Source organism: Sphaeramia orbicularis, chromosome 10 (assembly GCF_902148855.1).
Source record: "Sphaeramia orbicularis chromosome 10, fSphaOr1.1, whole genome shotgun sequence".
NCBI lineage: Eukaryota > Metazoa > Chordata > Actinopteri > Kurtiformes > Apogonidae > Sphaeramia > Sphaeramia orbicularis.
In genome coordinates this window covers 19,071,093-19,143,181 of record NC_043966.1, presented here as the reverse complement: position 1 = coordinate 19,143,181, position 72,089 = coordinate 19,071,093, and the positions used below count along the sequence as shown (strand labels likewise).

The 72,089-nt window shown below is 36.9% G+C and overlaps 3 protein-coding genes across 6 annotated transcripts in view; 1 reads left to right on the top strand and 2 right to left on the bottom strand.

The window, feature by feature from the left end:
• Positions 1-4,910, bottom strand: part of gsr (glutathione reductase) — a 10,633-nt gene extending 5,723 nt beyond the window's left edge. Inside the window, exons 1-5 of one of the 3 annotated variants that reach the window (XM_030146171.1) lie at positions 4,578-4,910; positions 3,999-4,173; positions 1,757-1,783; positions 1,549-1,637; positions 281-350 (exon numbers count right to left, since the gene is read on the bottom strand). In XM_030146171.1, the coding sequence (XP_030002031.1) occupies positions 281-350; positions 1,549-1,637; positions 1,757-1,783; positions 3,999-4,173; positions 4,578-4,639 (423 nt within the window). In that variant the 5' untranslated portion in view covers positions 4,640-4,910. Of the gene's footprint in view, positions 1-280; positions 351-1,548; positions 1,638-1,756; positions 1,784-3,998; positions 4,285-4,577 lie in introns of those variants that run through there. The other 2 variants (XM_030146170.1, XM_030146172.1) reach the window with 2 other exon arrangements.
• A 402-nt stretch (positions 4,911-5,312) lies between these two features.
• Positions 5,313-11,115, top strand: znf518b (zinc finger protein 518B). The gene is made up of 2 exons (XM_030146167.1): positions 5,313-5,456; positions 5,800-11,115. The coding sequence occupies exon 2, from the start codon at positions 5,970-5,972 to the stop codon at positions 8,502-8,504; it is 2,535 nt and encodes an 844-aa protein (XP_030002027.1). The 5' UTR covers positions 5,313-5,456; positions 5,800-5,969; the 3' UTR covers positions 8,505-11,115.
• A 10,977-nt stretch (positions 11,116-22,092) lies between these two features.
• clnk (cytokine dependent hematopoietic cell linker) lies at positions 22,093-50,395 on the bottom strand. 2 transcript variants are annotated; one of them, XM_030146177.1, is made up of 17 exons: positions 50,216-50,395; positions 41,498-41,549; positions 39,580-39,733; positions 38,041-38,093; positions 37,896-37,950; positions 34,814-34,864; positions 34,699-34,733; positions 34,592-34,602; positions 34,407-34,487; positions 32,752-32,773; positions 31,434-31,458; positions 31,267-31,351; positions 31,158-31,174; positions 30,991-31,085; positions 30,814-30,891; positions 23,446-23,601; positions 22,093-23,359 (listed from the first exon to the last, which is right to left on the bottom strand). In XM_030146177.1, exons 2-17 carry the CDS (start codon positions 41,498-41,500, stop codon positions 23,207-23,209), a joined length of 1,074 nt encoding a protein of 357 aa, XP_030002037.1. In that variant the 5' UTR covers positions 41,501-41,549; positions 50,216-50,395; the 3' UTR covers positions 22,093-23,206. The 2 variants fall into 2 exon arrangements, with proteins under 2 accessions (XP_030002037.1, XP_030002036.1); XM_030146176.1 differs by having other exon boundaries at positions 22,094-23,359; positions 31,158-31,177; positions 50,216-50,394.
• Between the last annotated feature and the right edge of the window lie 21,694 nt (positions 50,396-72,089).

The window sequence follows — 72,089 nt, the reverse complement described above, 5'->3', positions numbered from 1 at the left end:
ACATTAATTTGTAAAAGTAAGAAAAAACTATTTAACAGTAAATCTGTATTTAGTAAAACCTCTCTCTCTAACCTTTATTTACCCAGGCAAGCAATTAAGAACAGATTCTTATTTACAAATGCAGCCTGATCAAAGAGCAATGGCTCCTTGAGGGGTAGGGGTGAGGGGGTGAGGGGGCTAAAAGTAAAAACAAGGTTAAACAATTAACCTCATTAAACCCAAGGATGAATAAATGCAAACTTACACTTACATAACAAAGAAAATACAAACACAACCTCACCTTGTCAAGATTGTTGCGATAAATGCGGTTGAGGTGACTGACATAAGCATCTCTTTTGGCCTTCAGAGTTCTGTAAAAATGATTAGAAGAGGAAAGATCATGTGTATATTTATCAAACTTTAACAAAGCTTTCAGTTCCATTATTTTAGAAAATCGTGAAAAAAGAGAACTGTGATCAGCCAAGTTAATGTTATACCACAAAGTACTATATTCATCTTTGTTACAAAGGACTTCTCAATATGTTAGATGAAACTCTGGACAATGTTGCACAATTTTGTGTTGGAATATTTATACTTTATATGAGCAATGGATATATTTTATATAATGAAAAGATTCAATGTCAGGTTCTGATATTTAACTAGTAATCACTGCTCAATTTGTCTGCAAGATACAGTATCTGCTGGTTTTCTTATTAACATTGCACACTTTTATACTATAAATCTGCTTCCATGATGTAACAATTACATATCTATATCACTGAAATATCAATCTGCCTGGTCACTTACTGCTACATTGTACAAAGGGTGGACAAAATAACAGGTAAGTCTTAAGATAATAGAGTGATAAAAACATTTTCTCCAATACCTGTATTTTAATACGTATGTACCTTTGGAAAAAAAAAAAAAAAAAGAAATCACTCTTAATTTCCAAACCTGAACCACTGAAAGACTCTGGAATGAACGTCCTGCATTTTTTTCATTTTATCAATTATTACAAATAAGCACTTCAAATGAAAATATATTATGCTATTCCATAAATCTACTGCTTCCAGATTAAATGAAAATGTTCATTTTACTCAAACACATGTATATAAATAGTAAATCCTGGGGTTTGTTACTTTTTCCAGAGCTGTATATTTGCTGAGTAATAACTTATTGCATGAATGGGCTTGAATAAAAAGCTGTTGATGTCAGTATTGTCAACGCACAATACACTAACATTTACGTGACCCTTTGGACATGTTTATACAACTATGACTTAAAATGCAAACAGGCTCATGTAGATGGGTGTTTTGGATCTTAGCCCAGTGTTTCCTCATTTTGCGGCCACTCCTTCCAGAGCCCTATCTTTCACAATCACCTTAACTAAACCGTTGCAAACAAAGATAGAGAAATGGGTTAAAAGTGAAGCAACAACGAACATGAAAGACATTGCTGTCTGACAGGTGTATTACTCTGTTCCAGGAAAACCAGAAATAGGACACAAAAAGCTCATTGTTTTTGCTGAAGTAAAGTAAAAATGAGACACCAACAGATTATGTAACTTACTCCCAACTGAAGCGAACATTTTCAACATCAAAACCATAATCGCTGTGATCATGGAGATACTCAGCATGAACTGCTGCATTCCACATAACCTGTGAAGAAATGTAAAGGTGCCTGAATTGACATCTCATAAAAAAAACAAAAAAACAAAACACATTATTAGTTATTTGCGTTTGAGTCAAATCTTGTCTAACAAGAAATTAAACTGTACCTTTTTTGGGACACAGCCTACATTGACCTGAAATCATGAAAGCAAAGTTAATTAGACTGCAATACAGCTCAAAATTCTGGTGAAATCTTGGTCAAAAAAGCCATAGAGGAAGCAACGACAGATAATTTTGCAAAAGTCTGAGTCCTGTTTGTGCAAAACGCATTGCAATATGTGGTGGAGTGGTGAGACGTATATAAATTACAACAAACCTCGGAATGTATTAATTATAAACCAGACAGAAAAGCCATCCTTTTAGGAAAACTATCTCAGCCTTATGCAATCAGGTTACGTAGTTTAAGACAAAAAAATATTTATCTTGAATTTCTATTAGACTGACACAAAACTGTGAAAACCTGCACCATGTTTCATCACATTAAAAATTTTATGAGGGATGATTCTCACATTGCATCAATGAGGCATCACCAGTAATATGATAACCTCCTCTCCTATTTCAATATGCCTTCAGGGAAAATAAGGCTGTTAATTAAATCTACAAAAGCAGTCTGTCTTGTGTTGTGTGGGCCTCATACACTGATCAGCCATAAATATGACACTGACAGGAGAAGTGATAATAATATTGATTTCATTACAATGGTACCTTTCAGTGGGTTGGATATATTAGGCAGCAGGTGAACATTTAATCCTTGAGGCTGATGTGTTTGAAGCAGCAAAATGAGGAATATAAGGAACTGAGTCACTTTGACCAGATCCATATTGTAATGGTGATGACTGGGTCAGAGCATCTCCACAACTGCAGGTCTTATTGGGTGTTCCTGGACTGTAGTTTTTAGTTCCAACTAAAAATGGACTAAGGAAGGACATCCCAATCTCAGAACAATTGATCATCTGTGGGAGGTGTTGGACAAATAAATTTGGTCCATGTAGGTCCACCACTCTATTTCCAGGACTTCAGGGATCTGCTGTTCATGTCTTGGTCCAGATATCATAGCACACCTTCAGGTCTGGTGGAGCCTAGGCCTCGGGTTAAAGCCGTCTTTGTAGAAGACGGGGGACCTACACTATATCAGACAGGTGGTAATAATGTTCTACTCCAATAGATGTTCGATTGGTTGAGATCTGTTTGTCATTCTTTAGATACTTTTGGTAGGTAGTGGCCACTTTACATTGGGAATGAACAAGATCTGGAGATGCTCTTACCCAGTGATTTGACAATTACAATTTCTCCCTCAGATCCCTACTCTTGCCCATTTTGCTGTTTCTAATACATTAACTTCAAGGTCTACATCAGGGGTTGTCCAACATACGACCTGTGGGCCAAAACAGGCCTGCCAAAGGGTCCAATCCAGCCCATGGGATGATTTTAAATAATGATAATAATAATTTATAACTACATTTTATCCAACAAGACATGTATATAGATATATACCATGTTAACCATCTATTAATAGCTTAAAATATCTTCAATTTTTCTGATTAAATAAACAGCTATGCTTCATAAACACTTTCTAATTGACACTAGAGTGATTTTAAAGTGTGTTTTATTTGCATACATTTCTAATTTTTCCTCATTTTTAATTACTTGTATGTGTTCGACCACTATAAAAGGCATCCCGTGGTTTCAGCATCATTTGGAGAGTGAGCTACAGCAGTCAGCACATTAAAATCTGTGTTTTCTGTTGTGTTTGTCTTTAATTTAACAGTTAAGCCTAAAGGTTTTCATAACGCCAAAAGAAAGCCAAAAATGCCAAATGTATGCCATAATACTGCCAAAATATTTGCTATTTGGGAATAAGTCTGGATTCAGCTTCTTTCTTTTTCAGTTTGTATGTTCTTTATATGTATGTGATTTGTACATAACTGATATATATATATATATATATATATATATATATATATATATATATATATATATATATATATAAATACTCATTCATTCATATTGGGCTGTATGTGACCCCTGAACTAAAATGACTTTAACACCCCTGGTCTACTTGTTCACTTGGTGCCTCATGGAATGAGTAGATCAGTATTATTACTACTTCAGATTGTTATATGTGATCAGTTTAAAGCCCAGGGTCAGACTCAGAGGTCTGATCTGCTGGGTCTATGTAAACTTTACCCCCCCAACCCCAACCCCCCCCCCCCACACACACACACACACACACACTGTTGACAGTTGACAAAAAATGCAGCCAACACAAAAGGCGTCCGGAGGTTTCGCAGTGAACCTGGACACTAAACTGCCTCGGATGAATAGCAGTGTGTTTTGATTTTTACTCACGCAGGTACCTCCGAGTTTGTGATTCTCGATCACCGCGGTTTTCGCTCCGAGCTCCGCCGCCCTCCGAGCCCCGGCCAGACCTCCAGACCCACCGCCGATCACCAGAAAGTCAAACCGGGTCGGCTCTCCTGTCGACGGGTCCGAAGCCATGCTGCGACGGATGGTTTTTTCGTGTCTGCGAAAAGTGGAGAAAAGTTGTTTTTTGATGGTAAACCAACTGGGAGTGTGCGTCCGGGTTAGCTGGATTAATATTGCCATAACCAGGAAGCGGAGTCTGTGTCAGGCAACGGGGGAATGGGAGGGTCAAGTGAAAGCCAGTGCTGTGTCATTATGAATTGCAACAATGGTCCTGTAAATCCCACAAACAGTTTTAACAATAGTAGTAGGGATCCTCACATGAGCTACAGTATAAGGGTTACAATAACACGTGTGAGTCATTGCAAAATCTGCAACAAGATTAAAAAAAAAAAACTGACAAAATCAACATTAGACATGTAAATTAAAAATAAAATAACTCTAAGGAAGCACTTAAAAACAGTGACTAAACTTGAGTCTCGCCATAAATGTTGTATAACTCACCTTGGTAAAGCCAAAGACGCTGACCTAGCAGAAAGCAGCCTGCAGATTCTAACAAACCGCATGTTTTTAATCTGATTTTACTGCATTTACATCCTACTGTAGCTGATGTGTCTGTGAAGGCCTGCGGTTAGCTCTCATATCAGTAAACAAAAGCTGTAAAAAAACCACTTCCTGTGTCAAATTCAAACACATAAAATCACAATTAGCAGCAGTGAAAGTGTCTAGCGGTCTGACTACGCTGTTGAAAATAAAATAAAATGAATGTAACGGGAAATCATTCAATAGTATCGGCGAGTTGGATATTCATATTATTGTGGTGGAAGTTGTCATGTTTTCGAGGGCGTTGATAAATGTAACCGCCCAATCAAAGTGCTTACGTGTTTTTACCAAGCACATAACGGATTTAACGGAAACAATCACCGGAGGATAAGAGTTTGGCGTAATATACGTTTAAGAATAGTATATACACTACGCCCATTTCTCCAGGTGTCAAGACTCATATCACAAAATACAAAATTTCCGGTAATGCCTTTCAAAATTAAGAGCCATTGTCAGATCTACACGCACTGCAGTGTTGTAATGTTGCAGAAAATAATAAAATAATGTATGGTAAACAATTACATGTCTATGATTAAAATAAACTGCCATAATACAGCCTGTCAGTGTTTTTTTATTTTTATCTCACGCTCTTATTTTGAAGGCATATTACGTCTATCCGGGGTTTCAAAGCTAGCAGCAAAAGGCTAATACCAAGCTAAAGCAAAACGGCTCGGTTAGCTGAATTGACTAGTGTTACTGTCACATCCACAGAAGGGACTGTTATTCATTCAACTGAAATACGCATAAGGGATAAATACTGTTATACAACGCAACAAACGGGTATGTATTTTGCGACGTGGCTGCCTTGTAAACATAAACAGTTGAAATGCGGGCCGTCGTCTCTGCGACCCTTCTATTATGGTCACGTAGGGCCTTTTCCTTGTTTTCAAAAGAAAATCGCCCTGGACCTTTGTCGAACAATGGAAATAGCATAAGATGTCTTTTTATGATGATATTTAGACATTTTATCATGCCTCAGACGCGGAAAAACAGCTGTAGATATGTAAAATACAGATCTCTTTGAAGAGGGGGAGGGGCTTCACTGGTCCGTCAATCACAGTGTTATTTTTTCTGAGATTTATTGATTTCCACTGCACTAAACATTCTTATTTGATGTTAACAGGGTGAGGACAGCCTATTTGGCAGAACACTGATGCATTGGCCTCTGTATATCTTCATGGCAGGGCACTCTGCGCTTCAGATGGATATGATGGATGTTTTCTCTGCTGTATAAGTGCAGCCTTTGAATTGTGGGACAAGCCACCAGATGTTCACTGGCCCTCACCGTTCACCATGAAGCCTGCCGGCTATCAAAGCATGGCATCAACTGTGATGAGTCAACCTCCAAGATTAACTTTGGATCCTGTATTAAGCACGTCAAAACTGATGTATTGTGAGAAATGTGGATTTGCATCAACAGACACTGCAGCTTTCAAGAAACATGTCTTTGAGCATATGGGGACAAGGTTTTACTGTTTTTACTGCAACAGTGTCTTCTTCAGTGAGGCTGAATTAAATGCTCACCTGAAGCAGCACACTGCAAAGTATCCATTCAAATGTCCTCACTGTGGACAAGGCTACATGAGGAGGCTCTGTCTTGTGAAGCACATCGATCGTTTGCATAGTAAAACCATTAGTCAAGGACCAGCTAAACCTGCCATAACAAAAACCCCACATGTAACCGTCTCTAGTGCCTCACCAAGTGTGCCCAGCACTGATCCATCATCACTACGACCAACTGTACGGGTGACTGTTCCAACCCCCAGCACAGCTGCAGCCAGACTGGGTAAAGATGAGCAGAAAATAAAAACACTGGACACACAGTTCTCAAATGCTACTAATGGTGATGGAATACTCTTCTCACCTGTGAATGGACATATCCAGCCTAACAGGGCACTAACCCTTGCACTTCCAGAGGACGTTGCAATCCCTGCTGGCTGCTTGGTTGAACTTGTTGAAGTAAAAACTGTTAATGGGACAAAGGAGCTAAAGCTGAGGGTTGTCTCTCAACAAGAAAATGAATCTGTGATTAAAGATACAAGGACCACAGTTTCTGAAAATACTGCAGTTGGAAAGCCATTTTCATCTTCATTGAATTATCCCAATACGATGAAGTCAACGAGTATGGGAATGTGCACAGTTAATAGAAAATCATATGAAACAAAGACAGTAAATGTGCAGCATCCTGATGTTGTCTCAGTCAGTATGCCAGCAAAAGTCAGTATTTCCAAAAATCTTCAAAATCAAGAGCGAGCAGAAAAGAGCAAGATAAAAAGAACATCCCAAGAAATTATCAACTTGGAATCGAACACCATTATTCCAAATAAAGTGTCTAAGAGCATCCTTAATACGGTCAGAGAAGGAAATAGTAGTGTCAGAGTTTTACAGAGGGAACCTATGAATCACAGTACGCCGCCATCCACTGTTATGTCATCTAGAGTGATCAACAGGTTGATGAACACAATGCATCCAGAAAACATGGGAGCACGTGTTTGTCAGAGAACAGTGGATGAAAGAAAGAACTCTCTTCAGGAGCATCCCTCCAGTGGTGCACCTAGGATGACAGGTGATATAAAAAGTGGTTCTCAGGATGTGTCTGTGAAGCTGGGAGTTAGAAAGATGAGGCCCAGTGACAACGCTGCCACAAAAATAAAACAAGAGGTAGCAGGCTTGAAACAACAAAGCTTGATACCATCCTCCATGTCATCAGTGAATCTTCTATTAGCTGCACCTGCCCAGATGAGACCTCCAGCAGTCTTGGAATGTAGGGATAATTTTACTCCAACGGTACCTTTCCCTGCAACAAGCACTGCCAGCAAAACACTTAATGAGGTGCCGGCAGTCAAACAACTTCTGGTTACACACACAAATGCAAAAACGCCAGCTTGGCCCCACAATGTCAGATCCAACAACAGAGCAGCTGAAGGTGGCTCTGCAGAGCCTGAGAGTTTTCCAGTCATCTCCTCTGTGTTTTCATTAAGTCAGCAACCAGAAGATGCTCAAGGGCCCATTCAGCCACTAGTAATGGCTCTGCGTGGGATAGTGATGGACAAAACTAACAGTTCTAATGGTGTGGTGTCTGATAACATCAAGATCCTCAAGACAGTGGAGGTGAAAGGGTCACCAACATCAGCATACAGAGCTCAGGTGGACACTAAAGATGACATTGTCAGTAATGGCCAATTACTGACAAAGCAGACCTTTCATTCTGTGAAAATCGAAGAGGAAGATAAACGTATTCAGCAAGTTGTGACAATAAATAATGTCAAAGTCAAAGAGGAAAAAAATAGCACCGCTCCAACAGACATTAAGACATGCAGTCAGACTCCTGAAGCAAAGGTGTGTTCAACAGATCAGGGATCTGTTTCTTACGCTGCGTCACATACAGATACACCGGAGACGACAAATCCTCTCCAGCAGACACCTGATTCAGTGAGAGGTGAATCCAGCGCCTCCTCAAAGTTCCTTACAGTTTCTTTGAAAAGGGTGCAAGTAGGTGTCTGGAAAAAAAGCAAGAAACGCCTGAAAACTAGAATATCCAAATGTGGGACTCGGATATCTGTGGCCAGTCTAAGTGATTGTACAATTATCTACCCGATGCCACTGAAAGTGGACCAACTGGTGAAGCGACCAGGCCCAAACCAACCTGTGGTGGTGCTCAATCATCCAAAGCCCCGGGCCTCTCTTGAGGGAGTGCAGACAAACACTTTGACTGACACAGGAGCTGCTGAAGTTGCTCCAAAGTGCCAAATCTTAAAAATGAGGCTGAGCAAAGTCATGGGTCAGAAATATGAGGTCATGGGGTGCACTGTTAGGGACTGTTCTTGAATTTATCAGACATTGGGTCCTTGGACATAAATGTACATTCTAAGGATATAGCCTAACTAAAATGGCAATGGAGAAAAACTGACTCAAAACAACATATTAAAGCATTATTTTCTTAACACAAGCTTAAGATGACAACATTGACTTTGGTTAGTGACTGGTTATTATATGATGTTGTGTATACTGGCATGGAATATGGATTATTCAAGTGCAATGCAATTTGACTGCTTAATCAGGGGCTGCCTGCTGTCCTAGAAATTAGTTTTTAACACATATGTTTAAAGTAATGTGTTAGAAGTAACTTGTATGTCCATACACACATTGTTTGTTAACCTGCTATATTATTTTTGGTATCAGTAATGTCTCACTGTTGATTTGACCCATCTGAAACACATGCATGGCTTACCTACTGATCTAATGATGAAAAATTAGTTAATTTGACAGGGAGCACTTACTGTAAAAGTCTGAAAACTGCTATTTTTACAGTTCTTTATTAGTTGTAAAAAATGGCAGGATGTAGAGAAGCTGCCACAGCATCTCATTTCAGCAGAGGATCACTTAAGACCGATCCTTTCTCATAATTTGTCAATGAGACAACAGAAATCATTCCCCAAGAAATTTGGAGGTCAATTCAGTTAGTGGCACATTCCGGTAATGTTAGTAAGCAGGAAATATATGACCATGTTAGATTGGTCATAAGTCTCTGGTAAGTGCATTACATGAAGTGGACTAATAAAATGTACCTGGAAGGTGTAAATAGTGGGAGCTAAGTATCACTGTTTGCTCTTTTCACTCGGTAATGTAAATGTAGAAGTCACTGGGTGGTGTGTCTGATAAGTATCCATGAAGTATTGTGTGAATTGACGGTTGTCCCGTAAACATTGGCATGAGGTGGCTTGGGTTAGTTTTTGCCTGGTTGTTATCACTTTGCGGCCATTGTTGGTAGTAAATGTTTCTGATATGATCAGTTGACAGAAGAGCCACATACAACATTAGTTCTGGTTTCTGTGCAGCTCAAGTAAAGTGCCCAAATACTCTGAGTCCCCTTTTTTTATTCTGTTCAGATCTATGAGCAGGCAAGTCTTAAATAATTATATGTGATTTTTCTATTTATTTAAATTTAATATTTTTGGCCTTTTCAATGTTTTGATGCAGTTTCTATGTGTAACTAATCTTGGATGTTTTATGACTAACTTATTTTCATTTTGCTGTCATGGTAACAAATGTTAATGCGGAAAAGGCGTCCTTTATAACTGCATCATATATTCGGTTTTCTTTTCCTGTTAAACATTTTGTCCGCTGTCTTCTGTACAAAACAGGCTGGCACTCATTAAAACAGTGATGCACAACAGAGCAGATGAGAACAAGCCAAATGTTTTATTTGTATATCATAAAGAAAGCCACAAATCTGTATTGTTTTTTATATTTCAGTTCAGCTCCCATATACAGTATGTAAATACATCAACTGTGGTGACTCTGGCACCTTGGAAACTGTTAAATGCTGTTGTATATTTTTCAGAAGACTTTTAAAGGATAAAAGTCTACAGTATACTTTATTCTTTGGAGTTGAGTTTCTCTTCTTAAAACATTACGACACTTGTGTGTTCTTGTTTATAATGTAAACCAGAGAAACTAGACCTACAAGTAAATGTATAGGTTTTGGTTGCCCAAAGTTTGTACTGTGTATATACCTTTTGGTCATTCATATATTTTATTGTATGTACATATCTTTGAACAGTACTTGAAGTGAGCTGGTACACAGCGCTTCTACATTTGACTCTGTGGTGTAATGTAATCTTTTCTTACTCTTTAAGGCCCTCTCCATTTTCAGATTCAGTTCATGATTACTCTAAATAAACTGCATTACCCAGGGACCACTAGTTATGTTCACCTGTTCCCATACTTGTTTTGCTTTACGCTGTTGGCAGCTAGTCTACGTAACGTAACAGTGACCTTATCATAACATCAGCCTGAATTCAAAATGGCACAGAATTGCTTTGTTTTTGTGATACAAAATATTTAAAGAGAAAATATCCATGGATCAGTGGAAATGTAGGAGCACTAAAGCATGTATACATACATATCTTTAATTCCAATGATTAAAATGTTTAATTATTATTTATCCCCTGGATTAGACAAAGTTACGTTTGTGAATATCAGCAATATCTCCTAAGTGTTTATTCACTGTAAAAATTCAGAATGTAATGATTTGCTGATACTGTCCGATAAACGCTAACATGTGAATACCAGGAATACTGGCCCTTCTTTTGTATTTCCATTTTAAGAACTGACTGAAATATAAAATGTTCAGTCTGGTGTTCACTCTGATTAGGGAATGGCTAACACTCCTCATCAGCAACAGCAGTTAATGTTGCGTTTGGTTTCCTAACATATCTGTGTCTGTGCAGTACATCTTTGTCAAATATTTTTATTTTCATGGTGTTTGACAGTGTTTTTTCTAAATGTATTGCTTTCTACTTGTGTTTATTTCCGCAAGAGATACTCATTCCAACAGTTTTTAGTTGAATGAAAACCTCAGTGTTCATTACCATCCATGCTTTTATAATACCAATTGTGTAACTTTTTTTTTTATATTAAAACAGTGTAAACATGATTACAATTTGCTTGGAGGTTTCACTTTGTTATACATTCAATGAAGGTTTCATGATTAGATTAGACTTTATTGATCCCACAATGGGGAAATTCAACAAGGCAGTAACAGAATAAAGTGCAAGAAAAAGTGTGCATGCATAAAGTTAGTGCAAAAAAAACAAACTATAAAATAATACTAGTAATATGAAATGTATGGACTGCATATGGCAGTGGATAGCACTCATGCCTCACAGTAAGAAGGTCCTGGGTTCAATTCCAACACCAGTCGACAGGGGTGGGGCCTTTCTGTGTGGAGTTTGCATGTTCTCCCCGTGTCTGCGTGGGTTCTCTCCGGGTACTCTGGCTTCCTCCCACCATCCGAACACACACCCTGATAGGTTAATTGGTTAATCTAAATTGCCCATAGGTGTGAATGTGAGCGTGATTGTTTGTCTCGGCGATGAACTGGTGAAGTAGCTGGGATAGGCTCCAAGTGACCCCCGTGACCCTAGTGAGGATAAAGTGGGTTCAGAAAATGAATGAATGGGATTGCAAAATGTGAGACGTCCAGGGAACAGGGTTACACTGTGGAAGTTTCAAGGCCACAGGTGGGAAACATCTCTGGTCTCTGAAATTCTTCCACACTGTACTCTGGAAGTTGAATTTTTGTCTCTGTACTCCCGTCTAAGTGGAGGAGCTTTGCTGAGTAATGGTCACACAGAGCCAAAGACAAAGTCAGAGATGGAGCAGAATTCAAGCTGCATAAATTGTTTTTTCATACACAAAATCAACACGGAGTTGAAATCTGCAGAAACACTCTGGGAGACCACTTTTATACCATAACAGTGTAGGTTGAGTTTTAGCTATAGACCATACCCCTTTTTCCTTTTTTTTTTTTAAATCATATTTTGAACATTATTTTAGTCATGTTGGAAGCCCCCCCCCCCTTCTTGGCTTCATCCCTGATAGAGTAAGTTTTTACTGGTGTCTATCTGGGTTGGACAGTATATAAAAATACGGAACTATTTCCCAGTATTAGTTTATCGTATATAAATATGTCACTTTTTTCTAGAATATGTAAATTATTTCAAAGAATGATCGAAATTTCCATGGGCTCGTGTTCTTTTTTGTAGTGGTTCTCCCAAGAAAAAAGTCAGTTACTGTGATACAATCTTCACATTACACTAAGAATAACTTCTGGCATGCAGATGAATTCAGGTTGAACACTTTTAATTAGAATACTGATTTCCAGGACACCACACAGTCTGACAGCGGTGGATGAACAACCTCCGATAGTGCTGTTTCCTACAGCGGGTATACAGTAGAAGTCTGCCACTGAAGGATCTGTTCAGAGCCTCCACAGACGACAGAGCTGGCCCTCCTGACCAGCTTCTTCAATCTCTTCCTGACCCATTCAGTGCTGCTGGCTCCTCAGTAGACCACAGCGTAGTGGATAGCAGAGGCGACCACAGAGTTATAGAAAGTCCTTAGCAGAAGCCTGTGTACTCCAACAGACTTCAGTCTCCTCAAAAGGTGAAGATGACTTTGGCCCTTTTTGTTGTGTGACTAGTCCAGTTTATTGTTAAAGTGAACACCCAGGTACCTAAAACTGTCCACCAGCTCAGTGTGCAAACCCTGGATATTCACCAGAGCAGGGGGTAGTGGTCTTTAAGTACAGGTTGTTGTGCCCTCACCAGTCCACAAAGTCCCTGATGACCGACCTATACTCAAGCGTGTCCCTCTCTGACACAGCCAATGATGGTCGAGTCATCTGAGAACTTCTGGAGATGACAGCTGTTGGTGTTGTGTGGGAAGACCGGTGTACAGGGTGAAAAGGAATGGAGAGAGCACCGTTCCCTGAGGGGGGCCCGTGCTGCAGACTACAGCCTCTGTTGGCCAGGTAGTCTATGGACCATGTAGTCAGATGTTCATCCATCTCAGCAGATGATGGAGATAAGAGGTGTGAAGAATGAGGTGTGGGGGATTGTGGTAGCTGGTGCTGGGCTGTTAATTTGTGAAGAGGGGGTAGATAGGGTGGCTGAGGGGTTAAGGTTGGAATCAAATCTGTTGACCAGCGTTTGTCTCACTCAGTGGTCACTCTGGCTGCACTCTGTCCTGAGATGGTCTTCAGGCCTCTCCACATGTCGTGTGTTGTTGTGTTGATTAAAATCTACCTTCCTCCTACTTACTACTGTGTTCATAGGCTTGTCCAAGAGGAAGGAGAGTAACGTGTGTGTGTGTGGGGGGGGGAATCACCCAGTTAAATATTGTTATTAAGAACTGTTCACATACTGATGTCAAATCTTGTTTTTATTTGTGGAAGAGAAGGTGATTCAATTGCAGGTAAACAAAGTTAACCTTGTTTTACCCATTTAACAAAATACACTTAGTAACTTTAAAGATTGTATTTCTTGTTCTTATTGCACACATTCTGGGAAACATGTACACAAGATTTTGAATGGTGGAGTGATGGACACCAAGGTGACATGCAACATCCATCTGGGTCATTAGTGTCTGTCTGCATCTGGGTCTTAGTGTGTATCAACAACAACAAAAAAAGCACATTCTAACTTTGGAAAAAGTAAGGACTCCCTGCCCCTTATCAGCTAGTGTTACGCCCTTGACTGAAATAACCTCAGTGAAACACTTCTTGTTGTGTGTTCTACCAATCTCTGATAACAGTATGTGGAAGGTTTGACTCACTCTGTGTGAGGTGTGAGATGTTTTACAGGTTTCATGCATGTGCTGTTAGAGCTGGTAGTACGTGGACTGAACCCAGATGCAAGATCCTCAGACAGGAATACAGTTAAAGGGAATTTATTAGATACAGTCAGTATAATTAGTTCACAGAGGAAAGTACTGAATAAATCTTCAGCGGGACTGTGCTGGGGAATTGTCACGGCTTCCGATTCCAAGTGAATCACTTTACAGCCCAGGTCGGGAGCACACGAGGGGAACCCGACTAGGAGAAAGCAAAGGAGAGTCAGGGGACAGACCAGGTCATACACGGGAGGACAATCAGACAGGCAAACGTACATGGGGATAAGGCAGGCTCACGTACTGATAGTCCAGGCAGGGGGTCGAAAACAGGCTTGGGCACAGAGGCGGATGATCAGACAGGGGTCAGGCGAAAACTCAGGTGTGGAGGATGAACCAGGTCGAAGTCAGACGAGGAACAGGCAGAGTTGGAGGTCGAAGGGCAAAACGGGTCACAACAGGTAGACAGGATCCAAAACACTGGTAAGTAATCACACCGAAACAGAGGAAAATGGAAACTGGAAACTGGCACAGAACAGGGGAAAACACAGGGTTTAAATACACAAGAGGGCGGGAAGACAATTGGACACAGGTGGAGACAATCAGGGAGGAGTCAGGTAATCAGCACAGGTGGACACAATCAGGGAAGGGAAGTAAAGACACCAGACATGACACAAGAGGGAAACTTAACAAAATAAAACAGGAAATGACACACAAGACAGACAAAACAAGTAAAAGTCCGGGGACTGATGATATGTGCAGCCTGTTTCAAAAAGTTTAACAAGTGGACAAGAAAAGTGAGCCATAAATAACTTAATTTTTGTTACCTCCAAGGAGGTTATGTTTTTGCTGGCGCTGGTTTGTCTGTTTGTCTGTCTGTCTGTCTGTGTGCAAGATAACTCAAAAAGTTATGGACGGATTTGGATGAAAATTTGAGGAAATGTTGATACTGGCACAAGGAACAAATGATTACATTTTGGTGGTGATCGGGGGGGTGGGGGTGGGGGGGGTATGGGGGCCCACTGAACTGCCTTTTCTAGAAAAGAGAGCGCAGACCTCCAAAAAGGCAGTTCAGTGGGCCCCCGTAACCCCCCGATCACCATCAAAATGTAATCATTTGTTCCTTGTGCCAGAATCAACATTTCCTGAAATTTTCATCCAAATCTGTCCATAACTTTTTGAGTAATCTTGCACACAGACAGACAGACAGACAAACAAACAGACAAACAAACATTTGGGGGGGGGGGGGCACTGATCTGCCTTGGTGGAGGTCTGTGCTCTCTGAGTGCTTTTCTAGTTTTTAATGAAATTACATAGCCATATTTCTTTGATCCCCCTGGAACGGCTTGTCCTAATCAGACAGACACCCAAATACTTTATTACCTCCGCCAAGGAGGTTATGTTTTTGCTGGCGTTGGTTTGTCTGTCTGTCTGTCTGTCTGTCCATGTGCAAGGTAACTCAAAAAGTTATGAACGGATTTGGATGAAAATTTCAGGAAATGTTGATACTGGCATAAGGAACAAATGATTACATTTTGGTGGTGATTGGGGGGGGGGGGGGGGGGGGGGGGGGCACTGATCTGCCTTGGCGGAGGTCTGCGCTCTCCGAGTGCTTTTCTAGTTGTATAAGATCTTTACACCTATGACTGCATCAGCCCCTCACCCATCACCACCTACCTGGAACACTCAGATGACGCTGCAGTAGTCGCACTGCTCAACAACAACAACAACAACACCTCTGTAATGGATTATCACAGTTCCATCTCCCATCACACAGTGGTGCATGGACAGTCACCTTCAGATAAATGTCTCAAAAACAAAGGAACTGGTTTTAAACTCCTCTGACAGAGCAGCCCCTAACACCACCCATAACCCTGTCAACATAGCTGGTGAAGCAGTTGAGATGTTGGAGCGCCACAGATACCTAGGACTCACCCTGGGCAGTAAACTGAGCTTTGAACAACACACCACTGACATCTGTAAACACTGCCAGCAAAGACTTTCCACCATCTGTAGACTCAGAGCACTTTGAGTTGCCGCCTCCCGTTCTGCTACTACTCTATAAAAGCATTGTCCAGCCCATCCTCCTTTACTGCTCTCCCTGCTTCCTCCCCATGCTGTCAGCCCCTAACAAGAACAGACTCATCCAGATCACACATAAAGCTAATAAAATCACTGGACTCCCCACCCCCAACCTGACATGCCTCAATAGTACAGCCACTGCACACAGAGCACGCACCACTGCACTTGACTTCAGTCATCCCTTTTATCCATATTTCATACTTCCTACTTCCTTATGATCACTGCTACAGGTCAATAAACTGGAAAAAAGTTAAATTCAGCAAAACTTTCATTCCAAATGCAATAACACACCTGAATAAATCCTTAAACAGACTGTAATGTGTTAGACTGATATGTGTGGTGGCTGTTTTTACTGTTTTTTTGGCAGGTATATGGTTGTGGAATTGCTGTTTTTAGGTTTGTGCTATCTATCTATCTATCTATCTATCTATCTATCTATCTATCTATCTATCTATCTATCTATCTATCTATCTATCTATCTATCTATCTATCTATCTATCTATCTATCTATCTATCTATCTATCTATCTATCTATCTATCTATCTATCTAAACAAAAGCATCAATGTGTACTGTAAATAACACATCCAGCGTGAGAGTGTTGTATTGGACAGTGTTTGACCTTCTTCTTCTTCTTCTTCTTATTTATGCTATTGAAAGTGTGACTAAATGTTACATTACTACTGTATATTGTGTTGTCTCTATACCCTGGGACAAAACAGGGAGACAACACAACTTATTTATTTACTAGACAAAATAATTCACTATTGTAAGTCAGTAAGGAGTCAGTAGATCGGTAGTGTAAGGCATGTCTAGGTGTGTATTAGCATATGAAGCTAACAGAAGAAAAGTCAGCGTCCTGTGTTGAGGTGTTTTCTTAATCTCCCAGTGAGTCAGAACTGGAGTGACAATGACAGGAGTGGTTTTAACAACCCAGTGGTTGATCCATGATATCACAGTTAAAGAACTAAAACTGAAATGGATGCCAAAGGTCAGAATCTGGCAGGGTCTTCACAATCGAACGCATATATATTTCCTATTAGTTGATTAATTAACTTTATTTTATTGTCTTGTTTTAAACTTTAACCTTTGATTTTCATTTACTTTGTATTTGGTTTAACACTGTGATCATGTTTGCTCCTCATCATGTCGTTCTCTTTCTACTTCTTTGTTTAATTTCTGTGATAATTTTGTGTTTTGTTTACATTAGGTTCTCTGAATGCATTATTTTTACATTGTACTTACAGATACAGATGAACTTTATTGATCCCCAAAGAGAAATTGACTTTATTCATCACTCAATAGAAAGAAAGAAAGAAAGAAAGAAAGAAAGAAAGAAAGAAAGATGAGCAATAACTAGTCCATGAACCACCAGACTGAGGTGTATCAGACATGAAGGATCTTCTATACGTCTCAGTCCTGTATCTTAACGAGGTTAGTCACCCACGTCAGTTGCTCTTCTGGTTTGTCACAATAAAATTAAGAGGATGATCTGGATTTTCTAAGATGCCCTCATCCACCACAGTCTTCAGTGTCCAACTTCTCTAAAAATAGAATCAGCTTTTAATTTAACATTTTGTCTGACAGTTTTGCAAACCTTTGTTTGATGCTACACCCCCAGCAGACAGCTCCATAGAAGCATATGCTGGCTATAAGTGACTGGTAAAACATGTACAGCACCTTCGGGCAGACGTCAGAGGATCAGATTTGCCTCTTCAGTGTCCACCCCACATATGCCGACTGACTGAAGAGGGGGTTTAGACGTTCTGAAATCCAGCACAATTTCTTTGGTATTGGATGAGTTTTTGGTTTTTTGGTTTTTGGGCTTTGAGGCTTTGGTCGAGTCCTGTACTTGCCTTCCAACAGCTGTGTCATCACAATGTTTTTGGAATGTGACAGGACTTAGAGTTGCACTTAATGTACACTGTGTATAAAGTGAACAGGAAGGGAGCCAGGACAGTCCCCTGTGGAGCCCCAGTGCTGCTTTTCATTGTCCCAGAGACACAGCTCCCCATTCTGATGAATTGTGTTCTTCCTGTCAGGCATACTATGATCCAGGAAGCAGGATCCACACTCATCCCATGGCACTTGTCTCTAAATATGGAGGGATGGATTCTGTTGAACGCACTAGAAAAATCAAAAAACATAAACCCCACCAGAATCATCCAGATTGGTTCAGTGTAGCATGTATAGGTCATCCACTTCACTGTGTTCTTTGTATGCAAACTGCAGGGGGTCTAGTGCATGTTTGGTGCTCCAGGGTCTTCATATCCATCCTCACCCCTCCAACTGTGAAAGACAGCGTAAGCCAGGTGTCTCAAATATGCGACCCATGGGCTAAAATTGGCCTGCCAAAGTGTCTGATCTGGCCCGTGGGACAAATTTGTGAAATACAGAAAGTAGGCCTGTAACGGTACAAAAAATTTTCGGTTCGGTATGCTTTCGGTTTTGAAAGCCACGGTTCAGTTTTTTTCGGTTCGGAAGAAAGAAAACCCCTCAAAATGTCTTTAATACATTTATGAATTTTAAAAATATTTTTCCCCCAATTTTTTGACACAATAGAATATAGAAAAACAGGAATATAATTCTGCTGCTATAAATCAAATAGAAAATAAAATAAATTATTAATATTACTAAATGTATTTTAAACATTAGTATTGCACTTTTCTCTGACAGATTGTTTTGAACAAACAACAAAAATCTAATCACAGTTCTGTCAGTTCACATTCTGCAGAAAAATACCAAAAAAATTCCACTTGAAGTGCAACATTAACAAGAGGACAAACTGGTATTCTGTTTAAACAAACTGAAGAGCAACACTGACAACAAAAAATTTACCAAATTATTTATTTTAGGACAGAGAACAAACTGTTTAAGCCACTTTGTGTACGTGCGTGTGCGCATGCAGAGTGCGATTTGTCTTTTTTTTTTTTTTTTTTTTTGGTCGGGGGTCCATAACTAACATAACTAACACTGGTGTGAAACGAAAGTGAAACTGTATATACATTCAACGTCCTACTCCTGGGTTCTATTCCTCTGTTATACAGCGTACGGGAGACAGACAGACAGACAGACAGACAGAGAGCTAGTGTAAGTGTTTTAGAACTACCGTAGTTCATAGGCGGTAAACAACGTCCGTCTTATTAACGTCTCTTTCCTCGTTGTCTTTCACCGGGACCTGAACTGATCCCAAACGGGACTGTAATAATGGTGGAGGGTCTTCAGTCTCTTCCTTCCAGGTTCACATCATATTTGTTGTGTTTTTGTTTTTTTTTTACCTTATAACAGCTGCTCTTTCGTATCTTGGGTCAATGTGCGCATCCTTCAATATGTCCGTGTGGAACTTGCGCAAATTTAAAGTTCCACATCAAACAACGTCTTTCGTTCCTTTTTCTTTTTCTCAACATACTGTGCCATTTCGGTACAGCTGTGTGCCGAACCGAACAGGTGTGTACCGAAACAGTTCGGTTCGGTATGTGTACCGTTACAGGCCTAACAGAAAGTACACTGAATGTATAAACAATCCAGAATGTCCAAATCATTTTAGTTCTTGGGTCACATACAGCCCAATTTGATCTGAAGTGGGTCACACCTGTAAAATATTATTATAATAACTCATAAATAATGACAACTCCAAATTTTTCTCTTTGTTTTAGTGTGAAAAAACACTTTCTGTCCAAAATGGAACAAAAGTAGCTCTATTGCAGCCTGATTCTCAAGCAAAGATAAAAATGTAAGAAATGACCACAGCTTATCATTTAACTTTTAGCATTTTTTGCATCAAATTTGACAAATACGAAGATAGTTCATGGTTGGCTAGTAGCAGCAGCTTCAGTGGGCACTAAAAACTCTTTAAAAACCACTGAGGAGGGGAGGAATTTACTGTCTTTCTAAAGGTTTCATTTCTGGGAATAGGTTGAGAAAAAAAGTGTTTAATTTTAGGGCAACCTGTCTGTCTTTTTAATTGTTATTTTCATGTCTTGTATTTATTTTTGAGCTTGTTTGCCTGTTTTTTTTATGCATTTTAGTTGATATTTTGTGCTCATTTGTTACAGCATTTTTGTTTTTTGCTTAAATTAGTTAAACTCAATGTACTATTTTTTTTCTTCATTTTACCAAATACTAAACATATGACCATTAAAAAACAGAGGAGAGTGAAATCAGAACGACCAAAGTCATTTTCACCCTTACAAAGTCTATTATTGCCAGTTTTAAAAGGATGTGAGTGCGCATAAGGAAAAACCAGCAGAATAAGAAATAAAAAACTGTAAACAGAAGTGTAATTGTCAGTAAATCTAACAGGAAATAAGCGTTATATAAAGGTAAAATTAAAGGTTTTAACTCGAAAACAAACTTATCAAGCTATTCTATATTCTAAATGTAGTCAACTGACATGTACAAGCTAGCATCAAGAGAGATCATCAGCCTCAACACTGTCACATCCATTTATTTCAAGGCAGGAGTTCTGACAGATGAGACCTCAGTTACTGCTGGTTGTTGCATAAATGACAGGAAAATAAGGGGGTTGTTATCAGTATAATCCTCTTCAGACAGCAAGGTCAATCCCACACATGTTTCTGTCTCTTATACAATGAACAGAATTCCCATCGCTTCCTTGTCAGATGTTGATTGTTTTTGCTGAAACTAGGTGGACTCATAGGAGAAGCATCAGACAGTGTCTAATTACCCTGTCATCATTTATTTATTTGTTGGTTTATTTCATAGGAACAGTTGAAGTATTTACAACGTACCCAACGGTGCCTAATAATTCAACACATGTAGGAAAATAAACTCAGTATTTAATATTAATAGAAATATCAATCTATTAGTAATATTGTGGTTACTTTTAAATAAGTGGGACAAATCTGACCTTGTCCAGGCTTTAGTGAACTTTAACAGGTCAGATGTCAGAGGCAGATAAGAACTGAATCAGTGTGAACAAGTCATCAACTGAGATGGGTGCTTCTATGAAACTGTTCCCTAAAAACAGGACGTGGGGCTAAAAATTCAAATCAGATGTAGACTAATGTTATGAAGCAAGTTTGGAAGCACTGTGGGTCTATTTTAAAAATAAGTATTCACTGTGATAAGACACTATTTTTCAGATAGTGTTTGACAAAAATCACCGCTGTTGCAAAATCATTTGTATGTGTTTAAATGGGCAGGTTCTGTATGTAATGTAACAAGAGTGGACACAATGGGTTACACGCAAAACCTGGAATGAGACTGCTGATTCATGAAAAACCTGCATGTCTGGATTAGAAAAACCACTAGGATCATCAAATTTAACACAGTGTCTTTATTTATAGCGATATATGAGAACATTTCAAGTGATGTTTTCAAAATAAAATACAATGACACCTACGCAGTTTTTCATGTTCCAATTTTGGTCCTATTTTTGGCCCCAGTATTTTATTACAAATTCCTTAATTTTGGGATGGCTCAGAGCAAGAGTATATAGTTTTTTTGCATTTATTTGAGGTCACCATTAGGTACATCCTGGGGGGGAAATATGTCGAAATTTCTCTTTTATTATTGGATCTAAAAAGCTGGCAAAGTGCCAGGTACCAAAATGTACCCAGTTTCATTGAAGCACCCAGATAGTAACCACTAGAAATAACTTGTTAGCACAAGGCAACTCTCCCATGAAGAGAGGAAGACTAATTTGTTTGCACGAGATAAAAAAAAAGTCCCTTCTTGGGAATTTAGGGCCTCCACACATCAATGCTCTTCATGCCCTTTAATATAAAACTGGGACAAGTGAAACACCCCTCCCTTTTATTAACGGTGAAGTAGACTATGAAATACAGAGCCTGGCCAAACAAAACAGTCCCACCTGGATTTAACTAAGAAAATAGGTGAGATCCTTCTATTGGGTAATTACTGCAGTGATTAATAATGTTAAAGCTTAGTTATTTAACCCCGACTGATGCAGTGAGTCACATCAGTGGTTGAAGAATACATGTCGTCTTAGATTCTTTTTCAGAATTAAGCAAAGAAAACAACTAAGGACATGCTGAAAGTACAGGGTGTCCCATAAGTCTCCATACATAGGAGACATAATACATATGGTTCTAACATGTATTTCTTTATATTTCTTCTTTATAGTTCTTCAGCAGTGGAGGACACGCATTAAAATGTGTTCCCGACAAAATGGCAGTCATATAGAGCATATTATATAAATAAAAATGGTTTATGTCAAGAAACGTTTATTTTTCCTATGTATGGAGACTTATGGGACACCCTGTACTAAAATTAGGTTAGAAACTTTCCAACACATAAAACACACATAAAACCAATAAGGAAAGTACTAAAAAAGTGGCTGAAAATTGAAGATCATTGAAGTCATATAGTAAAAAAAATCAGCGGTAGAACTCATGATTATGCTTAATAATGAAAGTAAGAGCACTTCCATTTGCACAATGTGAAGGAAACAGAAGGGATTAGGACTAAACAGCTGTGGAGCCTCAAGAAAACCACTTATCAGTGAGTGAGGTTTATTGAAAAAAAGGCTTCAATTTATGAGAACATACACATTGGAGTGTGTTTCAATGCAAAAATTGAGAAGAGAGGAAGGTGAAGTGATTACCCATAATGCCTAGTGCCTGCAGTACAAGCCTGTGGGGGCAGTGTCATGATCTGAGGGTGATTCAGTTGATCAGGTCTAGGTTCAGCAACGTTATGTGTCCATAAAATGATGTCAGCTGAACTTGAACATACGAAAGTCCAGTTTTTTCCGCCAATGTTTTTCTTCTTTGATGACACAGGCACATTCCAAGATAATGTCACACTCAAATTGTGAAAGAGTGTTTCAGGGAGGATCACATCATTTTCACCCATGAAATGACCACCAGAGTCCAGACCTGAACCCCAATGAAAATCTCTGGAATTTGCTGAACACCTTACGCAGTGGTCCGACTCTACATCACAACAAAAAACTTCAACATAAATAAACATAAATAGAATGCAGCTGTGTATATGATTATATGATTATACACTGTAATATAGCTCATGGTAATTCTAATGGGAAACTCATAATAATAGGAATGATGCCTGCCAAACAAATCTAAACCTACACAATACTACGCTAACCTGTTTTCATCTCATACTGTCATAATACAGAAATGCACTTCCAAAATATTAACTGTATTTTATTAACAAAAGCCAGTTGTCTGAAGTTTCATAGCCAGCTTTTGGTGTTTTTTTTAATATGATAAAGGAAAAGCTGAAAACAGATGGGATTCAGTAGATTTTCTTTGCTGCTACAGTGCACTCGTTACTCCAGCAGTTGGTCAACATCCCTTTTCGTCACTGGGCAAGTCAGCACACAGTTTTCTGGGTATTTGCTTCCTGGTGTGCTTCTCCCACTGATGAGAACTATTGGAAATATGGAGTGGAACTTGATGATGTCTGCCACGGAGTTGAACATCTGAAGGGGAAAACAATGCGGGGTGAAGTAGGTGCAATGAAATAAGTACAATGAGGTGTTTGTTAAAAAGGAGTTTGTCCACTCACGTCGTTTGATCGCTGCGTTGTTCCTAGTGCATACTTGTTTGTACCCTCAATGAAGCGAATTTTCACGTTGTACACCTTCTTCTCATGATATACAGCCAATACCAAAGGTTCACTGTTGGTGATGATGGAGCAGTCTCGCACCAGAAAGGCCCCGTCCTAAAAAAACAGAAAAACATTCCACTTCAGAGAAAGTAACTACGTACATTTACTGGCAATTTTAGGTATTTGTAATTTACTCGAGTATCTCTTTTTTTATGCTAATTTATACATCTACTCTACCACTGTAGTATAATTTTTTCAGGAGGGCAATATGCTAAAGTATTGCCAAACAAATGATTAGTAATGAAAATGTATTGATACATACAAGTTAGAAAACACTCACTGAATGTTTTTGAAATTAAATAATGAAGAGTTGGAAGAAGACTGATGTTGATTTAAAATGTGTTAAAGGTCACCATATAAAATGATCTCTGCCTTTATCATTTATGAAGCCATGTCTGTGTGGAAAACAAATGTAATTAAAACAAGTGGTGCCAGGCACAACAAACCCCGCCCCTCGCACATATTGTAGCGTATTTTGGCATCGATCCAGCTGATGTCATCATGTCTATGCGTGCTGATGTCAGCATCGATGTAGACAGCATTGACAAATTTCAGCTATTAAAAAAGATTAAAGATTAAGAGATTAAAAAAAGATTTTAAAAATTCATTGAAAAATCTGAATTTTGACCTACTTTTACCAAAATGTAATTACATCTATTCTGGGTCACTGGCAATCTATAAACCCAGTTTTGTATGAATTCAACCTATAGTTTTGCTGCTAGAGTGTTAATAAACAAAGAAACAAAGGTAAAAATGAAAGAAAAAGGTGTCAGCCTAGGATAATTTGACTTCCTAAAATAAAGTAAAAAGAATGGTTAAGATATAATAGTGGTGGGGGGGTACTGTAGCCCATCCCAGCTACCTATGGGGGAAGGTGGGGTACACTCTGGATGTGTCGGCAGTTCATCGCAGGGCTGACATATAGAGACAAACAACAATCACTCTCATGTTCATACCCAGAACCCATGCAAACATGGGGAGAACATGCAAACTCCTCTCTAAAAGGCCCCTGGTGTTGGAATCGAACCCAAGACCTTCTTGCTGTGAGGTGACAGTGCTATCCACTGCATGGCACCCACAGTAAGACTGTATTAAAAGAATAAAGGGTTATGCCTGGACCTGTCCAGGACAAGGCCTTAAACTACACAGATGTCAAACATGCGGCCCGGGGGCCAAATCTGGCCCACCAAAAGGTTCAATCCGGCCCCTGGGATGAATTTGTGAAATGCAAAAATTACTGAAGATATTAATAATCAAGGATGTTAAAATCATTTTAGGTCATTTCAATCTAAAGTGGATCAGACCAGTAAAATACTATCATAATAACCTATAAATAATGAAAACTGTAAATTTGTCTGTTTTAGTGTAAAAAAAAAAAAAAAAAAAGAAGTAAAATTACACAAAAATGTTTACATTTAAAGACTAGCTTTTTACAAAAAAAGTGACTATCTGAAATGTCTTTAGAGAAGTATGTGGAGTTTTACTAATAGTCTCCCTGTTATTTAATGTTTTGTGTATCTGTAGATCCACTGCGATCTCCAAGTTGTGATTCACATGTATAAATGATAAACTAAGGCGTAATATTGATGACATTGCACTTATCTTACTAAAGAATTTTCAGGTTGTTCATATTTGTTCATGTTATGTTCAAGTACAATTTGCAGATTTAAACATTTTCATTACGGAATTTACTTTTTTCACTCAGAGTACTTATCCTATTATTTATATTATTTTACTGGTCCGGCCCACTTTAGATCATATTAGGCTGAATGTGGCCCCTGAACTAAAATGAGTTTGACACCCCTGTTAAACTAGATCAGCATGACCATGGAACATATTCAGAAAAGGTCAAACTGCCTGGCACTGATATGAGCAAATGGTGTGATCTGATACACAGCCAGTAGGCTTTAAAAATGTTATAATGGTGTCAATTTGTAAATCCAATGAAAATAATGAATGGGCACAGACAACAGCATTATGGAGAAGAAAAAAAAACATGACTTGGTGTAAGTTGTTCTGGTGTAGCACTGTGAATTGCTCTCAGATTTTTTGTCGACAATAAATCTTGGTTGATTTGAATGCTGTCAGACTTTAGATCAGCTGAACCATGTCAAATCTTAGACTTAGGCCCATGATTTGGGACACCTGTTCCATGTCACTTCATTTCAGAGGCAAATACTAAAATGAAGGTTTTACCCAGAGGATACTTAAGCTCTTAACATACGACACTGTGTTAGATTAACCCTTCCATGCATGAATTATGAAAACCTTCATCAAGATTTTTTTCCCAGAGTGTTTTTACTCCTCTTTAGGCATGAAAAAAACAATGCGATGGATTTTTTATGAACCTATTTTTCATGGAGTTACAAAAATGTCTACTCAGCTGGACACCATGCGGTTAATTTTAGAGGCAAAGAAACATGTATTTACTGATATACTACATGAAAACAATGAAATAAAAACATTTTTAATGCTGCTAATCTGATGTTTTCTCACATTTTAATATATCTGCATGGAGATAATATGCAAAAAATGGGACCAATGGCCCTGTAGCTTACCGGCCAAATTAAAAGCTTTCGGAAATGTATCCAGATGCCATTTATTATCACCCAGTTCTGTGTATTTATTCTATTACAGAAATAGCCCATGTTTTGGTCATATTCCAATCAGATCTGTAAAAAATTCAAATTCCAATTTGATATCATTGATACTTACTGATTTATTTTATCAATCCACTTCCTATCTGTTATAATGGGAAAATTTTTAAAAGTCGCACCAAATCCAGAATCAGACTTGGATCAAAATAATTTCAATACCTTGTGTTGACATCATCATAAAGAAGCTGTATACCAAGTTTGAAGTCAATCAGAACTGTAGTTTGGGAGAAAAAGACGATTGAAATATTTTCCCCATAAGAGCCCATGTTAAATTTTCCATAAGTTCCCGGATCCATAAGAAGATCCTGATCAGCATATGGCCATTATGTTTTGGTCATCTCCCCATCAGGGCTGGACTGTAGAAATTTACACTTGATATTATTTATATTTACTGAGTTATTGCATCGATCCACTTCCTATCTGTTATAATGGGGAAATTATTCAAAGTCGCACCAAATCCAGAATCAAATCCAGATCTAAATAATTTCACTAACTTTTGTTGACATCATTTTAAAGTTGTATACAAAGTTTGAAGTCAATCGGAATTGTAGTTTTGGAGAAGAAGACGATTGGAATTTTTGTAACAGATGACAGACGACGCCGACGGACGCCGCATGACGACAATAGCTTGCGGCCCGTCAGCTGGTAAGCTAAAAAACAAACAACTTTTTGTTTAAAAAAAAAAAGCTGTTTATTACAGGCTAGTAACAATTAGGAATTTTGTACACTCAAACATGTTACTGCAGATCAGGTTTATCTAGAACAGCAAAGTTACAGTAATAGTATGAATTGCAGCATATGGGATGATGCACAAAACAACAAATCCATAAATATACAAGAAAACACCTATGATCAGCTGTCCACTGTAGTGACCACTATGCACGAAAGGGTTAAAACAACCTTTATCTTGTGTTTTCAGATCACATTTTAGACATCTATGAATTGTCAGCAGCATGTGTGACAGGTTTGGTTAGGACCCAAATGCAGCACACCAGGCAACAGTATCAATTTAGAAATGTCTTTAAGGAAGACAGAGAGCACAGAGATAGGGTAAGCAGAGTGAGTACACCGGGGAGCAGGTGAATAGACGTGGTCCAGAACAGAAGGCAGGTAGGTTAACTGGGAGACAGGTGAAGAGACATGGTCAGAGCAGGCAGAGTCAAAAACCAGGAGATCCAAAACACAGTTCTCAGAGTCAGGAGCAGAAAGTGGGTCGGGTTACCAGGACAGAAGCAATGAGACAGAGTCAAAAACAGACAAGGTCAACAACAGAAACCCAGGCACACATGAAACACTGCAGTCAGGTGAACTCCACAGACTCTCTGGTAATGAGTAACAGAGCAGGAGCGGCCCACTCATTATCTGCAGCTGTCAGCAGCAGGTGGAACTCATGTTGGTGATGAGGTGAAGGAGAGGGCAGCAGCAGAGCAGACTGTGAATGCATCATACCACTTAAAGGAGTCATATTTCTTTTTGGTTTTTTTTTTTTTTACATGGAATTATGCATTTTAAAACATTTCGCTGTGGTCTACATAAACTGTAAATGCTATGCTTGGGTCTGAATGCTTCATTAATTCAACTCCACAGGTCCATCTTCAACACTATTTCTGAGTAATGACACCAGAAGCTTTTTTTGAGCACTGGCTCTTTAAATGCAAATGAGCCACTTCAGGCCCCACCCCCTCCAGGTTGTTGGCTGTGCTGCTCTGTCCCGTTCAACCAACAACTGAACATTTTAGGTAATCGGCTCGAAGTTTGGACATATGTTAGAATAACTGTACATAAGTTATCACATTCATGCCGTACTTATGACGTTATTATATGCTATGTTGAATGAGGGCAAAGTGCTCTTAGAGTTCTTTTACAGGTTTTGCAGAAGTGAAAGCACCTCGGAGGATGGGGACCATGCCTTGGAGACCAGTTGACCCATGTCGTCTGATCGAAAGCAGAAGTTCACACAAAGGCTACCAGGGCTTTAGATTACCTTAATTTGGGCACATCAGATGCTGGAATCGGCGGAGGGGGTGGGTGCGGGATTAGATTTTTCAACAGTAATTCCTGTTTTCTCAGACTATTTCAGATATATTCAAGAGTATGAAGGCATGGATTCCACAAGTCTAATTTCCAGAAGTATTGATCAGCATATGGCCAGCTGATTTTAATTCCAAAATCACAGGACTGCATGCAGGCAGATAATTCATATGTCATATGTTTCACTGCGTTTGTTATGTGAGCGGCCTGAACTTATAGGTCGCCCACGAGGCATGGTTGTTGAGAGAAAACCTTTGGCGTACAACGTACGAGTCAATCTCCAAGCTCTCATCACCTCTCATTGGCCGAAACGGGTGATTTAGACCAATCAAACGGCGCAAATATGTCATACCTGCTGCCAGACAATAGTCTGGTCTTGTCTGTCTTTTATGTTTTGTGTGTCACTTCCTGTTTTATTTTGTTAAGTTTTCCCTCATGTGTCTTGTCTGTCGTCTTTACTTCCTGTTCCCCGCTCATCCTGACCTCTGTCCTGATTACCTGTCTCCGCCCTAATTTGCTTCACCTGTGTCTAGTTGTCTTCCCTCCCTTTTGTGTATTTAAACCCTGTCTTTTCCCCTTGTCAGTCGCCAGTTTGTAACTCCAGTAGTTCAGACCAGCGTACTTGACCTCGTTTGTTTGCCTGTTTTTTGACCTGTTTTGGATTCCTCGGTTTTTCGTCTTCTGCCTGATCCCTGTCGGTTTTTGTCTGCCTCATCTGATCTGGTTTTGACCTTCTCGCCCTGACTACCGGTACGTGAGTTTGCCTAGTCCTAATGTCCTGTTGCTCGATTGTTAGCCTGCCTGTGTATGACCTGTTTCCGTCCCTGACCTCCCTTTGCTTTTCCCCAGTCGGGGAAAATACTCCTAACACCGCTCGGGGAGACGGGCTGCTGCCCTCGATCCGGAGGACGAATCTGAGGAGAAAATCCCCAACCATTATCCTCAAGATTCTGTCACTCATTATATTTTTTCACCTGTGTGTGTGAACAATAAACCTTTTGGAACTAACTTTTGTTGTCGGAGTTCTGCATTTGGATTCTGTGTTTGTGCTAACGTTATCACAAAATATGACTTCTGCGGGAAGCATGAATACTTGTGCTTTCCTGTTCGGTACATATGTGTTGTTGTCAATGTTTTCTCTGTCGTTATGAACAAGCCTTGTATATTATAACCGATGTGTTTTACGGGAGGAAAAAAGCAGGGGCGAGTGAGTCGATACTTTCGTTTACACTCTGCTCTGGCCTTTTTTTATTTTTAATTTGGGGACACTAATTTGGGGACATTTAATTTGGGCACACCGTTAGTCGGCCCAGCCAAGGTGTAATCTAAAGGCCTGGCTACACAGATGCGTCTGGACGATTCAGTTTTGACATTTAATAAGAGGAAAATAATCATGCACCCATGTACTAACAATGTGATCAACATGTAAACCCTCAGACTAATCACACCCATGTAACTAGGGAACACTCACATGAAATAAATGAGGAGAGCAAGGGCAGGACCCTCAGAGTGAGTTGGGACATTGTAACTGAGCAGTGTTCTGTCAACTACTCTCCTTGCGAGCAAGAGATACTTGACTCCTGTGTGTTCTTGTGTCTTTCCTTATATCTAGGTGGTCTGAACCTGACAACATATTTTCAGTATGGACTACAACCGCTACTGCTGACAAACAATTATGTCGTTCTCGGAGAAATGTTCGTCTGAAGTCTTGACTTTATATGTGCAAATGTTGTGATGTAACTACTTATAGATGAAACAAATTAAGCAGGAATTAAAACAGGTTCTAGAAATCCACTAAGTCTTTGCCAAAATGAGTATAAAGATAGCTTTGTAGCACCTGGAGGGTTCAAATTCAAACTTTTTGAACTATTAGGGTCCAAATACACAAATAAATGAACCACAGACTAATAAAAGTGGGTTTAGCAAAATATGACCCCTTTAATATCGCAATATAATATAATATAATATAATAATAAAATATTACATTTATGGTTAATTGTCATCTATGCTTACTGCTTCAGTTCACTGATTTCTTTTTATCATTATAATTGCTTTAATCGTTCTCCCTCTAAATTTTTAGCGTATTCTGAAATAACTAATCACTTTAAACTACACTTAACCATCTGGTTGTTTCAACTGTCACTCAGGAATAAAAATCACCTTTTAAACTTTCAAGAAATATTGATTTGACATTTATCATGACAAATATTGACAATCATCAATGTTAACAGTGTTATCAATATGTCATCTATAAGCTATAGATGTGATGTATCCCAATATTTCTGTCCGTGTATTTTAACTTGTTTTCATATTCTCATTTTACATATTTAATGTTTCATTATACTGTCCAGAGCTTTTGTGTCTGTTCTTGTCATTATTTATTTCATAATTCTGTGAGTTTGATATTGTTATTATAATTTATTGTCACAGTGTAGTGTTTTCGTGGACTTTTTTTGTGGAGTGCCTGTAGCTAAAGTGGATCCAGATAAATACCAAATAGCTAAGTTTACCACTGTGTGACTGCGACATATTAAAGTCATTTTTTATTTACCGTATTCACTTTATATATTAGATTTACCTTATTCACGAGATGTAAGGCGTGCTCGGCATCTGCTCTGCTACAAGCCCCAATGTACCAGTCTTCTTCATAGTACATCTGTCAAATATGCAACAGTTAAGTAAAGAAATCCCTGTATGTGTACAATTTCATGTCATAATAGAGACAGTCTTCTCTGAGTAGTAGGACCACATCTACCTGATGAGGCTTTTCTATTGGAACAAAGTCATTTTGGTCGATGTCTTCTTTAGTCTGAGGCCACTCATGGTGATGACGTTTCGACAATACCCTTTCTTCAGGTAGATATCAGTGTTTAATTATGTAACACATGTAATATGAAAGAAGCGATTGATTTATTTACTTACCTAGACTGTCCTGTGATCTACTGAAGAATCAAAAGAAGATAAGAATATTAAAATCACTACACATGAGATGATGTCTATTTATATGAAAGGCTTAGAAATGATGTTTAACCTTTTGTCTATTTGCTGACTTTCCAAATCCAAAGAATGTCTTTGATTAGTATACGAACTGAAAGCACTTTCATTACTCTGCAGACCTGAAACATATTCAGTGTTATTATTGTACAAAATTATTATTAAGACTTTCAATAATAGTACACAAACAGTTGAAGTTCTTACCTTTGGTAGGTGGACTGAACTCTGCCTATTGAAAGTATGAAAAAAACAATTACTTTAACACCAGAACCATTAGACTCATTGTAAACCTAAAAACGTCACCATTTTTACTTCTCAGTCATGGTGTTAAATAATCTTCTTCACAATCTGCTAAAGAGTTCAGTGGTATTTTTTATAAGGTGGGGCTCTGTTGGAGCGTGGGTGCGGATTCTTCTTGTTTGTACTGACATGTCTAACATATTTAGCTTGTAAAGTTTCTGCTTTAATGCCAATAAAAAGACTTTGAGCAAAAAAAAAAAAAAAAAAAAAATCATCTTCGCAAATGGAAGTCTAATGTATGAATGAATTTATCATCTGTGGAGTTTTGGGACTAGTTTTATATTTATAGTTACTGTAAGAGTGAAACTGGGAAACCCTAATAATAAGCAAATATTCTTGGGTAAACATAAGCACAGTAATACTGAAGACATGTTTGTGACGCTGTTATACAGACATGGTCTTTGTATATTTTTACATAATTACTGTATGATTGTTTACATATAAGTTTACAGTAATGTTGAGTTGATTTTCTGTTATCAGGGATTCCACCTGGGGGGGGCGCTGTTCAGGGAGGCAAGAGAATGAGGTAGAAGAGGAGTTGAGTTGGACTGTACTATGTGTTGGAGCTCTCTAAAAAGTTATGAGAAAGACCCTGTAGCTGTTCTGACTGATTTGTTCCTTCATACACACACCCACGTTGCTTACATTACTTTACATGGCTGTTCTAAGTCAGTCTAAAATAATTCTGAAAATAGGTCTCATAAGAAAATATCTGCCTATTTGTATAGTTTAAAAAACTCCGAGTTATCACGAACTATAATCAATGCCTTGACTTAGTTTTCATTTCAGATTCAGAAAACTTTATTTATCCCATACGGGCAATTCATTTGCAGCTTACCACAGACATCAGCCCACATCCAAAGTGCAATGTGACAAACATAAATATATCAGTGTACAAATACAAGATCACTGGAAGCAACTACGAAAAAATGCATTTAAATAATCAACAATAAATAATCAATAAATACCCATGCATACTAATACGCTAAGAAATGCCTTAGAACTCAATGAAAAATCAATGCATTTTATCTCAGGGTTGGGGATAATTGCCCATATTTTTAATCTTGACTAAATTTTTAAAGAAACGTCAAAAACTCATGAAAAAAAGTGCTGTGGGTAAATCTGACCCAATGGGGATTTAAGTGTTAAAATATAACAGAAAATAATTTAAACAGTCATAATAACATAAAATGGCTGGAGGTGCTGTGTGTTTGACACTTACATTTTTAGTTGCTCTCTTTCCACTGAAATGAAAAATGGACATAAATAATCATAAACATTTAAATTCTCCATCTTTTCTTGAAAAGGAAAATGCATCATCACAAGCTGAAAAAAGGCTTAAGCTCATAAAAAAATTGACTTTTTAGTGACACACAGTTCTCACAGGACATAAAATGACCTTACAGAATATAATGCATTACTTTATATTAGACACACTGTATAAATTTGTTGAAATGAGTTCAACCACTGCAACATTAATGAAGTTGTAATGGATGAAAAACCTCATATGTAATAGTAAAACACTGAACATGAAACCAGGAATCATGATACTTTAAGAACATTTTAGTGATGATACAGAATATGTATTTATTATGGAATGTTTCCACATAGTTTTACCCCTTTTACTTCAATAAAAGATGGGTGCTTCTATGAAAATGGTCCCTAAAAACAGGACATGGGGGCTAAAAATTCAAACCAGATGTAGACGAATGTTATGAAACAAGTTTGGAAGCACTGTGGGTCTATTTTAAAAATAAATATTTACTGAGATAAAAGAAAAACTGTTTTTCAGATAAAACACATTTTTCTATTATTTTTCTATTATTTTTATACAAAAATTCACATCTAACATTTACATTTATGCATTTGGCAGATGCTTTTTTTCCAAAGCGACTTACAGGGGAAAACCAATCAAATCACTCAATCAATCAAATTTTATTTATATAGCGCCAGATCACAACAAAAGTTATCTCATGAGACTTTATATATAGAGTTGGTCAAAACCAGACTCTAACACAGTAAAAAGGACACAAAAATTACACGCTACTATTTTTCCGAATATCTTTTTATTCTCTCACTGGTACATTTTGGGAATCAAACTAATTATGCAAGGCAGAGTGTTTCACAAAAATGACCGCTGTTGCAAAATCACTGATGATTTATTTGTGTTTAACTGGGCAGGTTCTGCATGTAACACCAGTGGACACGATGGGTTACACACGAAACCTGGAATGAGACTGAGATTCATGAAGAACCTGCATGTCTGGATTGGAAAAACCACTAGGATCATCAAATTTAACACAGTGTCTATATTTATAGTGGTATATAAGACCATTTACAGCCATGTTTTCCAGATCAAATGCACTGACACCTAATTAGCTTTTCATATCCTAATTTTGGTCCTATTTTTGGCCCCAGTATATTATTAAAAAAAAATCCTTAATTTTGGGATGGCTCAGAGCAAGGGTATCATTATTTTTGCATTTATCTGAAGTCATCATTAGGTACTTCTTGGAGGGAAACATGTCTAAATTTCTCTTTTATTATTGGGTCTAAAAAGCTGGAAAAGTACCAGAAACCAAAATGAACCCAGTTTCCCAGAAGCACCCTTCTTCTACCAGTGACTGTCTCTCATTAAAGCAAAGCCTTTTCTATAAACAACCAGCAGATGATGCTGTTGCTCCACACAAACTACAGCAATTACTGAACATTTCCAACAAAGAAAACCTTTATTTCTATCACTATTCAATAGGGAAAAGTGTCTCATAAGGATGAAACTAGAAACATCACAATCCTATAATAGGCAGTGACTTGTGCAGTTACAGTCTTTTGTTAGTTAACGGTTATTTTTAGAATAAAGCAGTGGAAACAGCTCACTTTCTCCTGCCGCTTTCTTGCAGTGTCAGTCCAGGCAGTCGAGTCTCTATCTCCAAAGTGACCGGAGGTGATGGTGGACACCTTGAAGAATGAAGATTTAAGTCACAAATTCATTTAAAAAAAAAATGCATTGTCTAATCAGGCATGTATCTGGTTTGAATGATGTGAATAGATAAATAAGTTACCTTCGTGAGGGCTGTGATATTAGAAAGAGAGAACAGAGATCATCTATTTCATGAACAAAATAACAGGATCAATGATACAGCCGACTGTAAATGGTACATGTGTTTACCTGTTCTCTTTGGTGTGTAGGAGGGAATCTGTCATCTGTAAGAGGAACGTGTGAATCTCTGTAATGTTGCTCACAGAAACAACGTGATCGGCGTTACTTCTGTAAGTAGTGTTACCTGGTCTGATCTTTCTTCTTCCTGGCTTCAGCTGTCTGTTTACTGCAGGTCCTGAGTTTCATAAACAGAATTCAAGGATGCACCATCAGTCACAAACCTGTAAACTATCTTTACATGTCATTTCTATACTCATCTATCGTATATATTCATCTATCTTTTAGAAATTAGCATATGTTTTTGTTTAAGCTCAAACATAACATATAGTAACAGATTCTTGTATTAGACGTCAAAGGGATGGGAGCTGTTTTCAGTGCAACAAGATCTTCTTTCCATATGGTTTTGGAATATCTTTAAATGCTTCCTCCAGGTGTAAACTCATCCAATGGTGGAATGCATTGGAATTTATTTACATTCTATTTTACTGTATGTTTTGGGGTTTTACCTTTGAGGAGGTTAGAAGATACCTGAGGGTGTCTTGGTTGTACAACATACAGTTGTGGAAAAAATTATCAGACCCAATGGTGGAATGCATTGGAATTTATCTAAATTCTATTTTACTGTATGTTTTTGGGTTTTTCCTTAGAGATGTTAGAAGATACCTGATTGTGTCTTGGTTCTACAACATACAGTCACAGAAAATGTATTAGACCATCAAAAGTAATCGAAAACAATGGTTATGCATGCAAGTACTAACTCCTGTGTGTATCATGAGACTAAAACAGACAGAAAAGAAAACATGGAATGTCTAAAAGCACTGTTTTTGTCAGTACAATGCCATAGATATTGATGTAAGAACTGAAGTGATTTTGGTTATTATCAAGAAAACATGGAAAATGGATAGATATCAGCTCTGAAATTAAACTCTTATGAGCTATTTTTGTTCTTATCATTATATTTGTTCAAACAAGTGTACCTTTAGTTGTACCAGGCATTAAAATGAACAAGAAACTAAAGAAAACAAGGGTGGTCTAATACATTTTTTTGTGATTGAATATTTATTTTATTAACAACCTCCCTGTGATTGATAATTACAGCTGTCAATCACATATTTAATCTGTTGATTTAATGGCTCAGGCTTTACAGGGTTAAATGCTTCCTCCAGGTGTAAACTCATCCAGTGGTGGAAAGCATTGGAATTGATCTACATTCTATTTTACTGTATGTTTCTGGGGTTTTCCTTTGAGATTTTAGAAGATACCTGATTGCATCTTGGTTGTACAACATACAGTCACGGAAAAAATTATTAGACCATCAAAAGTCATCAAAAACAATGGTTATGCAATCAAGTACTAACTCCTGTGTGTATCATGTGACTAAAACAGACAGAAAAGAAAACATGGAATGTCTAAAAGCACTGTTTTTGTCAGTACAATGCCATAGATATTGATGTGAGAACTGAAATGATATAGATTATTATCAAGAAAACATGGAAAATGGCTAGATATCAGTTCTGAAATTAAACTACTATGAGCTATTTCTGTTGTTATCGTTATATTAGTCCAAACAAATGTACCTTTAGTTGTACCAGGCATTAAAATGAACAAGAAATTGAAGAAAACCAGGGTGGTGAAATAATTTTTTCTGCGACTGTATATTTATTTTATTAACAACCTCCCTGTGATAGATAATTACAGCTGTCAATCACATATTTAATCCGATACCTGTCTGCAAACGCCTGTGATAAGATTAAAACTGTCTCACAGGGTAAATTGTCTGACCCTAACCCTGAAAACACAGTCGAGAAGTAAATGCCAAACTCCCATGTCCTCTAAAACAGCTTGAATTACAATATGCTGAAAGGTAATTATGGAATTTTTGCACAACGATGTTAAAAAACAAGAATAATCAAACGCTGCAGGTTTAAGTTGCCCTTTTCCTTTCAAAACCTGTCAAAAGACTAATCCCTGTATAATGTACATTAATGAAAGCAGAGTGGAATACTAAGGTTTCTTTTGTTTGTTTCATTTATTGATTTTTCCTCAACTACATTTGACCTGAAACTGCATTTACTGTTGTTACAGATATACTAACACACAATAAGATGACAGTGATTCTAATTAGATGGCAATGAATTCGTCACCCAGTCTGATATATAAGGATTTCCTGCACTTGACTCATCATAGTTTACTAATAACATGTACGTATTTAGTAGAATAAAGTGACTGTGACAGGAAAATGTACATTCTTTAATAATGGCAAAAGTTTAAGATAAACCATCTCATTGTGTATGTGGACTTGACTACATTGAACTATTTGATAAAAACAGTATGTTTACCAGCTTGCAGTACTCGGAGCTTTCAATCAAAAACAATTATTTCTGCTTTATGTCCTTGTGCACATCTACAGTTGCGGAAACAACTATTAGACTACTCTTGTTTTCTTCAATTTCTTGTTCATTTTAATGCCTGGTACAACTAAAGGTACATTTGTTTGGACAAATATAATGATAAGAACAAAAATAGCTCATAAGAGTTTAATTTCAGAGCTGATATCTAGACATTTTCCATGTTTTCTTGATAATAACCAAAATCACTTCAGTTCTTACATCAATATCTATGGCATTGTACTGACAAAAACAGTGCTTTTAGACATTCCATGTTTTCTTTTCTGTCAGTTTTAGTCACATGATACACACAGGAGTTAGTACTAGATTACATAACCATTGTTTTTGATGGCTTTTGATGGTCTAATACATTTTCCGTGACTTTATGTTGTAGAACCAAGACACAATCAGGTATCTTCTAACATCTCTAAGGAAAACTCCAAAACACACAGTAAAATAGAATTCAGATAAATTCCAATGCATTCCACCATTGGGTGAGTTTATGCCTGGAGGAAGCATTTAAAAATATTACAAAAACATATGGAAAGAAGATCTTGTTGCACTGAAAACAGCTCCTGTCCCTTTGACCTCTAATAGAAGAATCAGTTACTACATGATACACACAGGAGTTTGTACTTGCTTGCATAACCACTGTTTTTGATGACTTTTAATGGTCTAATCATTTTTTCTGCGACTCTATGTGGTAAAATAAAACAGCTCCACTAGAGGTCTAAAACTCCACAGAAATTCTGATGTTTTGGGTGCAATATCTAACAAGTAAAAAAAAAAGTAAAATGTCACTTGTCTTTGTCACTTTACCTGTGCTTGAGAGGATTTCTCTGGGTGGGTATTTAGGGTGGATATTTGAGTTACCCTGGGATAAACATCACATGCAGAATTATAATAGGCTTAGTCTGAATAAAAGAAAGCATTCATTTAAAGAGGAGTACAACATAAACCTTACAGTAGCGACTGGCATCAGACTCTGACCAGATGATGACCTTGGAAGACCCCTGTCTTGAAAACAAAAGAATCAGAACAAGAAAAGAACATAAGAATGATCCACACACTCTTCTGAGCCACAGTAATGATAGTAGTTTGAGTAGTTGACGGTTTAAACACTCTGAGTTTGTGTCATTCCTACATCTCAGTAGTTACCAGCCCCAGCAGCATACTACAGCAGCAGCTTGTATTGATTACAGTGGAAGAACACTCCAAGTGTGAACAAATTTAAAAGCCACATTCAGTCTAAAGTTGTAGAAGTGCAGCTGTGAGGCCCCTGGCTGTGGACCACATCCATGCTGGAGAGTAAAAGGAGTCTGTTCACACTGCATGCTTCCCTCCCACCCTCCCTTCGGTTCCTGGATAATTGTAATCTCCCGCAGTCTGACTCAACCAACAGATGGCCCTGGAGACCCACTGACAGATCATGCTCACTCAGCATGAGCTCTTGCTCAGATCCACACTGCTTTCATTCTCAACAGTTAGCAGTGAAGCTGTTATTTTGCCTGTACTTCATTCAGCTTCATTCTAATTATGCTCACCACAGCTTCTCTGAGCAGGAGAGTGAAATATACTCACCCTCATTGTGTCAAGTGCAGTGCTAACGCTTTAAATTTAAGTTTTGACAAGTCTAGGACTTTGGTTTAATTCTTAGAGCCCTGGGATTTCAGTCTATTTATGAACTTATGAATTTTGTCTGTTTCATCTTAAGACCCCTGCTGAGATGATCAGTACTCGAGTTGTACGACACTGCTTTAAAGGTCAGGTTCACTCCTACACACACACACACACACACACACACACACACACACACACACTGAATTACTCATCTGAAGCCTCAGCTCACTGTGCAACCCTTTTGTTCACTCTGTTTTTTACTCTACATGACTGTCAGCAACTTTAACATCAAGTTGAAACTAAATTAACCTGAAACTTGATCCATAAAGACCCAAACATCCATCACCGACCAAAAGTATCTACCGATCTAAACTGTTTAATACCACTTCATACGCTAACCCTATTAATACATGTAAATAATTGGTGTAAAATACAGTTTAATGTCGTCCTTTCATGGTCATCAAATATGACCCATTTGGACGTGAAAACACCGTCATCTTCTACAACACTGATTCACCGGTAAAACCCATGGATTTTGATAAATGACAGTAGATGGAAATGCTTGATTTATACTAAGTTGATAGATTTTACTGAAAAAGTCACTTTTTCTGCAGTTTTCTGTTTCTGATCTAATAATCTTCAATTTTAATCTGAGATTTTATGAACATTTTCATGGTGAGTGAATCACTTACAGGAAAATGTCAGATTTTTTACTGTTAAATGCCAAATACAGAGGTTAATATTCTAATAAATGGTGATAAATCACTTAAGAAAGGTTAGATATAGAGAACATTTCATTTGGGAACTAATACAAAAGTAGTGCTGGGTCTTTATGGGTTAAACCAGCATTAAAGAAAAGCCCAACTGCATATTTCTCATCTACCTGCATACTCTCTCTCATCATAAATTGGTCTTGCAGGAAATATGTGCACATTATGCACAATCTCATGGTCATCTACTACGTCGTAGTGCAGCTCCACGTCGCTGCTTTGGTAACCACATCTTTGTTTCATTCTCCCGTCTACCCAGCTGCGATCCTGCAAAGAACAATGTGAAACCTCTTTAGACCGAAGTTAAAAAAATGAGCACATTAGTGAATGAAACTAAATTAAATTCACTTTCAAGTACGATTCATAGCTGTACAGAATAGTTTTCATTCCTGCTGAAGGTTTCTATACTGAAATATTCCTACCACGCAGCATAAAAGAAATATCATACATTATTTACGTATTTATGTGTGTTGTTGCCACTTGCTCGTCTTCAGCCAAGCGACGGTGTATTTTGAGAAGGCAGTTGGTGTGAGATCACTGACACATATACAGCGCTGATAAGCACAGGAAGCTATTACAAGGTGTAACAGAACAAACCACTGCGCATCTCCTAAGGATTTCCTTTTCAGAGCGTTTCATCTATACAGACACTAACGCACACATTAATCATCAGCCATAGAATAAGTCTGCAACACATGGTAGAGGTGTGAAATAATATGCATTGTCTATTTCTGTCAGTTAATTGCACCCGACATGACACATATATAATATACATTATTAGTGGGTGCATCAGTTCATGGGCAATCAAATGGCTAATGGTTATATCTAGTGTGTGTTTATGTTCAGTTCATGCCACATATAAGAAAAGCATTTGTGCAATAATTACAGTTGGCAGCTTTTGCAGACAGTATTCCAGTATTATCCAGTTTGCATATCTGAAGCATTTGATCATTTATTTTGTATAGACTGAAAGAAGGTGCAGTATGCCTTCACTTTGGAGCTGCAGTGTTTCATATAATTGTCACTAAATACCTCAAAAAGATTTATAATTTAACAGTAAATTCTAAAAAGCAAAAATATTTGTAACATTTCACTACTAACTTATATTGTAAACATATCAGTAATAGTGTTTTGACTTTTTTTTTTTTTTTAAATCAAATTTAGTTTTTTCATTTATAAATCAATGCTCCTGCTCTATGCCAACATTAATAAGTTCCAGATAAATTAAAACAAACCTTATTCCATCTTTTTAACCCATCAACACTACTTACTTTAGACTGACTAATCTGCATCTTACATGTAAGAGTAGCATTATTATAAGTTTAATTCCTGATACATAAAATTACTGAAACATTATAAATGTTATATGTAAAATAATCATAAGTTTAACTCTGTGCTGCAATTCCAAAAACAAAAAAACAGAAAAAAAGAAAACTCTGAAGTGTCTAAAAGTATTTCCTGAAAATCCTCTAAACTAAGGCTTTTAAAGGGTCCTTCAGTAATAATCAGATGTTTCACTCTTAGAGACGAGTCCGTGATCAACCGTAAATGCATTTAATAAATAAAAACAGGAAAAAAAATAGTATGGAAGCAAGAAAAATATATGTATGGAGTGAAAATAACATCAGTGCTCTTCATTACTACATTCTTTATGTTAAAAAAAAACATGTATTTACTTGAGGCACCAACCTAATTTCTATAAAATAAACAATTTGTTGGTTAAAAAAGGAAGGTTTGCAGTTGGGTGCTTGATATGTACATTATTCTGTGGGTTATCTTGAAAAGGAATATTAATCAAACAAATAAACAAACAAAAAAAATATTATAAATGACCATAAACCAGAGAACATGTCGACCTGCTCTGTGTTACTCTTGGTAGACGCTAACAATGACAGAGCAGATTTTCACTCTTTACTCATTTCTGTGCTAAAATGTAATTACAACGGGGGCTTCAAACTCACACATTTTCTCTTGGGAACATTCATGTGGAACCAGCGGGGAAATGCTGTGGATACAAGCGCCATAACTCACCATTATCACAGCAGACTCATGGCTGTTCCTCCTCTCTGCAGCTAACGATGAGCTGAAACAGAAATGAAAAACATCATTAGTTTGATGTGCTGTTAAAGAATGTGGCCTTCAGAGGTAATACGACCTCAGACTTTTCATCCTCAACGAACACACATGAAGACAAATAAGCACTTTGGATACAACTGAACACATATGGATGCTCACTGAGCTCACCATGCATTCAGCACAGGAAACTCCCCAGGTTTTTTCAATGTTTTTCATGACTAAATATCTCATTATTATTATTATTATTATTATTATTTTTACTATTGCTATTATTATTATTATTATTGTAAGGCTCAGAAGTTAAGGTAATTTATGTTGAAGAAATGTAAGGTTTAACAGTGAAGTAAATTACAAGGAATAAGTTAATTCATTACACAAACACATGAACAGTAAAACATTTATGTACTGTAATATAAAGGTGGACCAGGAAGTTACTCTATAAATATTTGGTGAAATCAGTTTTTTAATTTTATAGTTTATTTTCTAACTAATTTTAACTGAAATTTTTCTCATAACTGCATCTTTGTGTGACTATTTCTTTTTCTCACCAACTGGATTTATTATATATATATATCGAAGCAAATGACATGACATGTTCTTATATCTTCCTGGGACTCAGAAAAGTAAACGTTTTGGCTTTTTGATTTTTTTTTTTACATTAAATAACTGTCTTGATTGGAAACAGCCTGATGCAACAGTTTTTTTCAGACATATTATTATTTTTTTTTTGTGGAATATCCTTTGCAGTTGGCAGAGTTTTTATCATTATTATTATTATTATTATTATTATTATTACATATCAACACTTTGGTTGTGAAGGCATTCTTCTGGTAGCTCTGGTTGCATAAATATGAGTATTTGAATCATTTTTACTGAATTTATTATCATTTTTACCAATTAATATTTGTTGTAGTCAACAGTTAAAAACACATTTAGAAAAATTACAAAATATCATTTTAAATAACAGCACATTAAATCAGTAAATGTTTATCTGATGTGCCATCACTGACACACCCTACGCATATGCAGTTTGGATGGATATAACACTTTCACTGTGTGTGCAATTGGAAACATTCTAAGGGTTTCTAAAACCTGAGACATTGCGCTTTATAGGTTTTTCTTGGGTCATTACAGTAATTTCACTCACGCCTGTACAAGAAACCGGAGAATAAGCCATTTTATCAGTATTATAACATACAGTAAATAATAAATGATTGCTTGATTTTGAAAGCTCTGGGAAAAAGTGCTCTGGAAAAATGGGCAAACAGACGCACTCACAGCATATTTTCTAACCTTTTACTTAGTCAAAATAAGAAAAAAGTCCAAGTGGACCATTTTAGGCTTATGGTTTAATGGGTTAAAATGGTTTGATGGGTCTTATTATCTAAAATTACTGGCTGTTCTGATATTTGAAATGCATTGCTACAACTTATAAAGACTGACAACATTATAGAAAGATGAAAAAACTGTTTCTTTTCATAGCAAATAAAAATGTGATTTTATTTGGAGTGAAACCACATCTTCAGTGAATTCAGACTGTTGCACTTAACATCATATTTTTTACTGGTAGAGTCTGATTATTAATGTTGTAAAAGAAAAAGTAATAAAAGGTAGATAGAAATTGCCCTGAAACTGACTAAAAAGAACCATTTTTCTGACTTTATGACCTTCACAACATATTTGCAAATCTGTTACACTTCAGTTTAGCATTTGTCTCTCGACCATGCACAGGTGGAGTTTATGGTCATGATAGCAGTTGTTCAAAGTATAAATAAATGCTAAAAACAGGTCACCAGTGGTGCAGAGAACAGCTAATAAATGTCTTTGTTTTGTGTTATTGAACGGTACTGTAGAGTGTCATCAGCATATTGTCGAAAAAAGACGTTATGCAACACATTGAATGTGTTAATGAAAGGAAAAAACAAAAAATTAGACCGTACATTAATTTACACTGTTGCATATAAAGATGGAATAAAATACTACCTCTTCCCATGAAATGATTTATTCTTAACAGATAAAGAGTAACTGGAACTCAGTATGTAATCACTGTACCTGGTCAAAGGTGATTACTGATGTGCACAAATAGGAATATAAAGTTAATAAAATTATTCTAACTCTGTGGTCAGCAGTGTAATCTGGAATCACTAACAACTCATAAAGTTGCAGACAATATGAGAATTTTTCCATTTTCTCTCTACAGTATTTGTGTTAAACTAAATATCTGTCACCTTATGATAGAAAGTAAACGCAAGAAGTTTATGTTTCTTGGATTTTCAGTTACTAACACAACAAAGTATGACCTACTGTTGTGAAACATGTGACATAAAATGCTTTAAACGTTATTTAAATGTGCATTTGCATGAACTGTATTTCTTGTCATAAATGCTTTTCTAAATATCACATATAATAATGATATAATACAATGATAATAATAAATAATGATATCAACCAAGCCTTTAGTGAAGACCAGATGTTACACGACTAAAACAAGTGGTGCCAGGCACAACAAACCCCGCCCCTCGCACTTATTGTAGCTTATTTTGGCATCGATCCAGCTGATGTCATCATGTCTATACGTGTGCTGATGTCTGCGTATCAATTGCCTGTATATATGTGCCAAGTTTGGAGTAAATTGAAACAAAATTGATGTTTGAATAGACATGTGAAATTTTGCCCATTATAAGTAAATGGGCGGAAAAAAAAAAGATTTAAAAATTTTTTTAACTTTGACCTACTTTTCCCAAAATGTAATGACATCTATTCTGGGTCACTGGCAATGTATAAACCAAATTTTGTATGAATTCAACCAATAGTTTTGCTGCTACAGATATGCAACATTTTGCTCATTATAAGTAAATGGGAAAAAAAAAAGATTTTCAAAATTCATAAAAAATTTTTAACTTTGACCTACTTTTCACAAAATATAATGACATCTATTTTGGGTCACTGGAAATCTATAAACCCAATTTGGTATGAATTCAACCAAGAGTGTTGTTGCTACAGATATTTGAAATTTCACTTACTATAAGTAAATGGGGAGAAAAAAAAAATTTTTGAAAAATTCAGAAATTTTTTTTTACTTTACTTTACTTTACTGTTCCCAAAATGTAATGAGATCTATTCTGGGTCACTGGCAATCTATAAATCCAATTTGGTATGAATTCAAACAACGGTTTTGCTGCTAGAGTGTTAACAAACAAACAAACAAACAAACAAACAAAAAACGAACCAAAAACTATACCCCTTGCTTCAACTTCAGGGGGCGGGGTAATAATGGTGGATGTATTATTATATAATGACAGAACAGATATAAAGACAAAAAACTAAAGGAGCTTATGCAACTTTAACATCATATTAATGAGCTACAGGAAGCATTCTGTGAGTCCTTTAACTTAGATGTTGCACATTAACAAATATACATAAAGCCTTCAGATGATATTTAGTCCATGTTACAAATGCTTGACACAACTTGACATTGACTTGTTTTAATGCAAATATTGTCGGGCATGTATATGACGTTTTTATGTTGTTTATTCATCACATCCCCAGTGTGTACAGACCTCGATGCAGATCTAGAACCAGATGAGTTTTATAGCCAATGAATCCTTTTTTGTTAAAGCGGTGGATCAAATGGACAGTGATCAAGTCTGACAGGAATGCAGCACACTTTGACTTTCAGCCTTTTACTCCTGCATTTAAACTAAAAGGTGGGTCTTGTGTTATCTGGATGGTAATTTATAAATAATTTTTCTGACAAATGCAGGACCATGGCTGATCAATCACTCTTCAATGACAGGCTGCAGGAAAATAAAACAGGAAACAGGACTTAACCCATAAAGACCCAGTGCTACTTTTGTGTTGGTTCCCAAATGAATTTTTCTCTCTATTAAACCTCTCGTAAGTGATTTTTCACCATTTATTATATAATTATTCTCTGCATTTAGCATTTTTCATTGTAAATTTAGTATTTTCCTATATGTAATTTCTTATATTTAAGTTTGATGGTCATAAAAACTCAGTTATTTCGAAGGTTATATCAAAACAGAGAAAACTGAAGAAAGTGAGATTTTTAGCAAAAACATCAATAACTGAACATAAAAACTAGTGTCTCCATCCAATATAGGTATATATAAGTATAAATCTGATATTTTTCTATATGTAATTCACTGATCATGTAGATGTTCATAAAATCCCAGATTAAAGTTGAGGGTTATTTTTTCAAAAACAGAGAAAACTGGAGAAAACTTTTAAGACTTTTAAGTAAAATATATCAATAACTGAACATAAACCAAGTGTCTCCGTCCACTGTCACTGATCCAACTTCATGGGTTTTACTGGTGAATCAATGTTGTAGAAGGTGATGGTATAAGGCCATAATAGATCCAGTTGGTAAGAAAAAGAAAAAGTTACACAAACAGATGCAATTATGAGAAAAATTCAGATTACAGTGATTTGGAAAATAAACTATAAAATTGCAAAACTGGTAGCACCAAATATTTTTAGAGACTAACTTTCTAACTTGGTTCACCTTTATATTACAGTATTTGTACATAGATTTGTTCCAAAAAAGCTACAAAAATGTTTTCCTCTTCATGTGTTTGTGTTATTTTGAATCACTGGATCTATGTTTTTGTATCTAATGTATCTGAGAAAAAAAAGACCGAGCAGAGATAAAATGAATGTCGGTAACTGAAGTCTATCTTTACCTGAAATCAAAAGGTTCATTCTCTCGGTAAGCTGATCTTTTATCTTTAACCCATAAAGACCCAGTGTTATTTTAGTGGCAATTTCAAAATGAATTTTTTCTCAATTTTTAACTTTTCTTAACTGATTTATCGCCATTTATTGTAATATTATGTTCTGTATTTAGCATTTTAAGTATAAATCAGATATTTTCCTATATTTAATTCACTGATCATGTAGATTACAGGTCTCAAACATGCAGCCCGGGGGCCAAAACAGGCCCGCCAAAGGTTCCAATCCGGCCCACGGGATGAATTTGCAAAGTGCAGAAGATATTAACAGTCAAGGGCCTCGAACTCCCAAAATAATAGCATAATAACCAAGAAATAATGACTCCAAACGTTCCTCTTGGTTTAATGTGAAAAAAATAATATGACATTATGCCTATAAATAATGGCCACACCAGTTTTTTTTTCTCTTTGATTTACAGCAAAGAACATTAAATTCTGATATCCTTTAATAAGAAAATGTTAATAACCTGAATAAATATGAACAACCTCAAATGTCTAAAGAAAAATAAGTGTAATTTTAACAATATTCTGCCTGTTTTGTGTCGTGGTAGATCTGATCTGTAATGCACATGTAAAAATCATAAGTTGAGGCATAATATTGATCAAATTTTTCTTATTATTATTTCTTATTATTTTTCTTCAGAAATTTCAGTTTTTTCAAGTTATTCACATTTTTTTTGGTTTGGTTAGTTTGTAAAATGTAAATGTTTTCATAATTTAATGTTATTTTTTGCATATAAAAAATTTTGAGTTGTCATTATTTGTAGGCTATTGTGATATTATTTGACTGGTTCGGCCCACTGGAGGTCAAATTGGGCTGAATGTGGCCCCTGAAAGAAAATGAGTTTGACACCCCTGATGTAGATGTTCATAAAAGCCAAGATTAAAGTTGCAGGTTATTATATTAAAAACAGAGAAAACTGAAGAAAATTTTTACTTTTTTAGTAAAATATATCATTAACTGAACATAAACCAAGCGTCTCCATCCACTGCCATGGATCCAAATCTATGGGTTTTAGTGGTGAATCAATGTTGTAGAACAGGGGTGTCAAACTCATGTTAGTTCAGGGGCCACATACAGCCCAATATGACCTGCAGTGGGCCGGATCATTAAAATAATAACACAATAATACATAAATAATATCACTTCCAAAATTTGTATGTCTAATTTCTGTTTTAGAGTAAAAAAAGTAAAATTACTGTATATTATCAACATTTTTACACCTACAAACTACCCTTTAAAAAAATGTGGAAAAACATGAACAACCATGACCAAAATGAAATTTATTAAGAAAAAAAGTGCAATTTTTAATAATTTATGCCATTGTTTGGCCTCAGCTTCTCATTTTCACATGTTCATTACAACTTTCAGATCACAGTGGATCTACAAATACACAAAACATTTAATAACAGACAGAATATTAGTAGAATTACACTTAATTCTCTTAAGACATTTCAGATTGTTCATATTTATCAAGGTTTTTCACATTTTTTGTCAAAGGCTAGTCTGTAAATGTTAACATTTGTGTAATTTTACTTTTTTTTTGCACTAAAACAAAGAGAAAAAATTGGAGTTTTCATTATTTATAGTTTATTATGATAGTACGGCATTTTACTGGTGTGACCCACTTCAGATGAAATTGACCTAAAATTATTTTAACATCCTTTGATATTGTTAAAATCTTCAGTGTAATTTTTGCATTTCACAAATTCATCCCGCAGGCCGGATTGGACCCTTTGGCGGGCCGGTTTTGGCCCCCGGGCCGCATGTTTGACACCCCTGTTGTAGAAGATGACAGTGTTTCCATGGTAACTACAGAGCCTCTGAATGTCCAAATGGGTCATATCTGATGACCATGAAAAAATGACAAACTGTCTTTTACACCAATTATTTACATGGATTGATAGGATTAGTGGATCAACAGGTATTTAACAGTTTAGATCAGTAGATGCTCTTGGTTTGGGTCTTTACAAGTAGGGATGCTTAAGCAAGACTCAGGGATTGTGAAAATGCAGGAAACATTACAGGCCACCAACTCAATATCCCGACAGAAGCTGGAGCTGTGGATTGGATTTGGCATGAGGTCGACACTCAGCGGGGCAGTCGGTTAACTCTGCAGAGCTTACAGGGCCATGAGAAGCAGTGCAGGAGGAGATGTAAGAAAAAAAGGAGATCAGATCCATGGACTTGCATCTGGAGTTGAGCAGTTTGTGTGGGAAATACATTTCTGCTCCAAAGAAATTGGGTGCAAGGTATTTGTGGGAAGCCTAACCACCTGACTTGGGTCTTGGATCCCATTTTGCAACAGGCGTCAAAAATATACCATGATCTTGTGAGAGAAGGAAGGAGATGAGGTCAAAGGAGGAAATCTATCACACAACAGGAAATGTTTTATCAAAAAAGTGTAAGACTTTGTGATGGTGTCAACATGGCTTTATTTGCATTAACACATGAAGACCCGGGGCTACTTTTGTGGCAGGTTTTTCCTCTATATTTAGGCTTTTTAAGCGATTTATCAGCATTTATTATTATATTATCTTCTGTATTTTGCATTTTTTAGTGTGAATCATGTTCTTTCCTATATTTAACTCACTGATCATGTACATGTTCATGAAAACTCAGAGCAAATTCAAAGCTTATATCAAAAAAAAAAAAAAAGTAAGAAACAGCAACTTTCTCAGCAAAGATATCAATAATTGAATGTAAAAACAAGTGTTTCTATCCAGCCTTTCTTAACTGATTTATCATGATTTATTCTAATATTCTGCTCTGTATTTAGCATTTTTAAGTATAAATCAGCTATTTTCCTATATTTAATTCACTCATCATGTAGATGTTCATAAAAGCCCAGATTAAAGTTAAAGGTTATCATATCAAAAATAGAGAAAACTGAAGAAAATGTGACTTTTTTTAGTGAACTCTATCATTAACTGAACATAAACCAAGTGTCTCCATTCACTGTCATTGATCCAACTCCATGGGTTTTACTAGTGAATCAATGTTGTAGAAGATGAGTTATATTTATGGCCATGAAAAGATGACAAACTGCATTTTACACCAATTATTTACATGTATTGATAGATTTATTGGATCAACAGGTATTAAACAGTTTAGATCAGTAGATGGTTTTGATCGCCGGTGGCTATTTGCATCTTTATGGGTTAAATAAGTTATTTTCTGTCTTGGTTTCTGTTGCATTTTTATCTTTTTAAAGCTAATTGCGGATGATGTTTCGTGTTTTGTTCCACTTTCAACCTATTTTTGTAGTTCCATTTTTTATTTTATATGCAAAACGTCAGAAAATAAAACAATTTCATCTCACTTATTGCTTCTTTTTTTTGTCTATTTTGGGTACGATTCGGAAACAATAAGGATGTTCCACTGATTTATTGCTATGCACATATTGAAACGGAGGTATTTATAAGTGTTTTAGAAGGCGCTGAAGTTAAAAGAAACATTAAATAACTTGAAATAGAACAAAGGTATGACACTGAAATTTAAAGCCAAGAAAGACAAACAGACGTCTAATCGAAGTGTTATTTTTAACTCTGAAAGAAGAAGACCTTTCAGATTTCACAACAGACCTGTATTTGCTTTTCTGCTGTATTTGTACCTCACCACACCATCATAACTGCATCTAATTTTTTTTTTTCTCCAATATTTTTATTGAACTTTTTTTTTAGCAAAGCATGTGTGACAAAGACAATGTAAAATAAGGACTAACTATAATACATAGCATATAGACAATTAAAGGAAAAAACAAACAACAAAACAAAAAGAAAAAAGAAAAAAAGAGTTCAGAGAGTTCAAACAGACACAGATATCACATCAAATTACAGCTCTACATGTTTTTCCCAGGACAGATCGATAAGCTCTGATCTCATCCAACTGCAGCTATTTAAAGTTGAAGACTCTTACCTTTATAGAAAACTGGTATTTCACATCCACCTGCATCAGTGGATGTCCAGGAGTATCTGCCAGTTCAGTTGCACGAGTAGCTACTCTGCAGTTTTCTTTTCTAAACACACGCAAGCAACTGTAAGTGTGTCTGTCAACTGAGAGTCAAACAGCCCACAGCAGTAACTTATATGACTTCCTGTGTGGTGAATAACTAGCCTGTGTTGCTTAAACCAGTAAATGGTTTGTAAAGTCGTCTTCGTATATCTGTGCTCTGATTTCACAAGATAAAACGTTGAAAAAAAATCCTGACATTTTGCATTTTAAACACGTCTTTACAACTAAATATCTGCTTTATGTAACACGCTCGTTCCTCGGTGTTATTTATGTCGTCGTGAAGCATCGAAAATCAGCATTAGACAAGTGTAGGATTATTTTTATGCAGCGCAACATCTAAATCTTTTATGACGCTGCAGCAAATGTAATTTTACTTCTTCAAAGCTTTTAAACTATGAGCATAAACCAGGCTGAGCCCTTGTTGCTCGTTCGGTAAATCAAGGTCAAATGAATCTGCCAGAGCTGCAGGTATTTCCCTTAATATGAGCCAGAACACGGTGACATTTCAACATCTCTGCCAAGTGCAAAAGGCAGCCGGCTGACATTTACTCTTTTCATTAGATCATTGACTGGTTTCATTTTTATATCAAACAAGAAGGCGAACCAAAGCCCTTTTAGTGACAATATTTTATTCAAGATTAACTTTTTCCGAGTAATATTTCACTTCGGCGGCGTATGTTATTTATCGGGCTATAATTTTAAAATGTTTGACCAGAAAATTTAATTAACTTTTTAATCACATTTTCGCCACCGTGGTGTGTAAATGTCTAAACTGCAGAGCTGGCTGACACGTGTACAAACCAAAGTTCAGACAAAGAAAGGGCACCTAAACTGAATCTGCTATTAGTTATAAGGTGTAACCGCTGAAATGAGGCGGAAAAAATCTGCTGAATCATGTTGAGAGTTTTCATTGGCCACATCAACCATAGTAAGATGTAATGGTGACTGTGAGCTTCTTAGTTAAAGCTTTGAATCCTTAAAGAACCAAAAATCCACCGATGACCAAAAGCATCTGATCTAAACTGTTTAATACCCATTAACCCAGTAAATCTATCAATACTTGCAAATAATTGGTGTAAAATACAGTTTGTCGTCTTTTCATGGTCATCAGATATGATCCATTTGGATGTTCAAAGGCTCCGTAGTTACCATGGAAACACTGTCATCTTCTACAACAGTGATTCACCAGTAAAACCCATAGAGTTGGATCAATGACAGTGAATGGACACACTTGGTTTATATTCAGTTAATGATATATTTTACTAAAAAAGTCACGTTTTCTTCAGTTTTCGATATACTAATGCTCAGCTTTGATCTTTGCTTTTATGAACATCTACATGATCACTGACTTAAATATAGGACAATAGCTGATTTATACTAAAAAATGCTAAATACAGAGTATAATATTAGAATAAGTGGTGAGAAATCAGTTAAAAAAGGTTAAAAATTGAGAAAAATTCATTTTGAAATTGCCACTAAAGTAACACTGGGTCTTCATGGGTTAAAGATAAAGATCAGCTTACCCAGAGAATGAACCTTTAGATTTCAGGTAAAGATAGACTTCAGTTACTGACATTCATTTAATCTCTGCTTGTTTTTTTTTTTTTTTTTTTTCAGATACATTAGATATAAAAACATAGATCCAGTGACTCAAAATAACACAAACACATGAACAGTAAAACATTTATGTACTGTAATATAAAGGTGAACCAGGAAGTTACTCAATAAATATTTGGTGAAATCAGTTTTCTAATTTTATAGTTTATTTTCTAAATAATTTTAACCGGAATTTTTCTCATAACTGCATCTTTGTGTGACTATTTCTTTTTCTCACCAACTGGATTTATTATATAGCAATGCTGACATGTTCTTACATCTTCCTGGGACCCAGAAAAGTAAACGTTTTGGCTTTTTAATTTTTTATTTTTTTTTTTTTTTTTTACATTAAATAACTGTCTTGATTGGAAACAGCATGATGCAACAGTTTTTTTCAGACATATTATTTTTGTATTTTTTTTGTGGAATATCCTTTGCAGTTGGCAGCATTTTTTACTTATTATTCTTATTATTAATTTTTAACAATTTCTTTTAATTGCTTCTTTTTTAAGAACATGTAGCAGATATGAACATATAGAAGGAAGACAAAAAAAAATACAAACCTCATATTTATTTTATTTTATTTTATTCTGTAAAACTGAAACTCTTGTCCCCTACAGAGGATAAAAATGCATTGCTGGGTTTCAAGAGGTTAAATAAAAGGCAGAATAATTAAACCTCAGTTGTAAAACCAATAAACCACAAGAACTTGTCCCATAGAATGTTGTACACAAGTTCCCAAACTATAGATTTGTAATTTGGGGGTTTATTGTTGTTTCTGCAGCGCTGTGGTGAAGAACTTCTAGAAGGTTACAGTGTCTGTGATCAGTGTATAAACTGTAGGACACATAATGAGTTTTGTTTCTGAACAGAGCAGTACTATGACTAAGTATCTTCCTGTCTAAAGCAGGCCGGAGGTTTGGGCCCTTCAAAAAAGCGATGCAGCTGAGCAGAGGCGCACAAGGTCAGCCTCTCTCCTGTGGTTTCTTGTGCAATGGTATAGCCTGACTTCCTGTGAAAGATTACCATCTAGCCTCTCATATTCTCACTGATGCTTATCTTTTGAGCCACAAACGCCAACTCCCTGAACATCTCTACACCTTCGCCCCCCAGCGACAGCCTCATCGGCCTGTCAATCCGGCAGCTCATCCTGTGTCCGCACCCCCATCCAAACCCCCACCCCCACCCCCCTCACAGCAGCCAAAAAATGAGCCATTCTCCCCTCCTCTGTCCTGGTCCTGTCACTAAGAAATAGGATCCACAGTCCCAGCCTGGGGGCTCGGGAACACAGAGGTTGAATATGGGTGAGGTGTGTGTGTGTGTGTGTGTGTGTGTGTGTGTGTGTGTGTGTGTGTGTACGTGTGGCCGAAATTTCATTGTACTCGGAGGTTAACTACACCTTTAATGACCTCACTTCCATTGCACCAAAGTTAAAGTCATGATGTTGAGTTTTCAGCTCCACAGGAAGGACGCATGTCATCAAAAAAAGGAAACTATATTTAGTCCAAGACCGAGAAAACACATGTGAGGGTTGTTAGTATCAGGAAATCCGTCGACAGAGTAGAGGGTAAAAGTGGGTTAATTTAGCTGACAATGTGTAGGGAAATTTACTCCCATATACTTCAGTTTCAGAACATTAGGAAAATTTAAAAATGCCGAATGTTTCATATGGTGAAGAAATAATTCAACATAAACACTTATGAGTGTGTGAGAGAGATTTTGGAGATCTATCCATCCATTTGTCCCTCCTTTTATCCATCCATCCGTCAATCCATCCATCCATCTGTCCATCCATCTGTCCATCCATCTGTCCGTCCGTCCATCTGTCAATCCATCCATCCATCCATCCACCTATCCGTCCATCCATCCATCCATCCACCTATCCGTCTGTCCGTCCATCCATCCGTCCATCTGTCTGTCCGTCCGTCCATCCATCCATGCATCCACCTCTCCGTCCCTCTGTCAGTCCATCCATCCATCCATCCATCCGTCCGTTCACCCGTCCGTCCATCCATCCGTCCGTCCATCAATCCATCCATCCACCTATCCGTCTGTCTGTCCATCCATTCGTCCATCTGTCTGTCCATCCGTCCATCCATCCATGCATCCACCTGTCCATCCCTCCATCATCCATTCACCCGTCTGTCTGTCCATCCATCCATTCATTCATCCACCCATCCATCCGTCCGTCCATCCATCCATCCATCCATCCATCCATCCATCCATATAATTCCTCCAGCAAGTCTAAGGGTCAGCTCATAGACTGTCTGATAAATCAGGAGGTTTGTGTTTAGCCTCATCTCCTTCTACATTCGATCCACTTGTCACTTTCAACCAAGAGATACTTCAAATCCTTGACTTGGAGCATCATCTCATCCTCAGCCTGGAGACTGAATATGATTTATACTTCAGAATCATATTTTCAGTCTTGTGAAAATAATAATTGTGTTTTCATTACACCACAAACAGAATTTTGTGCTGCAAAGTTTCTACAGCCGCTCAGAAATTCCTCTGTTTTGTGTTTTATAGTCAGTGGTATTAAGTTTGAAAACAAGAGTAAATCTTGAGCCTTTTGTTTTTGCATTTTTTCCAGGGATACAAAAAGTGAAGGGTATTCAGCTGATATTCACCATTAAATGCCAGATTACACACTAAACCTTTGAAATGTGATTTATTGTAAGGGAATAAGGGAAACGGTGATGCCACATTATTGTGTATTGTGTCCAAAACATAAGTAGTAAAACATAGAAAGCTTCTTGTTAAAACAAAAAGACCCAGAATTTGTTGACAGAAATGGGGTGAAAGGAAAATGGTCAATATGTGCTTTGGTTGGGACTTATTAGGCAGAGGGATTGTAAAGAATTTGTCATTAAATATCAGTGGTGTCCAAACTTCCCTACTCAGTTATTCATATATTGTGTGAGTTTCAGTGTTAATACATTATTTTATAAAGAGCATCGAACAATGGTCTGTTAGCATTTACAATAGTATAGTAAAGTTTTTATTTAAGCCTGTGCTTAGTCATTCTTTAACTTCTGTCTGCACTAAAATCAAAATTTTAGTCCGAGTTTCCCTGCAGAGTTTGTGTTGAAGAAACAGTTACTGACAAAATGACAACATAAGATGTTATGACCGTAAATCAACAAATCTTTGATCCAGTTCTGGAGTCTGCCATGCAGTGAGTCTTATTTACACACATGATTAAGAGCTGCATCAGAGTGTAAAAAACAGTTTTGTTTCATTATAAATCACTGACCAGACAAATTAGGCTGCCACAGTCTAGGTAATTAATGGAAACACTGTAACGACACAGATGCATGTAGAGTTACAGGAAATGCGGACTAGTATTTACTTCATCGGGTATTCAAAATATTGTGATCTGTTCCAAATGAGACAAAAATGCAGCGTTTCTAAAGGCATCACACACAGCCTAAGTGTCCAGAAGCCAGAAAAACTAGAGGAAACCTGGTTATGGGTTGATTGGAACTCACCTGGATTTTATAAAAGATCAGATTCAGGTCATAGGTTGCAATTTTACCTCAGAAGACCATCATATGATTTTTTTTGCCAGATCGCCCTGTTGAAAATCTGGACTGAAAATCATACTTCAGCCAGTCCTACACTCATAAACAAGACTAAAGAAAACAGGATTTGATGATAGTTAGGATGTTTTCACATAATGACCTCCTATATGTTGTTTTATGTAAGTGCTTTTTCAACGTTAAAGGGTCTTTATTCTCTAAACTACATTCATGGTCAGTCACGGATAATGGTGACTTTCTTTTTGAGAGTACAACAGACTGCTGTTTTGAAGTCCAGTGTTTCTACATTGGCCTCCCTGGTTTTCAGTCATTACCCCTTTTGTCACTTTAGTGAATATTTAGAAGTGACTCTTTCTGAGCATGACTGTTCATTGTCACTAAATAGAAAAAAAAAAAACACCCCAGAAAAGCTGTTTGCTCAAATGGCTTTCAAATTAACCCATAAAGACCCAAACAGCCACCAAAACCATCTACTGATCTAAACTGTTTAATACCTATTGATCCATTAATCCTATCAATACATGTAAATAATTGGTGTAAAATGCAGTTTGTCATTTTTTCATGGTCATCAGATATGACCCATTTAAACATTCAGAGGCTCCATAGCGACCAAGGAAACACTGTCATCTTCTACAACATTGATTCCAGTAAAACCAGTAAAACCCACGGAGTTGGATCAATGACAGTGGATAGAGATGCTCGTTTTTATACTCAGTTATTAATATCTCTGCTGGAAAGTCATTTTTTTCTTCAGTTTTCTCTGTTTTTGTTACATAACCCTCAACTTTAATCTGTTTTAATGAACATCTACATGATCAGTAAATTAAATATAGGAAAATACCTGATGTATACTTAAAAAATGCAAAATACAGAGGATAAAAATAATAATTGGTGATAAATCACTTAAGAAAGGTTAAATAGAGAGAGACAAAGTCATTTGCTACACAAACGTTGAAAAGTACAATGAGAGGAAGAACTGACATCGAAGGATCTAAAAGTGATATTGTTATGAACACACTCCTTTTTGAGCAATACATATTAAATTTATTTTTACCAGTGTACATGGCAATTGCTATTTTGTCTTGATCACCTTTATTTATTAATGTATTTGTTCGGATATTAGTTCCTTGTACACAAAAAATGTTAAAATTTTTCTTCTGCTCAAAACAAATAAATGAATGAATGAATGAAAGTAGCACTGGGTCTTTATGGGTTAAACATGATTTTTTTTTTGGTAGCATTACTGCCTTAGTAGTAATAATAGTGATAATAAAAAAATCGTTTCTAATTCTTTGAAATCCTCAATGACACACATTTCCACACATCCGCCACTCCTCTCGGGTGAAACAGCAGTCCCTGCAGACATGGCTTAGTCCAGACTCTTTATGGTTTATGTACTTGGTGACAGGCAAGCCCTGCAGTTGTCTTTTCTAATCTACAATATAAAAGAGAAGAATGAGATAGTGTCATACAGCCAGACAGATACGATCTGAGAGAGGCAGAGGGCAGGCAGTCTGGCCAGTTTGGCTATCTCTGCGATGAGAGTGTGATTCAGCAGTGTGAATAATTAAAGCTGGGAGCAGTGATAGGAATCTGTAGACGCCAGGGTCGGATAATACTCGACTGATATCAGAGGTACGGGGAGGTGGCGGCAGAGACGACATTAGTCACTCTCCTGTGCCCCGGGCAGCCGCCAGGGCACCGCGATGAAGGTCAGAAGATGATGGATGGACTGCGACTGGTGGTGGCTTACAGCTAAAGTTGACTAGGAAACGAATGTCCTGTACATGAAATATTAGCCTCATGGACGGAGATACCTGATCTGATATTGCAGCGATGTGTCATGGCTTTGTGAACTTTGAGAAAAGCTGTGGTTCATCAGTTTGAGAAAATGTATTTGACAAGGAGAGGTGGAATGAAAAAGGGAAATGCACTTTTATTTGCAGCGGAAGCATAACTGGAGTTAGAGCAAAGTTTTTAAAAATAACACATTTATCTTACTTTATGATCAGCAATAAATAAGTGTTACATAAATAATATAGAGAACAGGAGTTATATAGTCACAATTTCCGTCAGCTTACTTTATTTACTTATTTTTAATGGGGTTATATGGGCACTGAAATTCCAAATTCTCAACAGCAGAGGGAAGTCACATACCAGAACACATTTAACACGACCAAAAACACCAACGAATCAACGCTATGTATCACAGACTGTGTCACTCACTGAATAAAGTACAAAGCTCATTGTTCTGTATTATGGTATAATCAGGTTTTCATGTTCAAACTAAAATTTATAGTTTGTTATTTTGGCAGTCACTCAAAATAACATTGTGTCTTATAATGTTCACATGCTGCATCAGCTGATAGTTTACATTATAGCTCTGTTATTGCATGTTCATTCATCTATTTTGGGGACAATGCAGTGAACCATAGTGGACATGGAGTAGCCTATATAGCGTTTAGCTAACTCGCAAATCCCGTGCCTGGTTGGGTTTTTAGAACATGAATAATATAAAAGTAGAAACACTTGTATAAACAAACAGTGTAAAAGCCTATTCCCATCTACCACACACTGTCTTTAAAAACAAAACAAAACAAAAAAACCCAGACAAACAAAAAAACGTCTATCTTCATGGCTCAATTGCCGTACTAATGTTCTGTTCAGAATCATCCAAATAAGGCCAGAAGTGTCACAATTTCGCATGAATTATAAATAAAAAACGGTGAACTATCGCATCTCTTTCTGATACTTTGGTCAAAGGCCCCATGGTGTTAGTTTTCCTCACCATCAGACTGGTTGAATGACTCACTACTCCCTCTAGTGATCACATACATTTGCCAGATCATCATTATGAAAACACTCTGCTTGTATCTCTACAATCCAATACATTTGCATCTTTGGCTGAACTTGCTTGCTCTTCATTCCGAACACTTTAAAAACAATTTAATATTTGACAATAAATACTACAAATTGCCCCTTTAAAGTCAGCACAAATTCCTTCCCATATGTTATTGTACATACACACACAACACACAGGATAGTACATTTTATTATTCATAGTCTGGGGCGCTGCTAGCAACTGTGGGCCCCATGAAAGGTAAACATTGTAGACCCCTCATAAAGTTCAGTTATATACGTGGGGGTGTGGTCCATAACTAATGTAACTAACGCTGGCGTGACACAAAAGTGAAAATTTACATACTTTCAACGTCCGACTCCTGGCTTCTATGCCTCTATTATGCAGCGAAACTTACATGAAATTTTCCCAACTTCTAACCTGTATCCACTGGACCCCCTCCACTGCTCTATGGGCTCCCCACAAATGCTGGGCCCCATGAATTTGTTACGTTCACCACCCCTTTACGGTGCCCCAGTTAACAGTACTTAGCAAAAGTCTTAGTTTGACATCACTTTTGTTGTTTTCATAAAGTTCTAACGACAATGCTTTCTTAGTAAAACAAAGTGGTAGTTTTTCATGTGTCTTTAATCCTTTTGTTCAGATGATATAAAAATTATTCCATTAATTTTCTGATGCTTTATACCAATACATGTCAGGTGTTTCTAACTGTTTGTCATGAGGTCGCACTAAATACTGACATTAACCTTTAGAACCCATTTAGTTCAGTTTTTTGTGTGTCTTTTTAAGGCTGTGCACATATTTCCTGTATTTTCTTGTTTTGTCTGAAGAAAAGAGAATGAGAAATAAATATGTATGATAATGTCAACTCTGTAGAAACAACAAAGCTCAAGGCAGACTGAGACGTTTACACTGCATGTTCTTTTCCACCTATTTCATGCTCTGGGGAAACAGAACAGGTAAAAACTAGATTTCCTGATGCACTTTTGATTTGAAGAGGATTAGTTCTAAGTCAACATTATGCGAAGACAAAATGTTCTTCTACAGATCTTTAAATACCCACAGTCAAGATCAGTTGTAAATGTGTCTGGAAAAGAAAATGTCAAGAAAAACAGTCTGACGAAACACTGCAGTGCTGTTGTGCGTCCATGTACGCATCTGTCACATCAACACAGCATGTGCCTATGTTTTTTTTTTTGTGAATACTGCCTTGATTTACACTGTTACATTCGATGATAATGTAAAGCAGGGGTCTCAAACATGCGGAACGAGGGCCAAATGTGGCCCGCCAAAGGTTCCAATCCAACTCATGGGATGAATTTACAAAGTGCAAAAAATTCTACAGTCAAGGCTGTCGAACTCATTTTAGCTCTGGTTCCACATACAGACCAAAATGATGATGAAGCAAAATAATAGCATAATAACCTACAAAAAATAATGACTCCATATTTTCTTCTCGGTTTGATGTGGAAAGAAAAACCATTATATAATGCCTATAATAATAACAACTTCAAATTTTTGTCTTTGTTTTAGTGCAAAAAATAACATTAAATTATGAAAATATTTACATTTACAAGTATCCTGTAACAATAAAATGTGAATAACATGAACAAATATGAACAGACTGAAATGTCTAAAGAAAATTAAGCACAATTTTAACAATTTTCTGCCTGCTACGAAGTGTTTAGTGTCTTTGTAGATCCGATCCATAATGCACATGTAGACATGATAAGCTGAGGCAGAATATTGTTAAAATTGCACTTACTTTTCTTAAGAAATTTCAGTTTTTTCAGGTTATTCACATCTTTTTTGTTTGGATAGTTTATAAAAGTAAGTATTTTCATAATTTAAATGGGGTTTTTTGCACTGAAACATAGACAAAAATTAGGAGTTGTCATTTATAGGTTATTATGCTATTATTTTACTGGTCCGGCCTACTGGAGATCAAATCCTGCTGAATGTGGCCCCTGAAAGAAAATTAGTTTGAGACGTCTGATGGAAAGAAATGTTGAACTCCAAACTCCAAATCCATTAAAAGTACATTTAAAGGCATATATTCTTGTAATCTGTGGTGAAACATACAAAATTTAGTATTATAACATAAAAAGTGTGATCTGAGTTACATCTGATAAAGTTTCTTTTTGCATTTTTGGTTTGTGTGTTGTAGTTACACAAAAAAAAACAAAAAAAAACAAAAAAAACACATCCTTTGTTTTTTCTATTCTGGTTTATTTCTCTGAACCACATTTCTGTCATATTTGCTGCTCTGAAAGGAGGACGGTCTTAAAATTAAACATTCAGAGGAGGAGGTTGTTATTTTTAAGAACCAGTTTGCTGAAATTAGCCCCAACTGCCTACTCACTGTTTTATTAATAAGACGGGGAAAAAAAAAGATTAAAAAGCCCCGTCTGGTTTGTGTTATCATGCCATGCCACAAATATGGCCTGTGTGCATAGATGCCACAGCATGCGAAAGTTCCTCTGACACCAGCCTGCGTATGAACCCACCCACCAAAGAGTGTTCGCCTCCGCCCTGGGCATTAGTGTCATTGTACTGTATGTGCCTCTCCTTCAACGCTCCACACATACTCTGCTCCATTCATTACAGTAGCAGCATCACGTCAGCAGAGCCTCCACGACGGCAAGGCGCCCCAAATTCAGGTCAACTCACAGCCAGAATGCTTCCTTGATTATTCCTTATTTATCCCAGTCATTGCCCCTGCTGCGGCGTGGAGTCTCTGGAAGATGTGTGTCTGAGCGAGAGCAGCCGAGGCTAATGAGCTGAGAGCGAGCCTGCTGATTGTTAGCAAGCTACAAGACACATTCAGATCATCAGCAGCACAGCATCTAACCCAGGAAAAGACCAGCCAATAATGCGGCCTAGCACTGTATAGCAGTGCTTGTTTACCGTCTTGTTTTTGTTGATATTAACAGCTCGTTTGAATACAGTAAAGATCATTAGACTGGAATATACAGGGAATGGGATGTAAAACATGCAAGTGGAGCTGATATACATTGAATCTACATGCATGGAGAAATTAAAGGAGTGATATTTTGCTTTTTTAAATGGAATTATGCATTGTTAAACATTTCCCTGTGGTGTACGTGAACTGTAAATGCTATGCTTGGGTCTGAATTCAACTCCACAGGTCCATCTTTAGCCCTATTTCTGAGTAATGACCCCAGAAAGGTCGTTTTGAGCGCTGGCCCTTTAAATGCAAATGAGCCACTTCACACCCCACCCCCCTCCAGATTGTTGACTGTGCTGCTTTGTCTCATTCAACCACTTGTGTTCATTAATACAACCAACAACTGAATATTTTAGGTAATTGGCTTGAAGTTTAGACATAATTTCAGTGTACGCCACTGGCAATTGTGGGCACCGTGGCAGGTAAACGTTGGGGATTCCTCATAAAATTCAGTCTCTTATTGATCTGTCAGCATGGGGGGGGGGGGTCCATAACTAACGTCACTTACGCTTACGAAACGAAATTGAAAGTTATGGTCTCAACAGAAAGTGCAGAAAGTTGTTGCTTTGGGGAGGATAAAAAACAAAGACAAAATAATACATTAAAACTACAGAATCATGTAACAAAAATAAACTGCACCACTGTCAAACCACCAAATTTTGAACATTTGCAGTCTAAATGAATTAATCTGCTGCACTTTGACAGTATCAATCACTTATCACATCAAGAAGTTGGAATGCCAAGTTGACAATTTCAAGGTTTTTAAAAATCAATATGAGTATTTTTTTAAAATGATTTGCTCCATAACTGAAACACCAAGAGGACTGAGAAGAGGCTTTGTCTCATTTGAGCTTGCATTTCTGACAGCACCCTTACTTTGAAGGGGGGGTAAACACCAAAGCAACAGCTACGTAGCCTCGTGACGTCATGGTGGCGCGATATGGTACAGCCAGCGCACAACATAAACAAGCAAGTCCTACACCTCCTGTTTAATCTTCTGACAGGGACCGTGAAACCACACAAAAAAACACACACAGCCTCCAACACGACGGCGGTTAATTTGATGACGAGGGAATACAGAGCCGAGGTGGATTTCTTGCCGAGTTTGGCTCCGGACAACTCAGCTGAGTCACAAGAGAGAGAGAGTGCTCCCAGAGCTAGCTAACATTAGCGCCGACGGTGCTAACTAATGCTAGCGACGCGGATACATTTAGCTGCAGTTAGCTCTCAGTTTCGTAATGAAGCTGCAGCAGTCAGTCCACCAGGAATCACCTCGGCATTGTAATGATCTCTGTCATCGTTGTTGAAGGCTGTGTGTTGCTCCGGTCCGGAGGTATTCATTGTAAACGTGCTGGTTGTTAGCATGTCTGACTGTTAATGGCTAATTTAGCAAGATGTTTGCACAAGCATACTCCAAAATACTATTAAAATTAAAATGTACGTGATGTGCGATAATGGCAAATATTACAGTTTATATTATCATATTATTACATTAACTCCGTTAAGTTACATATGCAGAAAAATCCCAAATGTCTTACCTTAAACCTGACTGTTGTCGTCTTGTGTTTTGGCGGACAAATATGCGTATTCGTCCTGTATGTGCATCACAACGCGCATGCGCGGGCTCATAAACACGCAGCACAATTAAAACCTACTTGGTATTTCTAAGTTCATTGTAATGACTATGAAACCTTTGAATATTACATGAAAATACATAATAAAACTTACTCTTCCCGCACAGTTTACTTACTACATGGATGTCATATATAGGATTTACTTAAATAATTCCAGTTCTCACAGATACTTTCAAAGAGAAAGTTAAAATTGTGACAGTTAACCTAGTAAATATTACTACACCACAAAGTCATTTTTTTCAGTGTAGAAATCCACTCGATTTTTGTCAAAATGAATATAAAGATAGCTTTGCAGCACCTGGAGTTTTCCAATTCAAACTTTTTGAACCATTAGAGTCCCCAAATACACAAATAAATGTACCAAAGACTAATAAAAGTGGGTTTAGCAAAACATGACCCCTTTAAATTTAACCTGTGCAGGCAGTGAGGCAGGATTCACAGTCACAAACCATGTGCTTTGGATTTATTATTTAGTTTTTAGATTATTTTTTGGGGCCTTTATTGGATAGAGACACTCACTGTAGGACAGAAACAGTAGAATAGGGGGTGTCTGCAGGCCAGATCATCCAATCCAGTGAAGTGCATGAATCTGTGAAGGTGAAATATTACGGTCAAGGGTGTAAAACTCATTTTAGTTCAGGTACCACCTACAGTTTAATGTGATCTCAACTGGGTCAGACCAGTAAAATAATAGCATAATAACCTATAAATGATGACAACTCCACTTTCCAAACTCCAAAACGTTAAGAATATTATACTGGTTTTGTGCTTTTGTAGATCCACTGGGCTCTGTAAGTTGTAATGTACATGTGCAAATGATAAGCTGAGGCATAATACTGTTCTTTTTCTGAATACATTTCAGGTGGGTTATGGTTGGTCAGGTTCACATTCACATTTTGAAAAGATAATTTGTAAATGTGAATATTTCCATAATGTAATTTTACTTTTTTGCACTAAAACAAAGACATCCCTGCAGTAGAATGACATGCAGGGACCAGGATCCAAAACCTTCTGCCACTGGTTGAGGTCTCACTTTGGATTAGAATAACACAGAACCACAGCTGACACAACCAGAAGTGGAAGTACCTCTGGATGTACTTGTAACCGTTTTTTTTTTTATCTCATGTATCTCTCTACTTCTGCTCTACTACATATCAGAGGAAAATGGTGCACTGTTCACTTTTCTGACACCTTTCCTTTTCAGATTACAGATTTTCATCCCCTTCCTACTGAGTGAAAACCACATGTCTATAAATATGCAGACTTTGAATGTTTGTGATAAACTGAGTGATGAAGTGTTACTTTGTAGGTTGAAATAAATCTACGTCACAAACTAAACCCCCACCGGAATGACTGGAAATGCTTTGCTACTGAGATGGAACAAGAACACAGGATGAAGTTTTCAATTCTACTACATCTTAAAAGTAAAGTATAGAACATATGTGAAGAAATGGTTTAAATTTTTGGTAACACTTTCTTTGAAGGTCTAGTTTATAATGCATTAAGTGCACGTTCATAAGACATTATAATGCATTTATAATGCATTGTAAAAGTCATTACAACAGTTTATGATCATGTACAACAACTTATACCAAGATTAATAAAGTATTATAAGTGTAGGCATAATGTATTACAAATTCAGCTTTCATAATGTTTTATACATCCATACCAAAGTGACAACAGTGTTTGAAGGAGGAATCTGAAGTCCTGGGTTACGTAACACATTATAACCATCATAACTGTAGCCACTTATAAAGACATAGAGAACTGCTCTGACATGCAGTTTCTGAAACTGAATAATGCCTTATAAACATCAACAATAAGTTGCAGGTGACTTTAAGAGCTTTTAGTAAAGTGACAACACTGTCTAAGGTTATTAGCAATTGTATGATATTATAACACAAGTATGATGACGTATGAGCAGTATCTGCTGGCTCTAAGTAAAGTGTAAGTCAAAAATTATCCATCAAAGTGTTCTGAATAACTCTTTATTTTGCAAAAACAAAAAAACATTAAAAGAACAGAGACAGTAAATACAAGTGTTACATGTTGCTTTGTACATAAATAAAAAATAATGTGGCAGCTCTAAATCTTTGTTAATTCAAACACATACTTTTTTTTTTCAATAAATATGAAATCCCTAAAATAGATGGGTATAGGGACCAGTGACAAAACCTAACAAAAGTTCCCCACCTAAAAAAATAAATTCCTTCACACTGCTTTGGTATGGATGTATAAAACATTATGAAAGCTGAATTTATAATACATTATGCCTACACTTATAATACTTTATTAACCTTGGTATAAGTTGTTTTAGATGATCATAAACTGTTGTAATGACTTTGATAATCCATTATAAATACATTATAATGTCTTATGAATGTGCGCTTAATGCATTATAAACTAGACCTTCAAGTAAAGTGTTACCAAATTTTTTTTCAATGTGTGAACAGATCAAAATGGTCACTTAAGAACTGCCACAAAAGTATCACTGGGTTAAAATGAAGAGATGAGTGAGATTAAGATGCTGATGTTCATTTTTGGATGTGTTTGAGGTGACGATGTCCAAAAATTACTCACAACTTTGTATGATACTCTTGTTAAATTAAGATATTACAGCAAATTCTACTTTTATTACTCAGTTAAAAGAAGCATGTTAGGATTTTTCTGATGCTATTTTGTCGGCAAAAAGTTGGTTGTTTGGAAGATTGTTGAGGAAAATATTAACCACAAAGTCTTCCCATATCACAAAAATTTCTGGAGAGCACATTTGCATCATTTGAAATCGATAAGACAGAAATGCAACCCCCACCTCCACTATGCAAAAATTCACAAACACAGTCTGATGTAATTTGCTCAACATATTGCGCTTAACCAGCAGATGTACAAGTAGAAAAAAAAAGAATAAAAACAGCTCATTTTTTTTAGTGCGTTCATTTCCTTTTGATGTGGTGCAGCGTTTACTCCATCTGCCTCTGCTGAGCTGAGAAACTGATACCATTGGTTTTCTGTCATAATAAAAAAGCAAACACAATATCCTTGTCTTATAAACTCCCTAATGATGATTACAGCATTCTGAACCAGTATGTGAGCCATAAAAGAGGATGTTTGTGCAGGTTCTCAGTTGACTTTGCTCAGTTTGTTCATATTTATCCTCCTCTTTTGCTGTTTTTTTTTTTTTTTTTTTTTTCCAGATCTGTTCAGCATCAGTACGGCTGCTACCAGCTGTCGTTTCTGTCATTTTTTAATTAGCAGCATGTCTGTTTCTCTTGTATTTGTTATAGAGGGTGGCATAAAATTACAATTACACAACTTAGTCTTCTACAGTAGTTACATCTAGAGAGATTATGGCTTTTCTTTTTTTAATAAGATGCAGAACATAAAACTGATAAGGGGTTTCACATCTGTTCTCAATATGGTTTTACATACACAGAATAATCAAAACGTGCATATAATTAAACAAATATCCAGTATTTATAACAAACAGAGCATGGCGACAGTTCTGGTTTGCTTTTAGCTAAATTTTAATCATTGTTAAAGTGATGATTTTCTATCTGGATATTCTATATTAGCTTGATTTTGCTCCAGATTTTACAGTTTTTAATGCAGAAAGTTGATCGTCCAAATGTTGCTCCGTTTAACGAATGCCATTCATCAAGATCCTCTATTTCCATGTTACTCTGTCGTCTTTGGATTTATCTGCAAAGAGTCTCTGCGGCTAAACTTAGACATTTGAAGACTAATCTCCAAAAACAAAAATGAGTGAAGCTCTCAATGCAGTAGAGTGAAGGGAGTTGATGGTATCTTTTCAGGATGTGACAGTGATACTATCAGATCTGCCTTTTTGGGGGTTTGGTGAACAGGCCAGGGAGGAGATATTTTTTACAACTCAAGAAAAGCAACGCACTACTGGCATTTTATAGAGTCATTCAAGTATTTGACTAAAATATAATAACTTGACACATACAAATAAATAAAAAATAAAGTGGAATTGTCCTAATAGTCCAAAATCTAAATGGACGTATAATACTGTCTTGAAATGGACAGAGTTTATTTTAGATATCTATAACCTTTTTGTGTTTTTTGCCGGCTTAGTCAGAATTTATTTTGATATAAGTTAAGCTTGTAGTTAAGCTTACATATGGGAGCTGACATGGGAATTTATGGTCAGTAAAAAGATATTGTAAGGAGGCAGGAGTATGTAGGTTGAACTCCATCTTAGCTCCTTTTCGAATATGTTTTCTTTTTTATATAGATTTTTCTTGTTGTATTGGTTTTAACTGTTGACATTTGAAATAAACAATCAATCGATCAAATTAAGGCAGCAAATGAATAAAACAACCAGCCTGTATAGTGTGTGTGTCTCTACTGTTTGTGTTGTCAATAGCTGCACTAAAGATCTGTTTGGAATCGTTCAAACAGGGTCAGAACTGCCACAGTTTAGTCTCAACAGTGTACTTGGCGGACATAATAATACACAATAAATTTCTATCTTAATAACATTCTTAATATAATTCACCCATGTAGAAGAAACTCTGCACTTTCAGCATCAAACTCCATCCTTTTATTTTAGAGTTGTGCCCAGTGGTCAGAAGTTTGCATTCTAAAACTCTGGGGCGCCAATAATGGGGAGTTTGTGGGGAGTCCAAAGAGCAGAGGAGGGGGTCCAGTGGATACAGGCTAGAAGTTGTGAAAAAGTCCCGTAAGATCCGCTGTATAAGACAGATATAGAAGACTGGAATCAGACATTGAAAGTACGTAAAGTTTCAGTTTCGTTTTCACGCTAGCACAAGTGACGTTATGTGTGGACCGCACGCTTCTGCTAACACTTATGATATTTTAGGTATTTTTCAATATTTTAAATAGGGCTGTCAAAATTTACACGTTAACACAGATTAATCCATCATCAGGATTAATCTGATAAAAAAAAAATAATAATAATAACGTAATTAACCTATCTACAGCGCAGAATGACTGAACGTCTCTGCCAGCACATTTGGGGCAGTTTGTCCAAGTCGACTTTCATGAACAAATGGGCAGTTGATCCGGTAGTGACAGACAGTAGTGTAACAGAGTCAATTATTTTGCAGCAATGTGGGTATGTATATGATATTGTGTATTGTTATAATTACACAAAATCTGTTCATTTTATTTTCATTTCTTTTGGTTGGTGCCTGACATTGTGGGCCTCCGGGTCAGTGTGTGGAACTTTTAATTTGAGTCTGTTCTGCGCGCTATAACCGGAGTTTTCGCGCCTTTGCCTCTTCCCTTTTGTTCTGGATTTCTGTGGGAGAGGTAACCAGCCGTGCAGTTCATGAAAATTTTTGGTTTAGCCTCTGCTAATTTAATTTTTTACATGAACTGGCTAGTTCAGGCTGTATGAGGTGCTTATAATGTGCTGAAACACATTTCTGTGTCATTTTGGTTTGTGTAAGAGCTTGTTTTACGGGGGTCACTGACCGGAGGTTTTTGTGTTTTTCTGTCACTTGTCAGGTATGCTGTATTTTGTTTTAATAATTTAATATATTTGCCCTTTTGTTCCGGATTTCTGTGGGAGAGGAGCTTGTTTTACAGGGGTCACTGACTGGAGGATTTTGTGTTTTTCTGTCACTTGTCAGGAATGAAAAAAAGACAATAAACGGAGACTGCCTCCAAAGACATACGTGCGGGTCTCGTTCTTAAAAAGAACACAACGCAGAGTCCGATACCACCGGTTACAGTAGAACCAACCCATAAAGATGGAAGATGTGAAACAGTATGTTGGTCCTCTGGATGGAAATACAGTATGAGGACAAAAAAACCCAAGACAGAACAGTTGTTTCAAGTTTTGTTGAAACTGTTGAAGGAGTTTAATAAACATGTTAAGTGTACATATAGTCCCTCCTTTCTTGAGCTTGTTTGCTCATGCAAACTGAAACGCAATTCATATAGATTAAAAATAAATTGTATTGAATGGTGATTAATCAAGCTTGATCCACATCAACCCTGTGATTAATCGGATTAAAATTTTTAATAGTTTGACAGCCCTAGTTTTAAAGTAGAAATACTACACAGAGCTCCTTTTAATAAAGCTTGAATAACATGAAACACAGAGGATAAATAAAGTTCAGTATTTGGGCATCATTTCTGTGCTTCAGACTCTGTGGTATGTCTTTGAGGATTTTTTTCTTGATAAAACATGAAATGATGCCAGACCTCATCATAAGTAGCGCCCAACATCCACAGACAGAAAAGCCAAGGTTGATAGAACCTATAAACACCCGGTCACCTCGGAGCACTGTTTATTTCCTCAGGTGAACAGCCCTGGAGGAGGTAAAAGACCTCACTTACCTCGGCAGAATTATCAGTGTCAAAACTGGAATCAGCAAGTGTGGACCTCTGAGAGACGAAGGACAACCAAGACCACAACAGTGACACAAACACTCCTATCTGGGACATGCACTGAGTGAACAGGTCAACAACGTGTGGAAAAGGAGAGCAAAAGAAGATTGGGATGGATGCTCTGTGCTCCGTGAAAAAGGAATAACTGGAGTATAGAAATATTTTCAGATGAATATAAACCATGAAGGAAAACTTCTATTGTACCTTGTTGCTTAGAAACATTTTTTATTTGAACAAAAGCAAAAGTTCATGGATGTTAGTCGTAGTGTGGGATCACAGGACTTATTTTCATCGGTGAATGAATATCTTTTGGACAGAACTTAGGTACAGATCACATTTACAGACAAGTTACTGTGTTCAAACAAGATCCACATAATATTTAGAGAGATACAGTACTGAGAAAAAGTCATAGGTCAGCTTTAGCTTGGTGGTTTTTGCAGTGTTAGAATGAGTACACGTATTTATTTCTCATTTTCTTTTCTTCAGATACAGAAAGAAAATACAGGAAATATGTGGACAGCCTTAAAAGATGTACAAAAAACTGAACTAAATGGATTCTAAAGGTTAAAGTAACTATTTAGTGTGACCCCTGACCCCATGACAAGAAGCAGCACAAACAATTAGAAACATCTGACATGTGTTGAATGAAACCGGGTATAAAACATCATAAAATTAACCCATAAAGACCCATTTCTACTTCTGTGGCAATTCTCCAATTAATTTTTCTACATATTTAACCTTTGTTAAATGATTTATAGCTGTTTCTTTTAATTTCCTCTTCTTTATTTTGCATTTTTTCGATGAAAATCAGGTGTTTTCTTGTATTTAATTTATTGATGAGTCAGGAGTATTCAAATCCAGTCCTGTTTTAGATATTTCCCTTTTCCATTATACACCTGGAAGCCATTACATTGTTTTCAGACTTCTGCAGAGCATGATGATGAGCTGATCATTAATTGAACCAGGTGTGCTGGAAGAGGGAAATTTCTAAAACATGCAGGATACCAGCCCTCGAGGACCGGATTTGAATGCCCCTGATGTAGATGTTCATAAAAGGTCAGATGAAGGTTGAAGGTTACTATATCAGAAACAGAAATAAACTGAAGAAAAAGTGACTAAATTTCAGCAAAGAAATCAATAACTGAACATAAAAACAAGTGTCTCCATCCACTGTCATTGATCCAACTCAATGGGTTTTACTGGGGAATCAATGTTGTAGAAGATGACAGTGTTTCCATGGTAACTACGGATCCTCTGAACGTCCAAATGGGTCATATCTGATGACCATGAAAAGACGACAAACTGTATTTTACACCAATTATTTTCATGTTTTGATAGAATTAGTGGATCAACAGGTGTTAAACATTTTAGATCAGCATATGATTTTAGTTAATGATGGATGTTTGGGTCTTTATGGGTTAATGGAATAAATCTCATATTGTCTGAATTAAAGGGTTAAAGACATGTTAAGTGTAAAGGGAGGTCACATTACATATGACCACTTTGGTTTACAGAAGCTGTTTTCCCCTGAAACTTTTGTTTTTCCTGCTGGACATACGTCACATACGTATATCCAGACCGGATCTTAATACAAATACTGAGTAATGCATATGTGTGGCCATTAGAACATTACTAAAACAACTAACATAATGCTAGCTTAAGACTTTTACACGGGACTGTATATTCATTCATATTATGTAATTTCACTGCAATAGTTAGGATAATATTTATATGACGGCACTGACTGGAATAAAACAGGCTGCTTCTTGAATAAAATCATCAATTTTGCTAAATTCTGACATTGTTGGAAACTTTGAATATAATAACACAATTGGACAAAATATGTAAGGGTTACAGTTAATTATTATCTTCATTTTTGTTTTGATCTGCCAGATATTTTTTTTAATTAGTAAGCTGTTTGATCCATAAAATGTCAGAAAACTGTTTGTTAGTGTTTCCCAAAGTTGAAGCTTAATTTCTTATTTGGTCTGTAATTCAAAGGTAATCAGTTTAGTGCAACAGAAGAGTAAAAAAAAACCCAAAAAAAACAAAATATTAAAATATTTCTTTCTAAAAAAACAAAAAACAATTGCTCAGACGAATCAAATAATTGACAATTGTCTTAATATTTGACATCTAACCACTTTATAGTTTTTGTAGCACTGTAATTTTTAAAAAATGTTTTAATGTAGAAATAGAAGAAGAAGAATCATAAAAGTATAAAGTTCTTTACAAAGAACTTGTTAAATTGGCTTCCTGGTAAAGTAAGGTTTGAGAAGAGTAAAAATAGACATTGACAACCTGAGAGGAGGTAAAAGAATGTCTAATTATTTCTGCGTTTCTAAAATTTACAACAGGTCTTATCTCTGCAGTATTTCATGATATTTACATACTTATTAATGTACTGTTCAAAGCTCACCTTAATATCCAAAAGAACAACAAGATTTTCATCAACAGCTTTGACAAATTGCAATAAATCTGAAACATGCATTAAATTGGTTTGGCAAAGGGATCAAAATCTATTCACACAGACTTCACACTAAGTGGAAGAAAAGTATTGCTCTGACACTTCCAAATGAGCAACCGTGGGAATAGGAATAATGGATGAGCAGCAGCATGGTCAAGTCTAATTACTGCAACCCCTGGACCACTGAACCCTGGTCCGTTCTCTCCTGGACACCTCTGGTCTTGTCACATGTGTAATAGCCTTTTGGGATGGCAGGCGGGCAGGCATCAGTCTCCCTCCCCTCGCTGTTAAACTGACCCACAGTTCAGGTCCTCAGTCCAGCTCTGGCCT

Excerpts from the sequence above, each read along its gene's own strand:
- znf518b (XM_030146167.1), top strand. The coding sequence starts at position 5,970 with ATGAAGCCTGCCGGCTATCAAAGCATGGCATCAACTGTGATGAGTCAA.
- clnk (XM_030146176.1), bottom strand. Across the intron at positions 31,459-32,751 it reads GAAAGAGAGCAACTAAAAAT|GCAGAGTTCAGTCCACCTAC; the intron begins GTAAGTGTCAAA and ends TACTTTCAATAG. Across the intron at positions 23,360-23,445 it reads CAACGCAGCGATCAAACGAC|ATGTTCAACTCCGTGGCAGA; the intron begins GTGAGTGGACAA and ends TTTCCCCTTCAG.